This window comes from Phlebotomus papatasi, chromosome 1 (genome assembly GCF_024763615.1).
Source record: "Phlebotomus papatasi isolate M1 chromosome 1, Ppap_2.1, whole genome shotgun sequence".
Classification (NCBI taxonomy): Eukaryota; Metazoa; Arthropoda; class Insecta; order Diptera; family Psychodidae; genus Phlebotomus; species Phlebotomus papatasi.
Genome location: NC_077222.1, coordinates 38916066 through 38980780, shown reverse-complemented (window position 1 = coordinate 38980780; position 64715 = coordinate 38916066). Strand labels below are relative to the sequence as shown.

The 64715-nt window shown below is 35.3% G+C and overlaps 3 protein-coding genes and 3 non-coding genes across 7 annotated transcripts; 5 read left to right on the top strand and 1 right to left on the bottom strand.

Annotated features, from left to right (window-relative positions):
* Window positions 1-10327: 10327 nt before the first annotated feature.
* LOC129799682 (myosin light chain alkali) lies at window positions 10328-14013 on the bottom strand. 2 transcript variants are annotated; one of them, XR_008751533.1, is made up of 7 exons: window positions 13853-13951; window positions 13491-13521; window positions 12893-13080; window positions 12704-12824; window positions 12532-12618; window positions 12178-12293; window positions 10535-10700 (listed from the first exon to the last, which is right to left on the bottom strand). XR_008751533.1 is itself a non-coding variant. In XM_055843813.1 (6 exons), the coding sequence occupies exons 1-6, from the start codon at window positions 13853-13855 to the stop codon at window positions 10642-10644; spliced, it is 489 nt and encodes a 162-aa protein (XP_055699788.1). In that variant the 5' UTR covers window positions 13856-14013; the 3' UTR covers window positions 10328-10641. The 2 variants fall into 2 exon arrangements, 1 of the variants encoding a protein (XP_055699788.1); XM_055843813.1 differs by lacking the exon at window positions 12178-12293 and having other exon boundaries at window positions 10328-10700; window positions 13853-14013.
* Window positions 14014-26581: 12568 nt separating this feature from the next.
* Window positions 26582-58554, top strand: LOC129799683 (protein unc-80 homolog). The gene is made up of 29 exons (XM_055843814.1): window positions 26582-26725; window positions 31110-31136; window positions 31268-31288; window positions 31384-31529; window positions 33577-33739; window positions 33815-34008; window positions 34087-34330; window positions 35474-36005; window positions 36058-36221; window positions 36279-36391; window positions 36616-36633; window positions 36900-37227; window positions 37728-38115; window positions 38712-39166; window positions 42284-42728; window positions 42794-42984; window positions 44615-44827; window positions 44893-45203; window positions 45253-45614; window positions 47423-47739; window positions 48057-48223; window positions 50397-51312; window positions 53881-54096; window positions 54173-54479; window positions 54545-54849; window positions 54908-55552; window positions 55712-55860; window positions 55921-57398; window positions 57595-58554. The coding sequence occupies exons 1-29, from the start codon at window positions 26585-26587 to the stop codon at window positions 58428-58430; spliced, it is 9792 nt and encodes a 3263-aa protein (XP_055699789.1). The 5' UTR covers window positions 26582-26584; the 3' UTR covers window positions 58431-58554.
* On the top strand, window positions 44494-44566 carry Trnat-ugu (transfer RNA threonine (anticodon UGU)). The gene has a single exon. It is a non-coding gene; the product is annotated as a tRNA-Thr (tRNA).
* Window positions 47860-47931, top strand: Trnat-cgu (transfer RNA threonine (anticodon CGU)). The gene has a single exon. It is a non-coding gene; the product is annotated as a tRNA-Thr (tRNA).
* On the top strand, window positions 55574-55670 carry Trnay-gua (transfer RNA tyrosine (anticodon GUA)). The gene is made up of 2 exons: window positions 55574-55610; window positions 55635-55670. It is a non-coding gene; the product is annotated as a tRNA-Tyr (tRNA).
* Window positions 58555-62513: 3959 nt separating the features above from the next.
* On the top strand, window positions 62514-63770 carry LOC129799680 (max-like protein X). The gene is made up of 3 exons (XM_055843809.1): window positions 62514-62814; window positions 62902-63293; window positions 63358-63770. Exons 1-3 carry the CDS (start codon window positions 62670-62672, stop codon window positions 63544-63546), a joined length of 726 nt encoding a protein of 241 aa, XP_055699784.1. The 5' UTR covers window positions 62514-62669; the 3' UTR covers window positions 63547-63770.
* Window positions 63771-64715: the final 945 nt, after the last annotated feature.

The following is a 64715-nucleotide window of genomic DNA, read 5'->3' as shown; positions in this document are numbered from 1 at the left end:
CAAATTAAACGTGGTATATTCAAAAAGTGCGAAATCGGGTTAATTTTTTTTTAAAAATTCCCCAAAGTTGAAAATGACACCTTACGCAGCACATAATAAAGAAAATTCGTGTGGGACTGCATGCGGCGCTGGCTCAGCGGTAGCGCACCGGGCGTTCAACGGGAGTGCCGCGGGTTCGATCACTGGCTCCTTTTGCTTTTTTTTTCCTTTTAATATCTTTTTTTTTTTCAATTAAACATTCTATTCTTTATTAAGTAGTATTATTGCAGTGTAAATTGCTTATCTAGAGTGCTGAATTAAAATCCCCAACAAATTTTTAAAAGCGATGAAAGTGCATCCCATAATTTATCAAATAATCAATTTACTAGTAGAAAAATAAAAAAAAAACCTGTATGTACTTACAATCAGCTATCTGAGGATCGTTGTAAATATTATTTAAAGTTTTTATTGAAATTTTATAAAAGATTAGAAAGGTCGAAGACCCAAAACAATTTTTTTGGAAAAATTCATTTGGAAACCTGCACTCAAACTGATTGTGAAAGTATATCTTTCATTCGATGTGCACATTGTGATTGCATTCTATGTTTTAATCATTTCTTTACTGAAATCCATATTCACTAATTAGTTTAAAAAAAAAAACTAATTCGTGTATTGTGGATTTCGGTAATGATTAAAACAGAAAGTACCACAACGAGAGCATATGGATTACAAGTGTGCCTTAAACATTTATTTGAGCACAGGTTTCCAAATGAATTTTTCCAAAAAAATTGGTTTGGGTCTTCGACCTTTCTAATCTTTTATAAAATTTCAATAAAAACTTTAAATAATATTTACAACGATCCTCAGATAGCTGATTGTAAGTACATACAGGTTTTTTTTTTATTTTTCTACTAGTAAATTGATTATTTGATAAATTATGGGATGCACTTTCATCGCTTTTAAAAATTTGTTGGGGATTTTAATTCAGCACTCTAGATAAGCAATTTACACTGCAATAATACTACTTAATAAAGAATAGAATGTTTAATTGAAAAAAAAAGATATTAAAAGGAAAAAAAAGCAGAAGGAGCCAGGGATCGAACCCGCGGCACTCCCGTTGAACGCCCGGTGCGCTACCGCTGAGCCAGCGCCGCATGCAGTCCCATACGAATTTTCTTTATTATGTGCTGCGTAAGGTGTCATTTTCAACTTTGGGGAATTTTTAAAAAAAAATTAACCCGATTTCGCACTTTTTGAATATACCACGTTTAATTTGATGACTTTATGCGTAGTTGAGCAAAGCCTCAGATTTTTCTGAATTTGATGACTCGAGTACTTCCCTTGTAAGAATATTTCACCAAAAATTCAAATTTTTTATTGTCTGTTTTAATATTTTATTATAGTTTCATTTTTACTGGCCATTCTTACAAAAACATCATCCAATCTGCGGCAGGATCTATTTTATTAGTTAATCAAATGCAATTTTACGAAAGATTTACTGAATAAATAACATGTACAACAATACAAGCGTTATTGAAAATCAATGGAAAATTAAACCAAGTGTTTCTGGCTATAGACCCAACAACAAATTGAAAAATTTTAATTTATTTTTGCACAATAAACTTCAATACTGCACTATCGATTTTTATAGCTTCAAAATAAAATTATAAACACTCGCAAAGCTCTCATATGTAAAAAAAACAACCCCCTGTGAAATTGCCCTAAATAAATATGTCTCGTGCATGAGAGATTTAGGTGAAAAATATCATAAATGTCCCGAGTTGAACGAACTATTCCATTTGCAAGGTGTGTAAAATGGTAAAATGCACATTTTTTACACAGTTGAAAGTAAAATTTTATCTTTCAAGTGAGTGACATCAGCGATCTTGAACTTTTATGATGAGATTCTTAAGAGCTTCAGAGTTGCTATAAATCGTTTGGTTAAGCTTTTCTGACTGCTTTTTTGGTATCTCGTCCAGGGGAAATTTTTTAACACTCTGCCCATCTTAATTAATGCTAATCAATTCACCTTTGAATCGCGATTACTTAACACTTTGAGCTTCGAGACATTGTTTATTTATAAAATGATGTCACACTCGGTCCACTCTGTTGAATTATTGCATGCGCACCCAAAACATTGATCAGAAATAAAATTAACAAAAAATAAACCGATTTTATATCAGTTTGCTCGCCACTCATATTTTCGGTGTATCACTCATAATTACCACTGTTATCTTATTTGTAAAATTTAGACAAAGTGATGCGAAAAAAACATTGATAAGGCAGGTCTGTAAGTCTGCACATTTAAAAATGAAATCTAAATTAATATTTTGCCTAATGGCTATGAAATTCTGCGAGAGAGGAAATAAAACGCATTGGTGATAAGAAGACAGTGGAAATGTCTTTTAGTGATAAGGATAAAAATCACAAAAACGCCCTGATAAGGAATGCAGAAAAAAAGTTCGCTAAAACAAACCTGTATTATGTTGATGCGGTGCAGAATTGTTGAGCTTTTCTGCTTCGGTGTTGCTTCGAACATCCGCCATTTCTGTATCCCTGTTCTCGAGACTTCCTCTCAAATAATCTCTATATCACTTCCTCCACAAAGGACACCGAGAAGAACTTTCACTGGCACCGAGAGCTTTTCTTTCGCTCTTTCACCAAATCACACCCGAAATTTTTAAACACTTCACCTTGTTTACTTCTAGGACTATTGAGACTTTTCACAGTTTTCCCCTCAAGCTAATAACAATTTAAAAAAGTGGCAATTGAGTGAAAATCTCCCTTAAAAGCAGGATCACGAAAAATCCAATAAAGTTTCACACTTCTTAAACGCTTTGAGCCGCCAGAGATATGAAACTGATGTGCAGCTCCACGGGAGAAAATTGTTTCCCAGCCAAGTTACCAACACAAATGCCCAATTACATATACATAGTGAAAAGTGTGATTTTCTCAATTTGAATTATCGCGCAGAATTCAAACGGTCATTGGTTTCCATGTGTTTGTAATATGGTTGAGGCATAAGATAAAGCCAACGCCTTTCCCTATCGTACTGACATCTGATAGCATTCAAATGCATCAAAGGGAAAATTGTGAAAAGCTCATTTGAATAGAAACTTTAACGTATTTTACAAAGAAAAGCTAAATTTGTGTGGATACATTATTATCGTCGGTTAGATCAACAATTGTTGTCTATCTGCATTTGGTTGGTATTCCTTTTTCTTGCGAAACACGCATCTTTGTGTAGTCGTTTACAACAAACGCAGATACAAAGGAAATTGGCAAATAAGCCTAGATCAGCTTATTGTAGGTAAGATTCTTAACCTGAGCAAACTCGGATTGCATGCAAAATCGATTTGAAGCAGAAGTTGATATGAAGTGAAATTTATGATACAAATTCAAAACTTATATTTAAAACAAAATATTTGGGATTTGGATCACCTGACAGAAGGATGATCCACAGGTTAAATATAGAACAGAATGTCCTCATCATTTTGCTGAAGAACTTGATTGGTCTGGAGCTGAAGGACACGCAGTATTCCTTGTGTCCACGTAAAGAACTTCAGCTATCTTAGAGAATTAGGTATAGAATTATGTACGGATTGTCTTTTGAATCTCATTTTGAGTCACGTGGTCGAAAAGAAGCGGTATATCAACCTTTTTTACCCAGCGTTAAAAATAAATAGTCTGAGCAAAAAAAATATAGGGGATCTGGAGCAAAAGTAGCCACAGATAGAATTTAGACAGTAGTGGGGTGTTATAGTTTTCCTTAGAAAAAAATATTGTTTTAATTACTATTTACTTAAAGTATTTAACTACCTCTCAAGTCATTGAAATATAAATCAATATGATTTAAACATTTTTCTATAAATTATATGCTAAGAAGAGTTTTATTAGCTGGATAATTTTGCTCCGGTCTCCCCTTAAATGTCCTCTACAATTATATCGAAGTATAATCATTAAAATCGGTAAAGTACGTGTTAAGATAACTGAGGTTATGTGCTAAGGAAATTGGTTTTCGGCTGTGGCGCCCTATCGTTGGTACTAGGACGAATTCACAAATAAAAATTTAGATCAAAATGTTAATTAGAACCGAAGATATAAGGCTAGTCAACTTTTCAAATTTGACCCCTCACAACTCGGGTCAGGGGTTTCCGAATCCGAAGCACTTAATTTTTTTTCTTTACTCGAACTCAAAAGACGTCAACATTAAGTCAAAATTGGCCTCAATTCTTAGACCAAGATCAAGATCAAAATTTCAAGCTGTCAAATAATTCCAAGATCAAGATTTCATATTCTGACGCGAAGAATTTATGGAACCTAAAATGTCTTAGTTAAGAACCAAGATTTCAAGATTTTCCACACTTAACGAAACGTCATTTCTGACAAATATCTTCATTTCTTTGCCGAATTTATTGAAATTTCGGCATATAAATTAGAAAAAATAATTAAAGGTTGTATTAAATAATATATGACAGGATATTATCGGGAATAAAAGAAGTGCACAAAAAATTTGTGACGTGTGATAAACCCTGAAATGCTTATGCAAGATTTCATTCTTTTGCAGGTATTCTCAGGGTGTTGTACTTCAAAACGTACATCTAGAACGTTTATGAACCATTACGATTAAATTTTTTTTTTCATAAGATCAAACATAGTATTTTTCATAGTCATTCTCTTTTTGTATCATCTCTTATAGAAACATTCATCATTAAGAACGATTTCCGCATGAAACTCTTCTAAATTGTTAGTATCTTGAAAATTCCAAGCACGTGCGAGAGGTTCTTGAAATTATTTCAAGAAAACAAGAAATTTGACGTCTTGAAATCTTGAAATATTGGTTCCAGAATTGCAAATCTTGATATCCACACGGTTTATGTCTTGGATTTCAAGACTCCAAGACATTTGACAGATTTGACATCTTGATTTTGATTTTTTGATTTCAGAATACCAAAATCTTGAAATTTTCTTGATCTTGATTTTAGAATTGAGGCCATTATTTAGAATAGTCTTTTTCTTTTTCCCCCACGCCCTCCGACCCCCAAAACGATGTTTTTCTTGTTTATTTCGAAAACGGCTCCTACAATTTCTTTTATTTTCAAATATGTTTTAGAAGTACAGTAGAGTCTTCTAAATTCGAACGCTCGGGGGGTATTTTTGACATTTCTCACCTTCAAAATTCTAACAATTTTTCAAAACTAACGAAATATATGTGAGACTAAATTGTACTTTGAATAAAATTCCCGTACTTTCTCACAAGTCTTAATGGTAACACACTTCCTTTTCATTTTATACTATCATAATGTATGTAAGAATTCAGGAAGAAGCACTTAAATATGATTTTCATTCATCCCCAAATTACGATTTTTTTAACATAACCCCGCAATTGACATTTTGAATCCAAACGTCGTCGTTCGAATTTGAGAGATTCAGATTTGAGACACTCTTACTGTAGTCAAGGCGAATATTTCGTTCTTGGACATATCTATGTTCGAAAACCATTTCAAAACCGAATTTTCGAATGTGAAAATTTGACCACTTTATAGGGCCTATTTATCAACTGATTTTGAAATTTGAATTTTTTTGATGATCTTGAAATTTCCAACCCGTCTGCATTGTACTTAATACGTCATGATATCTGTAATTGATTTATCATTCTCAAATAATTTTCAAAAATATTTATTCTTTGTTCGAAAGCTTGTAACACCGCTAGAGGCCAAACGGTAAGAGATATCGGCTTCCGACCTTCGACGACACCACCATAAGTCAACATTATCTAGCACAGTCTTTAGTCTGGCCCTTCCGTGTTGTGTTGCGGCACATGCACTCCTCGGCTGATGTAGAGGAGATAAAAGAGGAACTTGCCTCAAAAGGACACACTGTGCAAAACATATGGAACATGAAGCATAGAGTTTCGAAGAAGCCTTTACCTATGTTCAATATAAACCTTGCTCCTAAAAACAATAATAGTGAAATTTACAAAATAGATGTCTTATTACATATGAAAGTTAAGTTCGAGGCTCCAAAACCAAAGCGTGAAGTTCCCCAATGTACCCGTTGTCAGTCCTTCAATCATACGAAGTCCTATTGTAACAGGGGTCCTAGATGTGTTAAATGTACAGGACTCCATTTGTCTAAAGACTGCCCTAGAAAGGAGAAGGACAATAACGTCCAATGCACAAATTGTCAGGAAAATCACCCTGCAAATTATAAAGGATGCAGAATCTACAAACAGCTCCAGAGCAAAATGTTCCCATCTCTTCGAGAAAGGCCCCCAAAGAGACGTGAGCGACTGGATCCTTCCACTGATGTACATCGTGACGCTCCCACCGATTTCCATCATGTTAATCCGAGAATTTCCTATGCAGATATGGCTCGTCAAGACAGTCAGTGGAACAATCATGTTAATCGAGCTTCTCAGCAGATCCCAACGCAGGGCGTATCCTCTTCAGAGGATATGAAGGAGCTAAAGTCTATGATGAAAGATCTAATGTCCCAAGTGAGTAACATGTTAAATGTTATCAATCTTCTCGTCTCAAAAATTAAATAATGATGGAATTATTAAAAATTGTATGCTGGAATTCCAATGGTCTATGTAGACACATAGATGAACTCAAAGCCTTTATTGCACTAAACAATGATGACATGTTACTAATTTCTGAAACTCATTTTACCCAGAAAAGTCTCGTTAAAATCCCAAAATATAAGATATACTCGTCTAATCATCCAAGTGGTAAGGGTCACGGTGGCTCTGCAATTATTATTCGAGAAAATTTAAGACACAGTGTTATGCCTTCCATATCTGAAGATCATCTACAAGCAACAATGATACAGTTAGATGATCTTGTTGGTAAAATTACATTCTCTGCAATTTACTTTCCACCGAAGTACAACAATAAGGAAGCAGACTTTACCCAATTGTTCTCAGTATTGGGATCGAGATTCATTGTGGGAGGTGACTTTAACGCGAAACATACAGAATGGGGATCGCGACTTATCACATCTAAAGGACGAGAATTACTTAAATCCATAAGGAACCTTGACTTGAGAGTACTTTCAACGGGCGAACCAACCTACTGGCCAAGCGACAGGCATAAAATTCCTGACGTCATAGACTTCTTTATTGCAAAGGGTATAGATGTGCGCCGCTCTGTGGTCACCTCAAGTTCGGAACTGTCCTCAGACCACTCTCCTGTCTTCCTATCTTTATTTGCGGAAATTCAGAGAACTCCAAGAAATCCGTCTTTGCATAATCGAAGAACGGATTGGGCTGAGTTCAGACGCAGAATTGATCGGCACTTATCGATCGACGTTTCCCTTAAGGATTCTATTGAGTTGGAAGTTGCGGTTGAGGATTTCGCTGATGGATTGCGTGAAGCGGCTTGGGCAGCAACACCGGATTCTGGGGAATCCACAATCAAGTCTTTTGTTCCAGTCAATATTAGAAACAAGATTGCTGAAAAAAGACAACTCAGGAAACGTTGGCAACAGTTTAGATCGCCGGATCTCAAGAGGGCCCTGAACAAAAGCACTAAGGAACTGAAGAGACTTTTGTCTGAACTGAGAGAAAACTCGCTCCAGTCATATCTTTCAAAGCTTACTCCCGGTCAGGATTCCGACTACAGTCTCTGGAGGGCGACCAAACGGATAACCAGGCCTATTGTGCCGGTGCCTCCAATTAGGGATCCTGCTGGTGTTTGGGCAAAAAGTCCTGAGGAAAAGGCATTGGTCTTCTCCGACCATCTTGTCAAGGTTTTTCAGCCATGGTCGAACCAGAATGGTCATGGGGTGGATGATGACATGATTCAGTGCATGGAGAGCCCACATCAGATGTGCTTACCTGTAAAGCCATTTGGACTTCTGGAGATCAAAAGGATCATTGAATGCATGAACCCAAAAAAAGCACCGGGTTTTGATCTTTTGACAGCCAGGATTCTTCGGGAGCTCCCTCACAAGGGCCTTCTCTTTTTGAGACTTATATTCAATGCCATGCTTCGATTAGAATACTTCCCTGTACAGCTTAAGGTTGCTCAGATTACAATGTGTCCGAAGCCAGGAAAACCTTTAGAGGAGTGTTCATCTTACCGACCCATTAGTCTGCTTCCGGTGTTGTCTAAACTTTTTGAAAAGCTCTTGATCTCTAGGTTAGAGCCAATTGTGTCCGGAAAGCATTTAATACCTGACCATCAGTTTGGATTTAGACAGCATCACTCAACTATTGAACAAGTACATCGCGTTGTTGATCATATCGCAGGGGCAATGGAGGAGGGAAAATTTTGCTCTGCTGTCTTTCTCGATGTGCAGCAGGCGTTTGACAAGGTGTGGCACATGGGTCTTCTATGTAAATTGAAGTCATGTTTTCCTCATCAACTCTTCTCGCTTTTGAAGTCTTATCTTGAAAACAGAACATTCTTCGTAAAATTTGAAGATGCTCTATCAGACTTATGTCCTGCTGCTTCGGGTGTACCTCAGGGGAGTGTCCTGGCTCCCCTCCTATACGCAATTTACACAGCGGATTTGCCAGTTATCGACGACGTCATCGTTGCTACATATGCAGACGATACGGTATTCATGGCCTCACACAGCGATCCCCAGATTGCCTCTCAAAAACTCCAGGTTGGGCTACGGACCTTAGAACCATGGCTTAATAAATGGAAAGTAAGAGTGTCAGAAGCCAAATCTGTTCATATTACTTTTACTACAAAACGTCAAACCTGCCCTCCAGTCCTCTTAAACGGTCAAGTTTTGCCCATTCATAACGAGGTTAAATATCTGGGTATGCACTTGGATAGGCGTCTGACATGGCAAAAACATATTTTGTCGAAACGATGCCAGCTGGGTCTGAAGTTTCGAAAGATGTTCTGGATGTTGGGGAGAAGATCAAATCTATCACTTGAAAGTAAAGTGCTTTTATATAAGGCCATGCTGAAGCCTATTTGGGCTTATGGTATTCAGCTATGGGGCTCAGCATCCCACTCCAATATTGAAATAATCCAAAGATTTCAAAATAAAACTCTAAGGATCTTGGTGGATGCCCCATGGTATGTCCCCAATGATTTGATTCGACATGATCTTCAACTGCCTACAGTCCAAGAGGAGATCGCTCGTTACAGAAAGGTTTATGGAAAAAAGCTGGTGGCTCACCCGAATAACCTAGCAAAAGAGTTATTAGCCTCACGCGAGCCTAGCAGATTCAAACGACTGCTGATTCCTGTTCTGTGATAAGCCAACTGTGATACATATATGTACTTTTGTCTCTTTATTTTATTTATTTATTTATTTTAATCTCGTTTGAGTAGAATCCATGCCTAAAGTATACATTGTATAAATTTTTAATATTAGGAATTAAGTCATTGGACTTAACTTCCTCTCATGCCATTTTTGTCACTTAACCAAAAAATTAGCTGAATGTATATATATACAGATTGCAAATAAAACAGGAGTAAAAAAAAAAAAAAAAAGTCTTTAGATCTTCGAATAGTAAATTATAAATTAATTATAATTTTTCATAATTTTCAAATTTTATTGTTTCCTCTCCTTCTCCTACACAGAACAGTAAATTCACATTTCTGATATTTACTGTTCAGTTTTACTGTGTTTTCAGTAAATTAAGTTTACTCGAAAAGTGAAATTTTACTGTTCCTGAAAATGGTAAATCTAGAAACAGATTTTGTCAGCAAATAGAAACAGTTCGGAACAGTTGTTTAATCAGCCGATGAATTCATCATCTTAAAGTGCATTAACGAACAAGCCGTTAAGAAACAAGGTTTTAAAAAACTATATATTTTTTAAACACATCTAACTAGAATACATTTAATAGATTTAAAAGTTAATTAAAATCTGAAACAGAAACATATTAAATAATTTCCATAGAAATTTGATGCTCCAAAAGCGTTGAGGAGAGGAGGGTTTGAAGGTTTATTACACAAATCAGTGGAAATTGTATCTATTGATTGTAGTATGAACATGAACGGTCAGGGATCAATAAAAGACACATTCCTGATACAGAATTGATATTTTTAACTATTTCGAGAACTTCCCTTTTTGGACTGAACAATAAATTGCCAAATGTCTTGGCAAGCAGTATTGCGACTTTAGATATTGTATGGCATAATAAACAATTTAATTATATCTTGAATTAATTGCGCTTTAATAAATTATTCTATTAAACAAAATGTATTAATCCAAATAAAAGTAATGCTACTGTTAAGGCATTATTGAAGTTTAAAATTGAGGAAAAGCAAAATTAGAAAGTCATCTCTACCTTTATTCTGGCTTCATGTAATTTTTCTAGATAGAACGGCCAAGTATCCTCAAACTAATGGTCCACAATATAAAACTAACTGCAATTAATCTATTGTTTTTATTAACAACAAAAATATTTTCGTGCAAGGTTGTGTTTTTTTCTTTTGTATAATAAAATATTTTATTTAAATTAATTATGCTCCGATGTTACACATAATTTGTTGTCATTTTTTTGTTGTTGTTACAAAATTGTTCTTTAAGAATCTTCAAAAAAACTTGATTTTATTGCTGAATTGATGATGATGGTCTGCGTCACGACTTTGAAATTTATTATTATTTTTTTTTCTTTTTTCTGTCTCTTTTCCATATCTTTACAAATTATTTTGATTTCATTGTCATTCTTCTGTTATCATCCCTTTAGGCTCCACCCTCTTCAGTTTTCGCTCCCCAACCATCGCACATTTTTCGGAGGAATGCTGTAAAGATTGATAGAAATGTTGTGTTAGATATTTTGTAGATTTATTTGCGGTAATCTACAAGAAATTAGATAATTTTTTGTAGAATACCGGGAAGATAGGAAAATCTATCACAGAAGCGTAAGGAGCATAATCTCAATTTATGCCTATTTTATGCTGAAAAAAGTATTTCACAAAACAAGAGCGATAATTAGATTTGCAGTTCCTAAAGGCTTCATGGCTTCACACTGAGTTTTTTTGTGTAAAATCTTTCTGTTGATATCACTACTGATCAGATTGTTTTCTAACAACTGTAAAGGAAGCTTTATTATGTTTTTTTACACAATATTGAGCAATTTTCACGAAATTTATTCCGTGACCAATAAAAAGATAATATTTATCATGAATATTTTTTTAATAAATTATAAATGTTGAATTTATTTTTAATTTGGTCGTTATCAGCAGTAAAAAAAAATTAATCTCATAAAATATTTCAGTCCAATCTCTTTCTCTGATTGGTTAAAGCATTAAATGCTTTTAGTCTTCAGCCTCTTCAACCAATCAAAAAACGCTATTTGTCAAAAATATTTTACAGAAAGAAATATTTAAATTCATTATGGATAATGTTTTAGTCAGAATTCATAAGAAAATAAATCAATAAATAATTTTCTTTTCATCGTGTCTTTTGATTGCCTTAAGGGCAGAATCACATTGACAGTAAAATGCTCACCTTATTTCGTTAATTTACGCATATTCATTGCAATTCTTAAATTTTTAAATTCCCGATTACCGTATTACCTTATCTCATATTTGGTGACACTAGGTGATAATAATATAATAAAATTGAAGAAGAAAAAAACGAAAATGCGATAAACGGTGAGCGAAAAAGACTGTACGAGTTATTTCTCTTTCAGTTTTTTTTGCTCACCGTTTATCGAATTTTCGTTTTATTTCTTCAATTTTATAATATTATTTTCACCTAGTACCACCGAGTATGAGATGAGGTAATACGGTAATGAAAAAAATATGCGTAAGAATTGCAATGAAAATACGTAAATTAACGAAATACGGTAAGGCAACGGCGACCATTTTATTGTCAATGTGATTCTGCCCTAAATCTTTCAGAACTTTACCCATTTAGAGAACGCAATGTGACCATAAATATTCAACTGTACGTGAACAGCACCTAAAGGCCATTACACACTAGAAGAATCGTCAATTTTTTTTAAATGCAAATTTTTGAGAAAAGCTCCTTCTAGTGTGTAGACGTCATAAAGGTTAAATTTTGATTTTTACACGAAAAACTCTGTGTGAAGTGCCTTATACACAATATTATAATTTTTGCTGTAATGAGCTTAATGGTATGAGGTAAAATGTTATTGTTTTTTGCGATGTTGATCCTCAGTTCGTCAATAGAGAAGATCGCCTGAAGAGAAGCACTGAATAGCCACAACACTTGACGCATTTTTGTTCTTTCGGTACCAGCAGAAATACTTACGAATTCTGGTATTTAACGACTTTGCAGATGAAATTTGTAAAAATGTGTATTGATATTGCTGTTTGATCTTCTTGGTGGGACACCCACTTCTTAAGCCATCAGTTTCTTAAGGAATGCTATTTTGGGTGAATTTTTTTTTTTAATCCAAGGTGTGCATGGAATTTTCAAACAAGGTACATCCAATCAATGTGAGGGTAGATTTTTGTGATCATCATACGGACAGGTGCACAATAGTGATTGGGAAGAAAACAAGAAAAGTGCTTAATAAAATTCTCACTTTAAACGGTGAAAAATTTCGGTGCCAGGGAATGATTGAATTGAAGAATTGCGGTAAGGTTGAATTGTGATACTTACGGGCATAGGGGATCTGTCCTTCATCATCTTCAGGGTCCAAGCAGTCCTTGAATACTTCCGCGACTTCATCATCATTGAGTTTCTCACCTGAATAGAAATATAGGAATTAGAAATCATCTAAACGCTTTAAGAGAATATTTGGATTTAGTAACTTGGAAACTTAGAAACTTACCCAGGGCCAAAAGATTGTGGTTCAATTCAGCTAGGAGCATAAGACCGTTCTCATTTTTGTCGTACAGCTTCAGACACTCGAGGAAATCTTCATAGCATCCCGTGTCTTTCTCTTTCTTGACCTAGAAATATGAGTCAAAGGTATCAATTACCAAATGCTCAAATGGATTATCCGGATTCTCTAACAAACCTGTGCATAGATTGGGAGGAATTCTTCAATTTTCAGTTTCTTCTCGCCCCTCTTCTTTGTGCCGCCCATCTTTTCGATAGTGGCCAGGGTTGGGTTGCAGTTGAGGGCACGCAAGACATCACCAATGGAGTTGGCATCGATGCAATCCTCACCATCCAAATCGAAAATTGAGAAGGCAAATTCCGCCCCTAGAAATCATTCACAAAAAAACTCATTGTAATCTCCATCACTGCATAAGTCCACAAGTTTTGATTTAAGAAAAATAGGAAAAGTAAATAAATTGGAAGAATTTATCAAAGGAAATTCACGAAAAATATTCACGAAGAGTGAAAGCACTATTTGAGCGAGTCTTTATTTAGATGACTGGCTTGGCGCTCCTTATATGAACTGGGTCTAATTATAGAACTCAGTCGAAGTGAAGAGAACCACATAGAATGTTACGTGTACAAATCTCACGGACGAATTAAAAATCACAAACATATTTTAACACAGGATCGAATTTCACTTAATATTTTTTTTCTTTTTCACTTTATCCACTGAAGTTTGTAGGCCTGAAATAAAAGTTCTTAAGGATCTAAGACTTGACAATAGAACTTACTTTCAATGTCTCGTGCACTAAGATCTCCGGCCTGAAATTAAAGAAGAAAATATGATTTAGAGTTTGCCTAATTTGTATCTTAGATCCCTAAAGTTTGGATTTAGTTAGGGTCAAATCCTCATTGCAAGTGCTAAGCCTCTGTCACTTCACTTTCCATTTGAACCCTTACGTAACACTCAGGTCAGGTTACTTCAAATATGGGTCCCACATTTACGAAAACTTCAAGATCACAATAAACCCAAATAAACCTCCAAAACAATCCATTATTTCAGCAACACTTTGTATCCTGATTATGAGGCTGCTACCGTAGCAAGGAAGAGAAGACCCTGAAAAATCCTCTTAGGCCAGTCTTGAGAACTCACCATGGTTGATTATATGTGTGATGTTTCTCGCGGACAACTGCGGACTCAACTGAAGATCAAGTTGGTGCTGAGGCGTCGAGACGCAAACTGAGAGGCCGATCGAGACGTCGTGCACCAGAATCAAACTCGTGAAACACCATCAAACCTTGGATCATTGGCGAAATTCACAAGTTTAGTAGGTTTATTTTTGTCTTATACAATATTCAGTGAAATAATATTAAAAAAAAAGCCTAGAAGGAATTTCTCTTTTAGATCTCTTGTTTTTTTTTCACTTAAGCATCTCGCAGGCAAAGGAATCACCAAGAAGCTGAAATTGCCGGGATGACTTCCCAAGAGGAAGCACTACAGCCACCTACAAAATATCTTACTCCCCTACTTCAACCCTGGTCCGTGGGAATTCACTCTCCCACCCAAATTGTGCGCCAGAGTCGAAATCAACACGGATTTTGACTAACTCTGGAGTGATTCAATGGGTTTTGCTTTCTAACAAAAGCTTGTGGCTATTTCGGTTGCGTGACACAGATCCAAATTCCTTTCAACGAAAAATTAACTCACATAAAAATGCCCGATTATGCTGTCGGTGGTGTTGGTGGATTTTGTACTTTTCTGCAGAGGAAACAACATTGAATACTAAATTGCGTGAGGTCGACGTCGCGCGATGTTTAGATGCGTCACTTTGCATTTTAGGCCTTTAATCAATTTACTGTAACAAAAATATGTTCATCATGAAACGAAAATCTTGCCAATTTCCCCAATGAAGAGCGATCAACCATCAAATACTCAAGGAACTGTTGGTTATGACCGTTATCATGCCATACAAAAATGTGATTTTTAAACAATATCAAGTTCTAAATTCTTCGATGCTGATTTCCTTTAAATACCATCACATTTAATCACATTACGTGCAAAATACGCTTTTTCTAATACGAGCTTCAGATCAAAGACTTAGCCAAATGGCTTAACTTAAATTTCAGACTTTCGGAACTGGGTTAAGCCTCTAGTTTGAAGATTGCTTAACGGTTTCATTTTTATGACAATATTACTTCAGAAAATTTCTTGAACAAGTTCCGAAATTAACTTTTCAAAGTCTAATCAATTTTCAAGTAGAGAAAGCTGGAAAATTGCGTAGGGGAGACTGGGGCAAAAAGTCACAAATCGAAAAATTCAAAATTCAATATCTTCCAAGGTAAAAAAGATAGCAGCTCAATTTTTTTCTATAGATAGCCTCCATAGACCTTCTTCAATGTCGTAAGTTTCTTAGAATTCGAATAAGGAATTTAGAAAATAAAAAATATCGAAATTTTTAGCCCTATTTTTGAAATATTTTCCTTGCAGAAGATAACAATTATTACCTACTTATTTTCCAAAATTAATGTACAAGTGAATATTTTCTAAATAATTTGAAAATAATAATAAATAAAAATAATAATAAATAATATTTTCTAAAATAGCCACTTAGGGTAAAAAGTAAAAAAAGGTATAGAGCAAAAAGTAACAAAAAAGCGAAGCAATTTCTAATGTCTCACGGCTAAAAGAAACGTCATTATCATATCTCGCCGCTTGTTGTTTGCATTGGTCAAACGATTTGCAGTCTTTTGTGTGTTTTTTCTAAAATAGTTTGTAAAGCGCTTTTTTCGTTTTCTCACTTTTCTCGCAGAGAAAACCGAGAAAACGGTGTTTTACAAAGGTGTAGATGAATAAATTTTCTATGAAAATATGTCCTCTAGGTATTTTTTCAAATTAATGGAAGCCCGTAATGAAGCGAATCAAAATATGATAATACCCAATATCTGGTACTATTTGCCCCAGCATTTTTGAGAATCTTCACAAAATTACCTTTTAGAAATTGGCTCGATAAACGTATTTCCTTACAAAATAGAGGAAAATTACTTTCACAAAGTTGTAGAGCTGTAAGTTTCCTATAAAACTGCGCTAATTAGAAATTTTTGAAGCGCTCGAGTAGCTTGTAAAAAAATAAAATATCCGTTTTATGACTTTTTGCCCTAGTTCCCTCCTACTATACTGTATTAGGTGAGATTCTTAACAATCTCACCTACTATAATCCTAACAAAATTTCATGTCGTCCGATCGACCTCAAATTTGGCCAAAATGTGTTTCGCCACTTCCTGATTCCGAATATATATGTGGCTAATTTACGTTCCCGGCCGGCCGGCCGGCTGGCCGGCCGGCCGGCCGGCCGGCCGCTCTTTGGAGCTTAATAGCTCCTAAACTAAAAAAGATATCGACTTGCGGTTTTCGGCAAAGGTTATATATCGGGTGAAAATTGCAACTTGGTGCATAGACCCCCCACCCCCCACCCCTCCTTCCGCCATTTTGAAGACCCCCCTTTTTTTGTTTTCTCAATAGCTCCGCCCCTATGGCATTCAGCGGACTCAAATTTTAGTATGTTATAGCTGGGCCTTAGAGCTTTCCATCAATACCAAACTTAAGGTCCCCCGACCCCCCTGACCCGAGCTATAAGGGTCCAAAAAAAATTTCTTAAAATGGCCATAACTCCGGTTCTAATTGTCAGAATTTAAAAAGTGAGGGCTTTTTGGAAAGCTCTCGTGAAATGCCACTTCCCCTTCTAACATCGCAAGTTCATAAAACCACCGCTAGGGGCGCTTTTTTTAAAAAGAAAATTTTTAAATCTTATAAGTTAAATAACTCAAAAATTCCATTGTGCATCGGGCTGAAAATTTAGTATGTTGTAGCCGTTGATTATACCTATCAAACAAAAAAAACCTTAAGTCGATCCATAACCCCTGACCCGAGCTATAAGGGGTCAAAGTTCGAACATTGACCGGCCTCTATCTCCGGTTCTAATTAACATAGCGACCTAAATTTTACCTTTTTGATTTCGTCTCGATGAGCACTTTCAGATGGAAGTTCAAAAAGTCACCACAGGTGGCGCTGTGATAGCGTCAAAATTCATCGAAATTCAAAGTCACTTTTCTCAAAAACGGCATTGTGCAAGTTAATGAAATTTTAGTATGTTGTAGTCCAGTCTAGGACGTTTCCAAAATGGTGCGTATGCGCGCTGTGGTTTCAATAGAACCGGAGATATGAGGGGTCAAAGTTCACGAAATTCAAAAAATCATATCTCCGGTTCTATGTGACCGATTTTGATGAATGAGGGCTTAAACGAAAGATCTCACCAAATGCTACAACTTTCTAGAATATTTGAACTTCGTGTGACCAACACCAGGGGCGCCACAGTCAAGAAACTAATTTCAATATCACATAACCTCAATTATCTCGACTGTCGCTGAACCGATTTTGATGATTACTTCAACATAATTGTAGAGCACATTTGTCTCTACATTTCGTCCATACATCATTTTCCACTCAGACTACACTATCACTCCGATTTTGCCGTTTAAGTGTGAAAAAATTGATTTTTCCAATAATAACGCTTTGAAATCACTCAGATGCCAATTTGACTGCCTCTACTCCACCAAGACACTTAAAATAGGGGTTTAAATGGAAAGTCCCGCAAAATACAACAATTCTTTGATTTAGTTGAAGTTCAACAAATGAACACTTGGGGCACTCTGGATGAAAAAACGAGTTAAGAAACAAAAAAACCTCGCTTATCTTGGCTTCTGAGTAATCGATGAGTTCAAGTTCTACGGCAAAATTATAGAGAACATTCTGGTCTACATTTCACCCATATAACACTTTTCTGTCAGTTCATCCAAATCCTTGATATTTTGGTTTAAATACAAAATTTGTATAATTTCACGAATTTGATTCAAGATAACTGAATGGCGTCTCCCAACTTCAGCTCCAAATCGAATTTGCATGCACTCCGAGTTAGCTCACGTTAAGAATCTCACCTACATAAGCCGGTTAGGATTATCTGTCCCTTTTTTGATGAATGCGTAAATCTAAGAGAAAGCTCTGACAGTGAATATTAAACGGTATTTAGACTAGAGATTTAACCTCATTTCTGTAGGTCTGGATATTCTAAATAACGAGAAATTTCTGTGAATTTTCAAAACATATTAAGTCAATTACTATAAAATATATTAAGTAAAAATTCTCTCTAAAATTTTGTTTATTGAGAAATTACAGCAGTTAAACCTAAAATGTTTTTATTTTCACTTACCCTCCTTATATAAGGTGAATCACTAAAACCAGTTACGTCACAGCGAAACTATCTACGTCACTAAAATGGCTTCTCGGGTTAGACGGAACCCGAATTTTCTGACGGCGCCAAATAAAAAATTCACAGTAAACTTGTAATAGCTTATGGGTGGTGTAATTCTCTGTACAATTTGAGTTTGTGTGCAAACTGGTGTAGAGCGCGTGGCCTATTCGACACATGTCAACCCAGTCGACGGCCATAATCCATCAATCCTAATCCTTTATTCTTTTAACACGCCCAACCCCTACCATCCTTATAAGTGCTGAAAGGTTAGGTTTACACTGGTTACAAATTTATGGAGAAGATATAAAAGACATTTACATCACACATAGGGTAGATACCCCGAATGATGCCACCTAATATAAAATTGCATATTTTAATATTACAATATTAAGAAATTATGAAATATATGCAGCAGTCACTATTGCATACATTTCATAGTTTCTTAATAACGTAATATTACAAAAATACTATTTTATTCAGGTGGCATCATTTGGGGTATCCACTCTACTCTAGTCTAAGTCTAAAGCGTTTTCAAAGCTTTTTTTTTAATTTCGCGGTCAATTTTTTTCTGAAAAAATCCAATGAATCTGAAGAATGAAAACATGCAATTTGACAGGTCCGTAAGTTAAATGTGAATATCAGAGGTATTGAAAAAAGCGGATGTGAACGTTCCAGATGATGTTCATAATGTAAAGGATGCTGAGCTTCCATGGGAGACGAAAACCTTGTCCTCTACGCTTACGGCGGACAACGAAGATATTAAGAAACCTCCGACATCAACTCTAGTCGATGACACTATGTCTATAGAGAGAGATGCCTTGAAAATCTGGCGGGTTATAAGGGGAGGTGGGGCTACATTGTTATACGATTTTTTCGCATATTTGGAAACTGGGTTTTAAGATGATGTAATTTGGATAGACAAAACAATTGTGGATCTAAATAAAATAATTTCAAGGCGTAACTTTATTTAAATAGAAATAGGCGAAAAAATCGTGTAACAATGTAACCCCACAGCTCAAATAACCCCACCTCCCCCTATTGCGAAAAAAATAGTGATTAACCCCAGTATTGGGTCAAAATTCTCAAATGAAAAAAAGGAAAAAAAAACGATAATCATGGATTAAAGCACGAAGTCGAGGAGGATTAACAATCCCAAATTTCAGTCTTATGCACTGTGATGGACGACATCTTTAAAAAAAATTCATAGTTTGGGAGAATTTTCTTTTGAGAAAAATGTGACAAATACAGCTGCATCGTTTAAAAATTCCCTAAAATATCTTGAAAAAAGACCAAACATAGAAAATTCAAAAAAAAGACCAAATTATCGAAGAGTTTTCGAAGTTTCGAATCAAAATTAGAATGAGAGTACTGATTCAAATGCAAGATAATGATCGGTAGCAGCAAGCCGAGAAGCGTCGTCGCTATTTTGAATATCTTGAACAAAGTTTGCGCATTTTACACACTAGTTGTAACTTGTAACACTATATGTAAATATTTATATAATTAAAATAAATCATGTATATAAATAAGATCAAGTTTTCTTAAATATTTTGGCTCTCAATATACAATTCCAGACAGGGGGTGACATTAGCCCTGAAAAACGCGACCAGTTTTAGTGTACACTTTTCCTGTATTCGTACACATTTCACGAGATATATCCAAAACTACGTAGGTTGCCAATTTGGGGTTTTTGGTTGCCTATTCTATATTAAATTGGTTTTTATTTTGTATTTGTATTATTTGTTAATTCATTATACAATGACAGAAAACAGTTAATAAACTCAAAAGCTTTTTCAGCACGCTAGAAACATGAGAAACATAGGAAACGTCCGTCATGCCCCTGATTCCAGATAAAGAAAAAAAATTCCCGCACTTAAGTCAGAAAAAACTTTAGGAAAATTAGTGCGACACTATTAGTGTCGCACCGTAATATAAGTAACGTAAAAAATGTTTTTATTGTTAAGAATGGTGTTTTATGAAGGTAATTTTTTAAGGCAGTTGACCAAATCGATGGATTACAATAGCTGCGAAAATGAGAATCACAATATCGGAACTGCCATAGTTTTGTTAGACAAACAAAAATGTACGAACAAATGTTTGTAAAATAACAAGAAATTGCTTGTAAAAAAGTTCAAAATTTTTCTAATTTTTTGTTAGTTAAACAATTTTCAAGCATTCTGTAGGTTTCCCAACAGGAATTCACAAATATTTACGAATAATATTATGAAATTTTTTTTCGTATGATCGGGATTCGAAGTGCCACACCACTCAAAGCAAAACGCTACTACTAATAGCACCATTAGAACCCTTCCTAATCGTTTTTGTTTTTATATATTTAAAAAAAATAATTTAACAGTGCCCGCTATCTAATCCGGACAAGTTCTAGACGGTTACATTTAAAATAATTTTGAGGTTGTGTATGCATGTGTGTTCGTTCAGCAATGAAAATGAATAAAAGTTTTTTTTTTGTTTAATAAATGAAATATAATAGCATAGAATTCTCTAATTATGTCTTTTTAATCTTCTTTAAATCTTTTATTCCAATTCTACAAAAAAGAATTAAAAAAGCTTGTATATATATTTTCGAGACGTTCAACAAATTCAAAAAATCCATCCGGATAACGAAGCGGACATCTGTCATTTTGTTTCCCAATCATTCGAATATACAAAACGGGCACTGTAAGTCTGGGTACCTCCTTTTTAAAGGCAAATAGATTAGGAACGGTTTGAAATAATTTTTGAGATATCAAGATGATTCATAGTTTTTTGATTTTCACTTTGACAAATTTACAAGTATTTTTAAACCTAAAGACTTAATCACAGGTATGCCATCCCAAGTAGGGAGGATAAAAAATAAAGAAATCAATATTTTTAGCGCTAAATCTTTAGATAAATATAGAACTCGTCTTTACGATGCTCAATTCAGTTTTATAACCATGGCACTCCTTTTGCGTTATTATCATGATTAATCATATTTAATCCATTGCAGGTGGTCTATTCTATTTTTACAAATTTATAACTTTGCAAATTTTCTATCTTAATTTTAAAACCCCTTTAGGATCAAAAACCTTAAGTTTTAATAAGGTAACTAGTTATGTCTGTGAAAAAACTTTTCAATTTCACAAAAATAAATTTTAGATTTCCGAACATACAATATAGTGTGTGAAATTCTAGATATTTATTGAATTTAATCCACTCATCAAGGAAATCTTTTGAGATGAACTTAATTGCCTCACGAGACTGCAAAAGTAAATGAATCATAACAAATGTGCAATTGGAACATCAATAGACTGGACACTTTATTAGTTGGGAAAGTGCCAAAATATTGATATTTAAATCAAATAAGTGGCTCTTTTATAGCTAAAGTACTTTACAATTCCGTAAATCAAACAGAAGATTAATAATCTGAAAATTCCTAGTGGAATTTTTGGCAATATATTTCGAGGATGAAAGAAATTCATTGAAAACCATCGCTTAAATTAATTGAGCGGCTACCACTTTCATTTCCGAGGAATCTAGTAAAAGTCACGAAACATTGCGTCCAAAAATAGTCTAAGTCCACACTTTGAGACATTCAATGGAGCAGCGACATCGAAATTAGTGCTAGATGGACTTGGCACCCATATCTAAACATGCGACAAGTTTAGCTTTAGGTGACGAAAAAGGAGCAAAAGCCTTCCGACATATTCGTCACATTTCACCAGACTCGTCTCCGATTTTGTGGTCATCACACATTGTTGTTGCTGCCCGATTAATTGTTTTCACACACAATGGTAATCTAGGCAATTTAACAGAAATAGTAAAAGATACGCTCGATGGTAAACAAAATACTTTAGAGAATTTATATTAAAAGCTCATAACTTCCTTGTTGGATTTCACTCTGTTCTCTTCAATGCAATTTTTAATAATGCAATTTTTGAGTTAGGATACCCACTAAATAATGCACGCAGAGAGACTTTCAATAAAATTATTCACACTCACTTTCATAGGCCAAATGCCAGGGAAATCTTTGGGTGTTGTGTATTAGTATGAACATTATGAGTAAAAATAGTTGAGACAAACGATAGGATACCATTACTTGAATTTCTTGGCACAATCGCAATGAGAAAGCTAATGCCTTTCCAAGTGAGCCCGTATTAGTCGAAAAATGTGTCACAAACACCTTTAGTTGCTAGAGCAAGGTGAACAATCAAAACTAAATGGACTCTTTGACCCTCTAGCCCAGCAATTCAACATCCAATCAGAATAAAACTTGTCGTTTTATTGATTTAGCAAATATTAAAGAAGACAAGCAATGGTGAAGTAAAATTCACAGAGTGCTGATATAGTCTTGATTTTTTTGCGTATACCACGTATCAACTACCTCGTTAAGCACTTTGGTTCTCAAAATTATGGTTCATAAATTATCCAAATTAACATAAAAACTCGAATTATTAATCGGTATATACATCATGGATTCATTATTGCATTGGGCTGATGAGCTCATTTGAGATATTTCAAAATCTTAACAAAATCGGTGTAAAATCGGAGGCAGCCAAAATCCCGAAAACCAAACTCCCGAAAGCTAAAATCCTGAAAGGGATGAAATTATATGGAGGATAATGTTTAGAATAATTTCCCAAGACACAGAAGTAGCTATGAGTATGGAGTAGCTATGACACTTTTAAGAATTCAGAATTTTGGCTTTCGGGATATTGGTCCTTACGGAATTTTGGCCCATACGGGATTTTGGATTTCGGGATTTTGACCGCAACCCGCAAAAATAAACCTCCTGATAAGATTTTGAGGCTGGTGAGACTTCCTAGACAAGACTAACGAGTGTGATGAAGTTGACTAGCTTCACGAAATTAATAATGTTTATTTGGCTGATGAGACTTATGAGACGGACGACGAATAACTCGATAGAGCTGATGTGGCCTACAAAGTTGACGAGACTGGAAGGCTTACCTAGTTCAAAAGGCTAAAGAAATTTATAAGCCTGACGAGCTTATGAGGAATAGAAGCTAGATGCGTACCTAACTCACGAGGCAAACGAAACGGATGGGACTAATGATACTGATTAAGCTTACCTGACTCCAGATACTGACGATTATGAGGCTGATGGTTATGGTGCTGATGATTATGAGCCTGACAATTATGAGACTGACGATTATCAGACTGATGCGGAATATGAAGCTTAACGCCTCTACGCATTGGAAGCAATTTTCGTAAAAAATTGCATTTTTGACAGAATTTTTACAGCGGTGCAGACAATTTTCTTCAATAAAGCAATTCTTGACGAAAATTGCTCTCAATATGTAGAGGCCTTTACGTATAATGGTGGAGCTATAGAGGATAACGAGAAAAGGTTTGATAGCAATCATGTGTCCGAACGTTGCTCAGTGATAAAAGCCTAACTTAAAAAAAAACGATGTCTATACAAGCGTCGTATGTTCTGGCTTATGAAACCGCAAGATCGAAGAAGTCATTCTGAGACACCTCTTCATGGGGTCGCATGTATGAGATGGAAAGTTCTCAAAAGGTTGGGAATTCTCCTGGATGCACAAGCCTTAAGAAGTTTTTCATGCTCAAGGATACATGCTCTCGACGTACATCCCGTCTAACACAAGGTAAGCAGCTACCAGAGTAATACTACAGTTAAAGACATACATAAAAATACTTTTAAATAAAAGCTTAGTCTGAGTTCATAAAATAGTTCCTTATTATTATTTTTTTTATATTAGGTCCTTAATTATTGTTCTTTTTAGGCGAAAGAATGGCAACTGGTAACAAAAGTAAAACTTGGTTAGAGAATGCGATAGACACATGTCAATCATTTCATTCTTCCAGGACTTCCAGGAGGCAGAATTATGAATCCAATAAGTAAGAGATTTTATTGATATAGTGATATATTTGATTCGGTGTATGTGGCATTCAGTAAAAAATCTTAAACCTTGGACTCCTTTTTAATACGAACCTTCAAAACCTTCCCCTAAATCTATGAAAAGTTAATTTGAGTCCCCGTTACCGTGCGTCAGACGGGGTCGTAAACATTTAAAGCGGTTCTGAGGCTCATGCGGCACAACTCGCTTTTTGGAGAATTCCAAACCAATAAGTAATCGAAATCTGAGTCTAAAAGATAGATCGTAGCAAAATATTTTCAAACTTAATCAAATGTTTGCAGTTAATGTTGAGGTTCACAAATTAATATTGAGAACGAGTTGATTGGCGACACCTTATCGTTAATCAACTTTGGGGTATACTGGGTATACTTTTGGGTTCAAAAAGGAGTCCTTCGCGCGGTATCCATGTAATACCAAAGAGTTGGAAAAAATATGTAGTTAGCAAGAGCCAATACTTTGAATAAAGTAAGTTTCGTATTTCATCCGAAGTTTTTTATGTTTTACTGATCAAAAAAGTCTGAAAACATAGTAGACGGCAATAGAAGAGGTCCAAACTAAACAGTCTAAAATTTGAAGTGTTATATCTCAGCTCATTTTAAACAGCTAATTGGACGACTGAAATATTAAAACTTGGTTCAGTAGCTTTTTTTCACTAGCGTTTTTTAGAATCTAGTATATTTAATCCGCTGATGTTAAACCGTGGACATCCAGAACCTATTCCGATCGGTTATTACCAGTATTTTCGTATGACGGTATTTTGGGAAATGTTTTGATTTAAACGTTTTGACTGATTTATAAATCGGTTGTGAACCGGTAATGAACCAATATGTAATTTTTGTCCGAAAATCAATTTTATTACTCTTATAACTATTTTGTGGGATTTTTTGTATGATTTATGAATCAGTTCATATCGGTTGAGAACCAGTAAACGGTAAATTATGCGAAAGAACTTTTTAAGTATAGCATCTAATGTAGTCTTCAGACTAGAGGTTTAGCCCAGTTTCTGAAGATCTCAAAATCCTAAATAGCAACCAATTTTATTGCTTTTTCTAAATTTAATAGGTCAATTGTCCTTAATAATCTTGACCTAATTTAAATTTTTCCAGAAAATCTTTATTGTTGAAAAATAGAGCAGTTAAGCCATATGGCTAAGTCTCAAGTCTGAAGCCCGTGTAAGTCACGAGTTCGATCACTTCGCAAAGTCGGGCACGCTTTGCCACCCCTTTGAACTATCTATTTCTGTAACCTGGAAAAGGCCACGAAACTGATAAGGGTCTTTAGATCTTGCTATCCACATTGCATTCAACATTAAATTATGTATCTTGTAATTAAGATTTGAGAAATTACCGCTCAATTTTATTGCAATTTCCTTCAAAATCTTAAATTAATTCCCACACCTTCCTGATCAGATTTGAGATCAAGGTAGAGTGCAACAGGAAATCTTTTGAAACTTTAGCTTCTCATGAGAATTCTTGGAGGTGTGCAGTCTTCTTTGTACATCAAAAGAGGGGTTTATGTGCATTACATAATGTACATTGAATAAGCATGTTCTTGGGGCTAGCATTACGCGAGCGCCACGGAGGACTCGTGATGAATGAATTGGCACGTGCTGAGCTGAAGAGTGGGATGTTATCAATGGAATCATATGGGATGGCACATGGATGGTTGTTTGTAAACATTGGCCGGCTCCATAAGGGCGCAGAATCCACTTGTCGCCGCTCCTGACACGATTTCATCTTCCGTCCCGATCGATATTTTCTCCAGAACAGTCCGATTTTGCAGAGCAAAGCTCTTGCCAGAGTCAGTCGCCATCACGGGGCTCCGAGTGTCATGACATAGTCCTTTGCGTGTCCGTTTTTCGCACGAAAAAAATCAACCGAACAAACACCTTCTTCTCACTTTTTTCTTCTGTACTCCACCCATCAGGTAAAATACTGCCAATTCACACTGAATTTGCCTCATTTACCACCCTATTCTGCCTCCCCTTGGGCTGGGGTAGTTGAGCCCAGGAAGAATTGCAAGAATTGTTTGTTCTGTAGAGTGATAGTGTGAAAAATGAGTTTCCCCGAGCAAATAACTGGGCTCATTTAGTGAAATGGTGGGTGGGTCTTGGGCAATTTCAAATGCGAAATATTACGTGAAAATTACCCCCAAATGACCAATAAAAGTGAATTGTTTGTGGGGAAGTGAAATCGCGAAAAATTGCGTGCTAGTAAGTGTTGGAAAATGGCCTCAATTGAGGCATTTTCTTCGCATCATTATTTTTTCTCATCGTCCTCCCCCATCTGTACCGACGACATATTGGATTTCTACTTGAGAATTTTTCTCTAAATAAGAAAATTCTACTTTTCTGCATCTTTTCCATCAGTCTTTAATGATGAAAAGTGTGATAAAATACCGAAAATACCATGAAATGTGCTAAAAATGCAACAAAGTGTTGATATTTGCAAGTTTTTGCGACTCAATTTTCTCTTGGGACTGAATTGATGGTAGAATTATTGATTAGAGAAATCTCATACCATCATCCCCGCCAATCTAATTGATTGTCATTCCATGATATTATTTATATTTGAGCTTATCGGAATGTATGTCAGTACGTTGTAGAAGAATTCAACGCTCTACCTGTGCATTTGTGTATGACATAATTAATTAAACGTGCATATATTTTCTTTATCTATCTGATAAAGAGGTGCTCCGATGGAGACCCTCAGTCCGGACGCCATGGACGATGGATTGCAAGATTTGGGTGTTCCTGTTCCGGTACAAACATTCCTCTGGCGTCAAATTGCGCCATTTATCCGACCAAAACTTGGCAAGCTCCATGAAGCCAGCTGCATGGTATGATTATAAAACTATCTATATTATTTTATTTCGTGTTCAATAAACAAAAAAAAAAGATGTACAGAGAGACAATAAAATTGTAAAGGATTCAGGAAAAATTAAAAGGTCCTGGACAGAAAAAAAAAGAGATTACTCACTCACTGTACAATCCATAAACATTGCAATTACACTTTCAATGTTCAATTGAATTATATGGCAACAAAATTGAAATGACATGAAAATTATTGCTGTACATAATATGCCTCAGTGTAATTGTGTTGTTATCACTAATCAATTTGTACAGAAATATTAATATATGAATATTATGCTCATGAGAGAAAATGTTCCTTTCATGCAAAACACGAGGAAATCTATTTCCTGAAAATTTTCCCATTCATTTCGATGAACATTGCATCATAGAGGCAATAATGACGACAATACATAAAATTGAAAGACAAAAAGGATATGGTTGAAATAACAACTGTTGGTGCATTTTAATTCACAAAAGCACAAAATTTTATTATTTGTTGTAATATGATCTTGGTTTGTGAAAAATAGTTTCAGGGATGAAGGTCGGAGTGTCTACTATTCTGGATCAAACTTAGTCAAAATCCCCAAATCATCCCCAAAAGTTTGGAGTTTAAAAACTGTAAAATAAAACCGTAGGCAATCGTTTAGGAAAATATCCAGAATTTAAAATTTTCTTTTTTTATTAGGGTTTTAAAAAGCTTTCGTTTCCATTAAAATCAAATATGAAATACAAATCAAGTTTCTATAAGATTTTCTATATTTGGCTATTACTTCTAATATGTTTTATAAACGTATTTTCTGCAATATCAAAATTTTATTCAGCAGAATATTTATCATTCTACTAAAATATTGTTACGAACTTGGGTAGAGAAACCCAAATACTCCATCTCCGTAACAAATGCGTCTTGGCCAACCGACTATCCCTTAGGGAGCCTTCATTGTGTATTGGCCTTCATTGAGTAAATCATCGTAGTTTTCTTTCCTAATATTTTATTGTCTGATTAAGATCTAGTTTGGGAAAAATACCCCAGAATCCTGGCGTAGTTAGGGCAACTTCGAGACTTCAAAAAGAAATTTCCTAAACTCTGACGGGTTCATTGGTTTGTAGTGCTCTAGACACACTTATACGACTTAAGCCGTCAGACTTCTTAACATAATCATAATCAAAATAATGATTTAACTAAATTCCCATCAGTTTTCCACTGACTAAACCATTTCTCGACTATGCTGTGAGACGGATTAGTCAAAAATTGATAGAAATGTAATCTGATAATTATTTTGAATAAATTTACGTTTAGCCGTCTCTTGGCGGGGTTACATGGGTCTCTTAGGTCAAAAATAGGCATTTTTCTGATAATAATTTATTGTGTAGAAAATATTTTATAAATTCCAACTTTTGGCATATGAAAGAGTAACTTTAGAACAAAATTTAAAAAAAAATTGAAAAATTTTGGAGATTCGACCGTTGGTTGCTGATTTTTGGATCCATTCCTCAAAAAACAGACCTTGCGGTAGGCAGGATTTCTCCCAGTAGGTTCATCTGAAATCAAAAAACCGAATATATTCTGTTAGAGGATTAGTAGGACTCTTGGATGAACGAAGGATTTTTGAAAAAACAAAATTTGGATTTTTGGCAAAAGTTTTAGTAAAAAAATATCAATTTTACCCTGATTTTCAACACATTTTGTATTGTAAAAATGGTTCTGATTAAAGGAAGTGCAAATCCTTCGTTTAAACACTAGATAATACTTTTCAACACAAGTATGCAAAATTTCAGAAAGATCGGTTCAGTAGACTCTGAGTAATCTAGACCACCGCATTGTAAAACATAACACGGAATGTATAACTAAAACTGCTCTACCTCCGAGAGTTATACTTCGATTGACTTGAAATTTTCAGAAAATATTTTTCAAATGTTATACTATAAAATAAAAAAAAATAAAATGAAAATAGATTTATTTGACCGAATAGACCCGTGTCATGTAACCCCTTAAGTCGTAAGTGTGTCTAGTGTATAGAGCTCTCTCTTTTGATAGCGGTAGTCATTTGAACATTTCCAGCGTCTTCAGAGCGTAATACGGACTTCATACCTAAGGTTTAGTCATATGGCTGAACAGCCTTAAGTTCTTATCAATCGCGATTTTTTGAAAAAAAATAACTTAGGATTGGATTATCAAAGATAAATGACTTAATAAGTTCTCAAAAAGCAATAAAATTGCTCGCAATTTAAGATTTTGAGACCTTCGGAAATTGGGCTGAACCTCTAGTCTAAATCATTATGAAAAATCCGACGTAGACAATAGAATATATGGGCACCGGAGCTCGTCGGGGGAATTTGGAGTTACTCTAGGAATACATCGACTCTTTTCAGAGCTTTCGGCTCGGTCTCCAAGCCTTCATCAGTGGCTGGAGTAATATGCTGTACGAAAAATTGTTGTTTTAGTAAATAAAATTGGCTCTCTTTTTGCTCCAGCCACTGATGAAGGCTTGGAGACCGAGCCGAAAGCTCTGAAAAGAGTCGATGTTTTCCTAGAGTAACTCCAAATTCCCCGACGAACTCCGGTACCCATATATTCTCTAGTCTTAAGACCTCCTAAGGGGAGATCCTCAGGTTTCATCCCCTTAATAGGTTCTTCTTCTCGACATCCACTAAGCTCCAAAAGAACTCGCTTGGCCAAATGCTCTTACCGAATGAACCGCGGAATCATAGAGATTTCATATACCAAGAACAAAGGAGATGCGAGCGCCTAATAAGGGTTGATTGGACTTTGCAACCCAAGGAGTTTCCCCATTTACACAACAGACAGTTCACCATGAAGTGATTGGTACCACAGGAAAAAATGAAACCTGAATCATAAAGAGGCATTTCAAAAGGTTGCTCTCCTGCTCTATCTTTCCTCAAACATTAAGTGTCTTGTCACTCAAACGCATACGCGTTGTTCTCCCGAAGTATAGGGCTTAAGTATGAAACCGACAATTTAGCCAATGTTCTGCAACTTTCGCCCCAAAATGGGCAGTTATAGCTATAGGAGGCACAAAGGCGCATTGTAAAAGTAGGGAGTGGTATCTATCGTGAATAATTCCACTAACCCTAGGCATCTAAGAGGCAAATTCGTCACCATATAAACTTGTTTTACAAAACAAATTTATATAAAAGAAAACCCCTAACCAATCAATCAAGTCTGAACTCATACCTTGATCATTACCCGAATATCTTAATCTAGGAATATTTTTGTACTTTTTCTTTAAAAATTTCATGCTATTTATGTAAGGGGACTCGGGAACATTTGAATTGAGGCTATTTTGAAATTGGGAATTTTCTCCTATTTTTAAATGAAACTGGACTTTATCATGATATAATTTTGCTCCACAAACCAATTGTTAGACTAAATTTCATTATGATAAGGCTTAATTTTATTTAGACATACACTGAGAGAAATCCGAAAAAGTTAAAATAACATTCCTGAAATGTTAATTTTACCTTGCAGTTTTGATCCAAAATCGGTGTAAATATTACCCTTTTTAGGTGTATTAGGGGTTAAAGGTACCCTTTTTCATGTTAATTTTCCCCTTAATATGGTGTAAAATAATTAACATTAAAAAATGTTGATATATTTTTACACTTAAAAAGTGTTAAATTTCTGAGGAAAAAAATGTTAATCGCACTCTCTTTTTAGAGGTCTAGGTCTAGGAACATTCAATTTTAATATAATAATTTAAATCTAAAGTTCTTTTCGAATATCTTAAAAATAGTTACAATTATAAAAATTTCAAAGCTAATAATAATAACATCTATCTACACAAATTCTTAAGTTCACCAAAAGGTCTCACTTGCCTCACCGTCCCGTTTTCTTATTGGATATTAAATAAAGTGTTTTTTTTTCTGAAGCGATAAAGTAATAAATTATTCAATATTATTATAACAATATTATATTTTTCATATTTTTATTCTTAATATAACAATGATACACCGCTTATTCAACAACTTTCATTCATTTAAATGTCGCTACAATAACTATCATATCTGTTTGTTTAATTGTTTGATGGAATAAAAGCTTTGACAGATTGTGGTCCTTCCGTTGAAATATTAATCATCACTCAAAATGACTTTTTGCATTATTGATTACTTCAAATTGAATTTGTGAATACACCTTTTATCCTCACATTGAGCCAAGACAAGTGAAGAATAATTGCATTATCACTTGAAATTGTTTTTCCATTGTCTCTAAACCGAAATCAAAATTGCGAATTGGTTTAAAATTAATTCTTTTCAAATTTAAAATGTCTTTTTTAATGTAAATATCTATGTAAATATGTTTGTATTTGTCCTGCTTTCTGCTCGCATCATTCACACACAATAAATGCGGTGTAGTTTTGCCAACATGCACCCGGACATCATGTAAGTGACTCCATGCCAAAAATGATTATTATCAAATTACCCCGAAAAAGCTTCCAATTGAAACAAATTTAAATGACTATTGCTTGCAAAATGTAATTTTTTTTTCTCTTTCCTCCCCAATGGTCCTTCAGGAGCTCAAAGAAGCGTGCAAGGTAAAACTCAATACTTTTTTTTTTATAATTCCCAATATTCTCATAAATTCTACAAAACGTCCAATTGAATCAAATGTGGCATATTTCCATTGCAGTCCTTTGAGAAAGTTCTTGTGCAAAACATACAGTTTGGCCTGTCGCCATCGCTAACGTCTGCCCTGCATGCAATCCCCAGGTGGAGGCTCGTTCAGGCTGCCTTGCCCCATGTTATGCATTGTGCAGCCGCACTTCTTCACAACAGGTAAAACTCTGATCTCTGTAGAACAAATTTGGATGTTTGAAAAGCCGATCAATTTTTAGACAATAATTTAAACAGAAAAATAAAGATAAAATTATGACCCAATAAGAAAGCAATAAGAGTCCATCGCCGTCTTAGGGTTGGTGACCAATCTCTAAATAAAATTCGCGAAAAATAAAAAATACATATATATATATATGGAGCAACGATTACGGTTCTGCTTCATTATTTGCGATGTAGTGCAAATTTTATTCTAAAATATTAGTAATATTTTAATAAAACAGTAGAGGGGCTTCCAGGCTTTGCACAGACTTTGGCTTCAAACACTTCATGTTTTTCTCATATTCTTTTAATGAATCTGCCCTATTTTTTCAGGAAATATGTTACTTAAAACTAGTGGAGACTGGGGCAAAAAGTCACAAAACGGATATTTTATTTTTTTACAAACTACCCGAGCACCTCCGAAATTTCCAATTAGCACAGTTTTATAGGAAATTCACCGCTCTACAACTCTATGAAAGTCATTTTCTTCTATTTTGTAAGGAAATATATTTATCGAGCCGTTTTCTAAAAGGTAATTTTGTAATCATTCTCAAAAACGCTGGGACAAATAGTATCAGGCATAAGATAACTATCACATTTTGATTCGCTTTATTCTTTCCGTACAGAAGTAGATCTTGAAAAATTCGAAAATCGTTTGAATATCCAAAAAAGAGACTTTCTTACTTCTTAATACTTTCGTAAGGTGGCGGAAGTTACATCCTGTTCGAATTTCGAAGTGCTCAAGTGTCAAAATGTGACGATCTTCACATTTTGTGAGGACAAAAACAGAACAACGACGTTTACTGTTCTCGCCCCAGTATTTAATCACTCCATAATCACTGAGTAACTCTTTTGCCAGCTTCTTAATGTGATATTTGATAAATTTTCCCCAACTTGTTCGAAAATTTAGTAGGAAAATTCGAAATTCAATTTGAATTCTTCGAACTTCAACGACTTTTTGTGCAAATAGAGTTCCATTTACCTTTCATCCAAGACACTATTTGAGAATCAAAATCTACTTGTGATCGGGCTCATTACGGGATTCCGTAAATTTAAGTAAAATACCTAGATGACATATTTTCATAAGAAATTTATTCTTCTACACTTTTGTAAAACACCATTTTCTCCATCTGAGCGAGAAAAGCGCATTTTAAGCTATTTTACAAAAAACACACAAAAGACTGAAAGTTGTTTGACCAATGCAAACACAAAAAATTGTTTCGGTTTTTGTTACTTTTTCTCCATAGCTTTTGTTATTTTTACCCCAAGTGGTCGTTTTTCCTGAAAAAAAGAATCTTTGTAAAATTCTAAAATAGATATCGGATTCGTATTCAAAGAATATCCAGGTAATTTGAGAAATATTCACCAGTGCATCAAATTTAAAATAAGTAGCTATTAACTAATATCTTCTGCATGGAAAATATTTCAAAAATAGACCTAAAAATTTCGATATTTTTTATTTTCTAAGTTCCTTGTTCAAATTTTAACAAACTTACGACATTGAAGAAGACCTATATGGAGGCTGTCTATGGAAAAAATTTTAAGCCGCTATCTTATTTATTTTGGCAGATATTGAATTTTGAAATATTCGATTTGTGACTTTTTGCCCCAGTTTCCCCTAACTAAATATTAAAATATATTGCCATATACAGGTATGATTTTTTAAAGGAATATAGTAAAAATAAGAAATGTTTGACTGAAGGCAGAGTGTGTGCGAAGCCTGAAAACCTTCCCCTACCTAAACAATATTTACATTTTCAATGCTTTGCTTAAGAGAAATCATATTATGTGCATTTTTATTTATACTTTTTTTATATTTATTAAGATTAATTATATTTCTCATTTCTTGAATTAAAAGAATTAAAAGAACTAATTAAAGGTTCAAAAGTATTTTTTTATTATACTTCTCTTATTTAGACTGCTCTTATACCTATTCAATGTTAAATTTTTATCATGTTCAGAATACAAAAACTCCTATTCAATTCGCTTTTCGTAAAACGTTCCCAAGGGTGAAAGATCTGCAGAGTCTCGGAACGGCTGAAACTAAATTGCTGTACACACTTCACTGGATTCTCTTATTTGCCGGCGAAGAGTGTGCAGATTCAGAAACAGAACAGGAAAAGCAATCCCTAAAGAGTCATCAGTATTTATTTTCCGTTCCCACCATTACTGTAAGTATATTTCGAATGTGTTCAGAGAAATATTGAATTTCTACGTGGAATATTTCATCAATAATGCATTTGCAGCTCTTTGTGTACCTATTCGCTCCAATTGCTCATCACCTCAAGGAATCTGACTTTCAGAATTTTCGCCTTGAGAATGGATTACGACTGTGGCAAGGAATGTGGGAGTATCGGGCTCCAATTGCTCCATGTTTCATTGCACCTGTTAAGCCTAGAGCACGGCAACTTCTCTCTCCAACTAGTCCCAAATCAACAATGTCACCAGATGAATATCCCATGAGTAAGATATTCGCTATTCCGATGAAATATTCATTTTCACTGAGAAAACCCCTGAGACCATCTCTTTGTCTTTTGTCAGGAAAACAATCTGGGGCTGAAATGACTCCACAGCTCGATTCACCGCAAAGTCTATCATATTCGACAGATACGCCAAAGCACGATGATGATTGGATATCCTCGCCCAAGGATTGTGCTTTCCCCGAAACAATACCCGAGGAAGCATCAAGTGTAGAGGAAGAGCGAGTTGTTATTTTCAGACTTCCATCATCAGGACAGAATCTGTTGGATTCATTCTATACGGTGAGTGATATACGAAGGAATAAATATTTCTAAGATAAGCGTTAGATGTCTTGAATCTAAGTACAGTCAAGTGTGCTAATCCGGGCGCTTCGCTATCTGGATCGTTTATGACTAATCCACTTAAAATAATATTTTTATTTTTATTTCCGTAATATAGTCACTACAGTAACATAATATAACTATTCAAGTTTGAGAAAAAGCAAAAATAATATTTTTATCCATTAAATAAGTAAATGTAATCGACTCATTTCAATCTTGTGACAGCTGGATTCTTTACTAAAAATTTTCTAACAGTGATATTTTCGCTAAGTACAGCTGGTTGATTAAAAACATTTATTGTTTTTATTCCTTGTGAAAAAAGTATTTTAAATCCAAAGGTTTAATTAAAAGTAAAAGTGAATTAGCGAAAAGGTGACCCAGTTAGTGCATGCTGACTTATTTCAGTATTATCATTATTTTATAAATTTTCTTTAATATTTTTGATATTTTTTTTATTGTGTTTCTGAATGAAATAGTGAATAATTCTATGGAATTAGAAGAAGTAAAAAAGAATTTCATCAGTCCTAAAACAAGCGTTTAAGTAGCACTCTTCGGAAAACGATCCAGTTACCTCACCTTACTATATTACGCTCTGAATAACGTGAATAAGGCGTCATTCTGTTTAATTTTCTTCCGAGTGATTGCCGTATTTCTGCGTCTGCTATTCGTAATTTCTATCTTCAGGTTGGATCCTAGAAGCAATTAATTTATTTCTTTAACATTCTTGATTTAGAATTCTTATTATTCACTATTTTTATGTTTTTCTTTTTCCTTGAAAATTTTTATCACAATTGTAAGAGGGATGACCATATTTTAGTGATTAGATAACGCAATAAAAAAAATAATAATAACAACTTGACATTTTATTAGCTGGGATTCTTTACAATCTCATTTTAACATTATTAAACCAGTTATTATTATTCATGCTTTCAGTTTTATTTTTATATTTCATAATGTGTAATAATACCCCTATTATCTTAAATTAAACACACAGAAAAGGCCTGTAATGTTCATAATGTGTAGTTCTAATACATTAAAGTGTTATCTTAGATCGAAATTATTATAGTAATTAATACGCAAGGATTGAAGCCAAATCCTTTACAGGCGGATGCTAGTTTACTCCAGCAGAGCCATCGCGGAAGCAAACAATCTTTACTATCTCAAGACAAACCCGAACGTTTGCCAAACCGTTTTGATTTCGATAAGATAGAGGTGTACGATAGAGGTCACGATAGAAAAGAATTCCCAGGAAGTAGCAAAATTTGCTCTCCTGCGGAAAAGGACTCTATTGAAGATGGCTCCAGATCACCTCAAATGATCAAGTACGATATAACAGCTGCAACGTTCTTGGACGTAGCTGTGATGAGATGTCTCTTCATATCACATTGGCAAGAGGAAGGGGTTTACTGGAGCTTGCACTACTTCAACAACCGTTTGCGGGACATAAGCGAAGAAGCAGCTATTCCTGCTCCACAGCCTAGGAAGCGGTCTAATTCACTCCCTATACCCCAAATAGAGATATCGGTCTATCAAGGGCCTAATAGTCGAGACAGCCCAAGTGGTAGTTCAACTGGAAAGGACTACATTGAAGTGCCGGAAGCCTCAGTCTCTGCTCATATGACAGGTATGCCCCTGCGCCCCTATAATTAGTTTCCTTAAATTTATGTAAGTAACCATATTTTTCAAAGATGACTCTTCAAGTGGACGTAGAGGCAGCGAGAAGAAGCGCCGCGTGAAGATGGCCGACATTGCAAGGGCTTTCGTTGAAACTAAAATGTTTTCAAAATCTGATAGGGCCCTTGAACGAATCGGTCTGGAGTTCGGATCGAATGGAAAACAACTCGAACAATCAGTAATACTATTCGTATTTGTTTAAAAGAAGACTTTCCTAATTCACTATGTATCCTAGGAGTTACACCGAAGCCTGGATACCGGTGAATCCCTATTATCCAGATCAGTGTCTATGATACATCGGACACCTTCAACAAATCTAGTCAAGGGGAAGAGTATGCCAAGTTTGAGGTAATTCATCATTTTCATTTGAGAAACAAAAATTGCAATTGCCCCAATAGACATCTGACGTAACCGAGTTATGTTTCTAAATTTCATTTTTAGGGATTCTTATAATCAAATCCAAAATCCAAAGACACAAACACTCTTACGAAAATGTATTACTTTTCAGTTTCCAAATTCTTATATCCCAAATCTATTTTCACTCTAATAGTACTTTGTTATCCATTTACCAGCTGTCTTCTTGATAGCGGGTAAGTGCTTCACTGTTGTCTTTCGCTAACTCTGATGCAGTTGCCACGACACAGAGCTTTTCATTCTAATTTATCCTCTCATCTCTTTTACAATTTGCTTTTTGCACTTATAAAATTACAACTAATTTAAGCAGTATTGAATTAGAAAGCCATACTATAATCATGCCCAAAGCCATTCTAAAGCTTATGCATTTTTTAATTTATCTCACAAAAACTTATTCATACTGCTTTGTTGTGCTGTTGCAAATACAGAGAAAATGATTAAGATTTTACAGGTACGTGGAACCACAAAAAGTGGCTAAACCAGCACCACCGGCTGGACCGAAAGCCACAATGTTTGCTAGGAATCCCATTATTACCGTGACTGAGCACACACCTACACCAAGTCCTGACTATTTGCGTCGTCAGGGATCAATTGATTCGCAACTGGATGCACTTAGTAGCACAGGAAGTGCATTTGGATTTAGAAACCAGATGCTTCGCTCTCACACGGATTCCCATATTGCCTATGCCGGTCCTGATGAGACTGAAGCTCCTGGATCATCCTTCTATATCACACCTGAAGGAGGGATCGATTACGAAATCCTGCTACTTGTAAGTACATTTTTAATGAATTAGCTGTCGAATTTTGTTCATCTCAGATCAAAGTTTACGAATTCAAGATCTTATATGGCCTATTCTAGTTTACCGATTCTGAAATGAAGGTCGCAAAATACTAGATTTTCAAAATATTTAAAGATCATTAGACCGACGCTAGGATTGCACGTTTACAAAAAGTTAGGGTTCGTTAAATAGGACTTCTAACAAGTCCCAAGCAAAATTCCGAAAGAGCCAAAATCCCGAATAGCTCAAAATTCCCAAATTTCCAAGATACGTAATGGTCAAGTCAAAGCTTTTCGAGATTTTGACACAGAATTCTAGCTTTCGGGATTCCGGCCCATTAACGATTTGTCTCTTCGGAATTTAGTTTTCGGGATTTTTGGAATTCTGGATTTTGGCTTTCAGAATTTGGTTGTCCCCTCACTAAACAATTCAAATCCTACAAAGCCGATTTAGATAATTGTTAACTATACCTCATTCCTCATTTCGTCTAGGCTGTCTATACGATTTTCAAAAAAGACTCCAACATCTGCTCTCTGAGAGTACTTGAAGCTGGATTAAACATCTGTGAACTTCTATTGGATCTGGGAATTATGAAAATGGGCCAACATGCTCATAAACTATCAATGGGAATTCTGAAGAGAGCCCTACTACACCTAGGCTGTCCTCATGGTTGCAATGAAGGAATCCGAGGACCTCCAGCAGAATTCCTTCGTACGCAGTGTCATACAATTCTTTCCCGGATGCTACGCCAGGTCCCTGCTCAGTCGCGAAACTACCTTCGCAACATGGTTCGAACAACGAAACTTCATGAACTCATAGAATTTTTCCATGCTTTCGTTGGCTTTTGCGTGGATCCGAGTTCGCTTCTTTCTCCACTGAGTAAGTCCATCTTTCTAGCCTTAATCTCTAGTGTCTCATAAATCGACTAATCTCACTCTTGTGCAAAGAATTTCCTCCATTTCAACTCATATGGCAAATCTTGAAATTTGTGGTTATACTGTGATTATTTACATGGACGAGTGTAATTCTTTTATATGGATTTATTCTAATTTTATATTATTATTAACTCTTATTATATTGAATTTTTCAATGCGCTTCTTGCTCCGCAGAAAGCTATATATTGAATACCAAAATACCAATATTGTTGCATTATCCTTGTGCCCTTGTGCTTCTAGGCATCCTCGTGTAGATTTGACTTTTGCTTAAAAACATCACTCTTTCCAAGTAAAAATCCTTAAAAGGATATTCAGTGATAAAGTAATCTAAGCTAAAAATACAAATTATTGATTAAACATAATCGGCATTCAAAATTTCTTTTACAGAACATTATATGATGTTTAAAAGTCAATTAACAAATTGAAGCTAATTACCAAAATTCTGAAGAGACTTGAAATGAGACAATAATTTGAATTATTTGAGCATCCAGCTTGTGAGTAGTTGCATGCGCGTTGATGTTTCTCATCTATCATATTCAGACCATAAAAGAACACCTGCATTTAAAACAATGACTCCTGACATTGGCGGTCTATCAGGCGGCCAGGGGGGCTATGCAACCAATTTCGGGGGTGGATTGAGTGGTGGAGCCGAGAGTCAGGTCATCGCGGCCGTCTTCAAGGCTCTCGTAACGCGCTTCGTGGAGTCCTTCAAGGAGCTCAAGAGTCAGGAAAATATGGCTCTCTACTGTGACGTGCGACAGTTGATCACTTACGTTAAAGGTGCCCATGGAGGGCCATTCCGTAGAGTTGCTCTCAGCGGGATTATGGCAGTTACACCGAGGCCGCACAAGAAAGGACCCAATTACCAAACTACCCGTGTTATTCGTCATATTCCTCATAGCGATACACCGTCCTTCCAACAGGACGAACGAGCACAGAGAAAACTGCTCTTTAAGAAACGCAGTACATCCTCCACATGTGCAGTAAGTTTAATTGTTTTTCTTAATAAAAAAAAACTTTTCCTATATTATTTAAAAATTATGATAAAATGTCTAAGCTTATGAAATTCCCGAATCGTAATGTTAATAACGGCTGTTAATAGCCATAAAGTATCTTCGCATTATCTGTCTAGATTCTAAATTAATAAAGTTATTTACCAGTTTAATTAAAAATTCCAAAGTTTCATCTAAGATCTTTCCAACTTAACTTTTGAATTTAAACCAGCCTCAAACGGTTGCTATGTGATCTTTACTTTACATCTGATTAATCTTTGACTTTTAAAACTGTTCAAGAAGTAAAGCTTTTTAGATGTGAAATTTTAAAATCTTAAAATTATTCAGCTTGTATGAATTACAACTGTAGAAGTAAATTCCTTTATTAAGATTACGACGGTCGTAAATTGAAAGTCGTGAGTTTCTCCTCTCTAGAACGGTACCGCAACAGGGTAGGGGAGACTGGGGTAAAAAGTCACAAAACGGATATTTTATTTTTTTACAAGCTACTCGAGAGCTTCAAAAATTTCTAATTAGCGCAGTTTTATAGGAAATTTACCACCCTACAACTTTGTGAAAGTAATATTCCTCTATTTTGTAAGGAAATACGTTTATCGAGCCAATTTCTAAAAGGTAATTTTGTGACTATTCTTAAAAATTTCTTGGGCAAATAGTACCAGACATTGGGTATTATCATATTTTGATTCGCTTCATTACGGGCTTCCGTAAATTTGAAAAAAATACCTAGAGGATATATTTTCATAGAAAATTTATTCATCTACACCTTTCTAAAACACTGTTTTCTCTGCGCGAAAACGAGAAAAGCGCTTTTCAAGCTATTTTAGAAAAAAACACACCAAAGTCTGCAAATCGTTTGACCAATGCAAATAACAAGCGGCGAGACATGATAATGACGTTTCTTTTCGCCGTGAGACATCACTCTTTGCTTCGCTTTTTGTTACTTTTTGCTCCATACCTTTTGTTACTTTTTACCCCAAGTGGCCATTTTTAATAAAAGAATTTCTGGAGAAAAGAATCTTTGTGAAATTCTAAAATAGATAGTGGATTCGTATTCAAAGAATCCAAATTATTTAGAAAATATTCACCAGTGCATCAATTTTGGATAATAAGTAGGTAATAATTGTTATCTTCTGCAAGGAAAATATTTCAAAAATAGGGCTAAAAATTTCGATATTTTTTATTTTCTGAATTCCTTGTTCGAATTCTAAGAAACTTACGATATTGAAGAAGGTCCATGGAGGCTATCTATATAGAAAAAAATTTGAGCCGCTTTCTTTTTTACCTTGGATGATATTGAATTTTGAATTTTTCGATTTGTGACTTTTTGCCCCAGTCTCCCCTATTCATTTAAATAGAGGGAAGTCAGTTTGGGACAGTCGCGATGAGAGAAGCATCGAGCTCCGTGTTCTGGGACTTGGGAAGTGGATAATTAGATTTCCCAGGGCCCAGGACAACACAACATAGATTGAAAAATCTCATAAGAAATTAAAGAAAAAAATATTGTATAATCAGATTCACACTGTTTACTACTTTCACTATCTAAAATCGATTTTTTTACTGATCAAAATCGATATTTTTATATTTTGTGATATTTTACAATAAATTCGATTTTTTTAAAACAAATTTTGAATTACGTATTGTCGGAATACAATTTTTATTTATCATTTTGACCACAATACTGCCTTGTCTGATGTCCAAAATTACCTGACAAAGTTTTAAAGAACCAATAAGAAATAAGCAGAAAAATATTTTCATAACTTTGTTATGAATAAAATTACTTTTAGAAATTTTATTGCACTACTTCAGTTATTATTACTTAATTTAAAATTTTCCCTGCTAATTTTGATAAATTTAAGTATTTTGGAAAGGTATTGAACCTATTGAATTAATCTGAAACATCTCTAAACATTCTAAAAATCATATAAATTGTTATAAGAGCCTCTTTTGGGTCATATTTTAGAAAACGTATTACTAAGAGAAAAAAAAAAACAAAAAAAATATAGTATATAAACAATTAGACTCAGAAATGTTCTATGCAAAAAAATCTTTTGTATATCTAAGGTCTAAGTCTAAGGGATTTAATTTAAAGCATTACGGTCCAAAAAATGAGCACGTTTTTTGTAGTTTTTTTTCACAAAGTTTTAGATCATTTTTTTTAAGATTATTAAGTAAACTGAACAATTTAAAAAAGGGCAACAAAAATCCTATACATCAAAATAAATAAACAATAATTTTATAATTTATAATTTTAAGATTCCTTCTGTTTCAAAAATTTTCGAAAATGTAAAATTGTTGTTTTCCCAAGAAAATGAATTTCAACATTTTTACAAAAGTGTCAATGGGGGTTTCCTATCGAAGAGGTGTTTCTTTGACCCTAAATTTACACAAGACATTTAAATTGAGAAACACCCATATGGAAGTCTACGGCGTTATCAACCTTGCACATTAAAATTTTAATGTGATTCACATTAATTGTCGCTTGTGAGCGTCGAAATATGTTATTTGTGTCTTTGAGTCACTTAATATTTGGGGTTTTTCTATTTATTGATAAAAAAATGGACTTGGCCTGCAAAAATAAGTTTAAATTTACCTAAAGCATAAATATTTTTCACATTAAAAAATTAAAGAGAAAATCGCATTAATTTTTTGCATTAATGCTATAAATCAATTTATATCAAATTTTGAGGGCCAAGTCTACCTTTTTATCAACAAATAGATCAAATTTTGAATATAAAATGATTCAAACACAAATTACACATTTGGACTCTCACCAGCGACAATTAATGTGAATCATATTAAAATTTTAATGTGCAAGTGTGATAACACAGTTATATAAATAATTTAATTTAATTTTCTCTAAGAAATCCCTGATTCATTGGCATCTTTTAATACTGTGCACGTTTCAACATGTTGATGAAGGCAAACTATATAATAAATATTTGATGCCTTTATCTTAATTAATAAATATTTTGTAATATTTTGCCTCACATTCTCTAATAAATATTTATTAGTCAGTCTTTTGCATCTACCGCCAACTTCTCAACCGACCTCATCAGGCATGACGAAAGACAATCTAAATAACATTTTTTTATTACACAGAATTTTCAAAGTCTTCTAGAAACAGCAGAGACTTTCGAGGAACCACCTTTCCGATACAGTCAGAGTCCATTGAGTAACCTACGTCGGAAGACAGCGAGCGTTAGGCCGACTTTAACACCTCGACACAGCGAACGAGCCCTCCTTTCAGACTCCACATCGAGTTCTGAGCGAAATTCCGGGGGAAAACTGGGCGGAATCGTAAGATGGTTCCGTGGAAACTCCAAAGATCGCTGTTCAATTGATTTGGAAACAGGAGCAATTGCTCCAGACCTTGCAGCCACTTTTGCTCGCCAGAGCTCCTTCAAGCTCCAAGGAAGACGATCTGGAGATGGCTTGGGACGATCCCTGCAGAGGGCCAGAAGACGCGTTGAACGTCGTTTGGGACGATTTGGCATTGGAAAGGGAAAGAAAAAAATTGGTGGTACTGAGGAAGTTACGGGAAGTTGTAAGTTTTTCATTTTGGCAAAGTTTCAGTCATTAAAGAGACTTAAATGTGACTTTTAATTGTAGATTTAAGCAGACGAAGCTCTTATGATTTTGGGGAGGGACCTCGAGAGTCAGAAGTTGTGGTCCTGAAGGAGAGACGACTTGTACCAATTCTTCCTGTGAGGGAAGGAATGTGCAGATTTTCATTTCTTCTTGAAACTTGTGCTCCAGGCTCAGTTCCAGATGCTCAGTTGGTAGCTGCAATTTTGGACTTGGTAAGTTATAGGAAAATAATCTGTCTAAGGGGTCAATTCAGAGATTTTGCTGATTTATTTGGCTGATTAATAAACAAATGTGCGTAGCTATTCACAGGTTATGAGCTTTCTCCAAAAAAGCTCCTAATGGGTACTGTGATTATCGCAAATCAGTGTGGAGAGTTTGCAGTTTGGCGGGAATTCAAAATTTCTCAAAGGGTCTGTCATCTTCGTAACATTTATGGAACAATGAACTAAAAAAAAATCGCAATTTTATATCATTATATTAATCAATTCCTTTATCATTCGACATTTTATCCTTGATACAGAATATGTAGTGTGAAAATCTTTATTTATGCGCATCACAAACCTTTAATATACAAGGTCTTTGAAAGTTAAATATTATCCCCTCACTTTATCAACAATTATTTACATCGATGTAGAGTTGTAAAGCAAGGCAAGAGCAAGTCTTGGATATAGAGGAGGCTTCTGGAAGACGAATTACTGCTCCCAAAAATTCTTTGTTCGTGCTCTTATAATCGGCTTCAAAATCGAAAATGCAAAAATGAAAAAAAAAGAAACAATGACAGGGTTTCATATTCTTCAAGTTGGAAAAACATCCGAGACATGCAAGCTAGAAAAAAAACTTCTGAATGAAAAACAGACTGGAGTCCAAGAAATCAATTAGATCCTGGAAGAACAGCTTTCATGATTTGGAATACGGAAGGCAAAAACATAAATAAGGAATTTTAAGATGATTTCTTTCAGTATTCGAAAAAATAATATCGAATTCTTCAGTTATTATCTAATCGCAGTTTCGATGGTCCTTTGTAGATTGCCACAAAATATTGTTTTAAGAATTAAAAAAAATGACAGAAAAGTAAAAATAATAAAAATACAAGCACTTAATTACACTATTTTTCAAGAAAATCGCGTGGAAAATATGATACGGGTCATTATTCATTTTCATGTCAAATTAACTTAAATCAGTTTATCGGCCACCACAAGAGGTGGTCGAGAATAAATCAGCGGCTAATCAGTAATTTGCTGATTACACTGATGTATCTGAATACGAAAACAGCTTAGGAGCTTTTTGGAGACTTTTTTAATCAGCTAAATCAGTAATCAGTAATCAGCTGGGATGTCTGAATTGGAATTCAGATTTATAAATGTGTAATCAGTAATCAGCTGAATCTCTGAATTGACCCCTAAAATTAAATTTAGTATTCCGCAATTTATTGCAATTGCTTGAGAGAAAACCGTTGTCTTTCAAAACTTATTCCAAGAAAACTCTTAATTTAAAAGTGCCTAAATGTATGCAAAATCCTTTTTTATTCAGCTTCCCCTCATTTTCACAATATCGTAATATTGCATGAATTCCAAAGTATAAGGCTAATTAAACCAAAGCAAACCGTTAAATATTTCAAGCTGTATCAGAAAATATAGATAAGGAGAGCTGGAAATAACAGATTAATCATAATGCAGAGACCAATTGAGCCTCAAGTAGAAGCACGAACAAATTTCCAGCATGCCTCTTTAGCTCAGTGGCCAGAGCACTGGTCTTGTAAACCAGGGGTCGTGAGTTCGATCCTCACAGGAGGCAACTGTTTTAAAAGCTTTTTTTCATGCTACTGTTAATTTTTTTTTGCAGCCACAAGCTCCTCTGGTCACTCGAGCTGCATTCCTCCTGGAATGTGCTCACTTTGTGCATCTCTGCAATCGTGGTCAGTGGCCAAGTTGGATGAAGCAAAATGTGACGCCATTCAGACCTTCTGGACCAGCTTTGGGCAGTCGCACAGCCTTGGCTTCCAGCACCAGGAGGATTCATGTGCTCCAGAGGGCAGCAGGGAAGATGTTTTACCAGGTCAGATTACTAAATTATCCTTTTACATCCTTTTTTACCTGGTATAATTTTAATGAATACAAAAGTGGGCTGAAGTTCTGGGAGCTCGTCTTGAGGACATGCTGAAGACAGAGAAGCAGACCTTCGATCAGGTTACCGTGTCCCTCTGTGATCCAGAGAAACAACGTCAGCTCCTGATCCAGGATGAAGAGGAAGACTTCCTAGACGAAGCTTGCGTCAATCCTCATGGGAATGACTGTCCTCCAGCTCTCAAACTTGTAGCTTGTGTTCTCCTCAATGAGATCACAGCCTTCCTCCGCGAGACTTACCAGACCCTCCCGAAGACTTCGAAGCTGTCCACAAAGGAAAAACCAGCACCGTGGGACAAGGTTTACAGGTAACTGAGATTTTAGCCCAGAAACTGTTTGCTATCCGCTGATGTGAAGCCAATCTGTTCTTCCCAGAGAGGCTAATCGTCGTTGGTCCATGGCGCTCAGCTCCATGGGTCACAGTCAGACATCAGCCCAGAGCTTGCAGTCCATCGCGGGCGGAGACGGTGGCCAGACTGAGAGGAAGATTTCTTTTGTGCTTCATGAACCAGATAATGAATCCGAGGGCAGCAGCAACACCACAGTGACACTCCAGGGCGAAGAGACGAACATCCAGCCTCAGAGAAGACCAGTGGCTGCTGTGAGACCATTCTTGCTGAGAAGAGGGACATCTGGAGCACCAACTGGGGGATCCTTCAAGCGACGATCCCTGAAATTGAGACGTGGCACAAAGGATGGCAAGGATCTTGAGTCAGACTGTAAGTAAAATAATTTTTTTTTTGGAAAATATATTAAAAAGTATTTAAAAGAAATTTGCATAAAATATTCGACATATTTTTCCCAAGTTAACCCATTCACTCTGACAAAAAGAGTCAGGAGAAAATATTTTTCCTAATAAATATAATGTTTATAATTAAGAAAATTTTGTGCAATTAAAGAGAAATTTATATTTAACCCGACCTTAATGATAAAACATCAGAGAAAATCGCGAAAACCGTTTTTTATCTAATCGAAATCAAGATAACGAAATCAAGATAACAAATTCTCTTTATGGATTTTGTTACCTTTGGGCACTTCAAGTTCAATTACTTAAAATTTTGAAATATTAAAATCAATTAAAACTTGATATATAAAAAACTAGGTTTTAAACCCGTAATAACATTTACTTAACAAATTATAAACTTAACCGTGCTATCACACTAGGATTTTTTTAATTTGTAAATTCAATTTAATTTTCAGATGAATTATTCCTGTGCGTTATTTTGCATTAAAAATCATTTAAATTGATAGATTTTCACTTATTTATTGATATAAACTAATGATTGGCCCCCCAAAACATGTTTAAACATGCTAAAATAGCATAAATGTGGTTGCTCAATTTCAGTTGAATTCAGCAAATTAAAATGTTAAAATTACTCATTCATTTCAATTTTATTTTAGTTAAACAAGTAGTCTTTTGAAGAAAATTATTCTTATTAAATTTATTCACTCGTAATTAATAATTATTTGTGGACAAAAAAATAAAATAAGTACAGTGATTAGTGATAAACTTGTACGCGAGTGAAGCTTGAGTATCGGGAATAATTTGCTGAGTTCCTCCAAAGCAATTCGAAGGAAATTGTTGTGTCAAGAAATCACAGATGGGATGACTTCATACAGATTTTCAAAAAGACTGTATGAGAATCTCTTCATGATTCCCTTGCCTACAACCATTTCTTATGGCTTTGGGGATTTTTTGCATAACAGATAAGTGATTTATAAGACATTTTAAGGACTATCACACATTTTCCGTAGTCATTCACATTCAAATTGAGCAAATTTCTTGCAAAATGTGTCTTGGCTGTGAGAATTTTCAAGTAAATTCTAGAAATCTTATAATGCTCAATTGGCTCAATTGAATTTAAAAATAAATTATGAAAATCCTAGTGTGATAGTACCGTAATGTAAGGAAAACGATTTCTTTAATCTTACTTTATTGCAAATTAGTATATATATTAGTATTTAATAAATATAATAACAAAAGCTTGAGTGAATTAAATCCTGTCTGAATTAAAATGTTTTGAATATGAAATTATCGGAATTACTTCAATACAATATCAAGTTTTTTCTAATTATTTACTTTATTCTTCTTAAATTTTATTTCATACATTAATCATTAATTTTTCTTTCCTGTTACCCTTGACATTATTATGGTTTTACAAGATTTTGTATAAAATTTTCCCAAAAATTAAAATTTTATTTATTCTTTTCAATCCTCCGACCAAGTCCAATTTAAAATCAGGAAATATTAATTTTTGAAATCAGATGAATCTACTCAAAATATAATCGTTACTACCGCAAGGTAATTTAAAATTAATATAATAAAAAGTTATTTTGTTACAAAACAAAAATCACTTATAAAGGGTTAATGGCATTACATTCCTCAAGAGAATTTTAAAACTTTGTAATTATTTTTGAAAAATATTTTATGATCAAATCACAATTAATCATAGAAAATTAATTCTTCTATAAGCAATCCCAGTGTTCCTGGAAATTCAGAATTGTTCTACAAAAATTTCCCCTCTAGATCCTGTTAAGAGAACCGACTCAATTCAGTCCAGGAGGAAGGTCTCTTCATTGTCAGATCGGAGTGATACATCGGAGCAGGGAGTAGCGAGTGGCGGAGAGGAATCTCCGGGGATTCTCAGCGATGACCAACCACCTGAATCACCTAGTGATTCAAATGACACAGACGAAACGGGAAAGACGATGCCCTGGATGAAGTCTGCCCTTGAATTGGTGAATTCATTCAACTTCTACTGCTCCCACCAGAGTTTCTGCCATCCATTCTGCTACCGTCGTCACATGCGAGCTGCCTCTCGCCTCGTAAAAGCCGTAAGAAAGGTGAGCACGTGTGAGTCATGTGAATGAGTGCGAGTGTGTGCGTGAAGCAAGCGCTTTAGCTGAATAAATGGCCAAGAGGGGAAAATCCGGAGAAGAGTATTGGCATTCCCCAGCAGCAGCGCCTCTTTAGCTCAGTGGGAGAGCACTGGTCTCGTAAACCAGGGGTCGTGAGTTCAATCCTCACAGGAGGCAACGAGATGCGCCTGGTCAACTCCCCAAGAATTCTCTGTGGTGTCGACTGTTGGAGCACGATTTTGCTATTTTTGTCCCCAAATCACAGGACTGACCTGTTGAATCAATGCCCCTTTCTTTGGCAGATCTATGGTGAGGAATTTGGGCTGGTTCTTGGGATGGAAGGCGGAATATCCGAAAGTGGACGCTTGGGTGGCAGAAGAGATCGCCGTCATGGCAGAAAGGTTTCTGACCTTAGTTCATCGCAAACATCACCGTCGAGACGCAAGGATAGTATCCCTAGGAAGGACAAGTTAGTAAATTTATGTACCTAATAAATATTACTAATAGTTTTAAAAATCAAATTGATCTTAAAATCTTATTTTAAGAGTAAGTTACTTTTAAATGAATAGATTTCGTTTTTCCTTTTTATTTTGAAATATTACTAATTAAAAACACATAATGGATTTTTAATTTTGTGTGGCTTAACCAGATTAATAATCGAAAGAGATATGAATTCTTCTGTAAAAAAAAAATAATTAAATAAGAGTTTAAAATTTAAAATCTATTATTTTTTATATATTGCTTGAAGTGCTTGAATCTTCTAAACTTGATCTTAAAACTTCTGATGTTTAAAGTTTGATGAAGTGTAAAATATTTTCAATTTTAAAGTAATTCATTATATATAAAATTCCATTTTTAACCTACAAGAAAATTTAGCAAATATTTGTAATGTTTTAATTGCTAAATTATTCAAAAAGCTTTTATTTTGCTTTATGTTTGCTTTTATCAGAATCTAAAGATTGCAGCTGAATTTCATTATAATTTAACTAAGTTTTCTTTATTTATCCTAATTGTTTTGCAAAGTTTATGCAAGATGCTTGAAATTCACTATCTGAGTTTCTGTATTCGGAAATGAATCACAGATTCCAAACTTATCCAAAAAAATTCTTTTCAAAAAATAACACAAATTTAAAATTTACAAAATTCTTTTACCATATTTCAAAACCCTTGGAACACTTATGTTTATTTAAATTAATAAATTAGTTATTTATATAACAAAAGAGGAGAAATTGTTTATCTAAATATGCTGAACAATATTTTAAAAATTTTCTATACAGAAATCTTATACGAAACATTAAAATTTACAACCCCTTAAAATTGTCAATGGGAATACTTTCAAAAACTTTATTATTTCTTGAGCAATGGTAATACTTTTGGGAAAAAAGGGTCAGTAAAAAATTAAAAAAAGGTCAGCAAAAAATTAAATTTGATCAGCAAATAATTCGAAATATTCAGTAAAAATTTTCAATTTTGTCAGTAAAAAGATAAATTTGGTCGGTAGAAAGTTAAATTTGGCCCGTAAAAACTTCGAATTCCTAAGTAGATATATTCGAGTTGATCAGTAAAAAATTGAAAATTAATCAGCAAAAACTTAAAAATGGTTAGTAAAAAGAAAATATGGTTCGTAAAAAATTAAAAATGAGCAGCAAAAATATTCAAGCTGATCAGCAAAAAATTAAAAATTAGCAGCAAAAATAATACAAAAAGGAGCAAAAAATTAAAAATGAGCAGTGAGAAATAAAAATTGGTCAGTAAAATATTAAAAGTGAACAGTAAAAAATTAAATGAGGTTAGTAAAATTAAAAGTAGTCAGTAAAAAATGAAAACTGATCAGTAAAAAAAAGAGGTAGTCAACAAAAAATTAAAAATAAGCAGTAGAAAATAAAATTTCGTCAGTAAAAAATTAAAAGCGGTCACCAAAAAGTAAAAAATGAGCAATAAGGAATAATTTACTGATCACACTTTTTACTTTTCACTGATTATGTTTCATTTTTTGCTGACCACTTCATTTTTTACTGACCGCTTTTAATAAAATATTGCTCTTTTTTAATTTTTTACTGCACTTTTTTTAACTTTTTACTGCCCTTTTTTATTTTTTACTGACCATTTTTATATTTGTCATTGATCATTTCGAATTTTTGGCTGACCAAATTTGACGTTTTTATTGCTCCTTTATTCAATGCCATATTTTTTAGGAACGGAACTTCCTAGTACAGGATATTTTATTTATATTGTAAGATTTACACGTCATTTTTTATAATTGTAACAGTCAAAAACTGAAATACAAATTAAATTTTTAATACATGAATTTATAAAATTAATAACCTATTGTTTAAAATAAATATTTTTTATAAGATTAATTATCCTCAAGTTTTCCTTAAATACAAATAGAATCTTAAATTATTAGGTTATAACTAATAAAATTCTTTATAATAAAACCTAATTTATTTAAAAACCTATTGACAGCCACTATGATTTAATTATTTGTTTTACAATTATTGCTCATAGAACCAGAGTTTATCGCTGATTTTTGAAGAGCTGAAAAAGACTTTTAACTCCTTTAATTTTTTTCTGAAAAACTTGAAGGAATATTAAGTTCTTAAATGGGTAATTCTTCTATATTTATTGTAATTCATTCACAGAATTATCCATGAAGATTCAGATGCAGCAAATGCCCAAAAGGCAGCTGAAAAATCCGAGCAGTCGGCTAAACGTCGAGAAACCTCTTTAATGCTGAAATATCTCAAAAATCACATCCGTGAGATGTTCCATATCCCAATTGCAACCCTAATCAAGGGAGCAGCTATCCTAACTGAAGATCAATTCATTGAGGCTATACCAGCTGCTTGGGAACTTCTACTAGAACCCAATCAAGAAACCGCTGCAACATCAGCTGCATTCTTCATCCTTGGAGCAGTGAAAGCACCTAACTTTGTCTCAGAGATCATGCAGAAGGCCCTAAAGAACAAAGATCCTGACATAAGAATAGGAGCCATATTGCGGTACCAGGTGCTTTGGAAGTGTCGCTTTCAAGTCTGGCCTAGAATGGAAGAGGGTGCTCATATGTCCTTTAAGGTGCCTCCACCAGGAATTGAATTTACTTTGCCATCGCCCAAAATAGGCATCGAGAGCCTCCCTGTTGTGGATCCTCCATGGAGTCCGCGGCAGCAGACGAAAGATATGGAAGTGACTCTCAATCAAGAACGTCATCGATCCCTCGTGACGGCCACTAAAACAAGGAAGAAGCAGCAAACTGAGGCTATCAGATATGCCCTACAGCAGCAGGAGGATAAGCAACGGGCGGAAAGGCAGAGTTTCATGATGACAACGATTCCAATTACACAGCAAGCAGCTCATGAGCCAGGACTCGATCATGCGCCAGGAGAAGATCACATGGAAGAGGAAGAAGGAGATGTTGGGAGAGCAGCTCCTCATCTTCACGCTGCCCATTCCTTGTTCCCATCGGTTCTGTGCTCCTCTGTCATGCAAATTGTTGATTGCCTGGATGATGCTGCTGTAAGTTCAGATGGATGTGCAGTTTACGAAATTGCCTATCAGGTGAGGACTATCATAATAAACAGGATTTAATTGAATTTTTTGTTTGGATTTAATTCATTTTTTGAAAGAAGTCGAATTGAAAAAAACTAATTTAATAGAAAGTTAATCATTTAAAAAAAATGGAAATACAATAAAAATCAATTTGAAGGATTAACAGAATTACACATTGGTTTTATTATATTTATTTATATAACATTTTTAAATAATTAAATAAATATTTAATATAAATAAATATTTTTATAAATATTATTATAAATATAAATAAATATTTTTATAAATATTTTTTTATTATTATTTTTTATTTCAAAAGTATAAGGTTTAAAATGAGTTTAAAATTCGCCTAAATTTTGTAATAAAGAAAGCTTTAATAGGTTTAAGTGATTTAAGCCTTAAAAGGAAGTTAAATATTTGATTTTGGAATTTAATATAATTGAAGACTTTCTAATTTCTATTCTGTGTTATGACTTCATATCACAAGGTTTCCTCAAAGTTTGAATATGCAAAATTCAAATTTAATAAAGTTTGATATTTCTACTTTAGAAGTTTAAAAAAATAAGCGCTTTGAAATTAAATGTGTTACAAGATTTTTCTCAGACTCAAGAAAAATAACTCTCACCGATTAATTTCTAAATTCTTTTACCAATAAAATAGTCTTACTGTCCAGCCTTTTAACATAATAAATTAATCATCTTTAACTAACAAAAACAATGATAAGTTACGTAATAAGTATTTTAATAATGAAATTGTGCCTTTTAGGGTTTTAAAAGAATTTTCCATCTTAAAATACGGTATTTTTTTTTTAAATATTAACTTTAAATTAAAAATCATTAGTTTATAGAGGTTATTTGTTTTTCAGAATTATGTTCTATTAGGTTTTGTGAAACTTAAAGCCTTCACGCATTTTTTTTCAGTTAAAGTATAATTTACTTTTAAGAAAATATATCAACCTATCGGGCCTATCAAATGGTAAAAATAAATCTCTTACTTTATTTAAAATAGGAATTTTTTAATCTTATTTCTTTCATTTAGGCAAAGATGATATAAAATTCATTTATTTATTTTTTTTAATTTGATACATTACATTTTTTATGCCCTTAAGCCCAAAAGCAAGAATCAAAACAACGAAAATTTCTAACGATCTCGAATATCTCTTTAAAATAAAACTAATTGTAAAAAAGTTTAAAAAAAAGAATAATCATTAATAAAATTAACATAAATTATTTTTATTTCAATCTTAAATAATTAACATTTTTTAGGCTTTCTTGATCTGAAAACTGATAGAGTTCTAGAAAAAATTATATGAAATAATTTTCGAAAAATTGAAAAAAAAATATTTTTGTAATGAGCATTCTTGCAGATATTCTTTTAGAAAAAAATTGAATGTTTAAATCTATTATAGGGGAACAATGCTAAATTTTGGACATGCTGTATTATTAGCAATATTGTTTTTTGGTTTGAAGTGTCATACTCTTAATACAAATTCAAAAGTTTTCTTACTTTCTTTTTTGGGTAGAATATCAAATATTTATAGTGAATAAAATTATGACTATTTTTTTGTACAATATCGGACACAAAGTTTCCCAAATTATCTTGTTTTTCTTTAACCCTAAGACTTTTGTCGCATTATATTGTTCGTAGAAGCTATATGCTTTTTTCTTCATTGGCATTATGAAATAATGCCCTAGAATATGAAAAAAAGATCTAATAACTTGTGGATTTTTGAAAATAAGAAAAAGTGTCCAATATTTCATGCTGTCCGAAATTTGGTACAGTTCCTCTTATATGTTTTCCCAATAATTTTACATTGTTAATTAGCTATTGTGAAAATAAAAATAAATGGTCAGTGAAAATAAAAATTGATTAAATAATAAAATATTGGCAAGCGCAAAATTAAGAAGTGAATCTAAACGGTCTGAAAAACCATTTTTTTTTCAAAACCAAAATGGATTTTTTTGCTGACAATTTTGAACTATTTACTGATTTGAATTTTTACTTACAATTTTGCTATTTTTCTGACCAAAACTGTTTTTCGTTTGTAAAATTAAATGAATAAAGAACTTTAATATCTTTAATTCAAGGTAGGGGGAAGTGGGGCACCTTTGAAATTGAAATTTTTCTTCTATGTTTAAATGGAACTGAGCCATATCATAATGTAATTTAGCTTCTCAATCTGTTTGTGCAGCTAAGTTATATCACGATAAGGCTCAATTGTATTTAAAAATAGGTGAAAAATCCCAATTTCAAAGGTACCCCACTTTCAAAGGTGCCCCAATTCCCCCTACAGCAGTAGCATGGTATAATCCGCATAATCTAATCTGGATTTTTAATAGAGAATCAGAGTAAAATTCCATTTCTGAGTGAATTTAAATTTAATTGTAATTTTATAACGAAATTTAAGAAGTTAAAACCTGAAAAGGACATACACAAAATTGTTGCATGTCCTTACAACGAACATAAAAGTATTATAAGGATTATAAGAAAGGGTGTTGTAAAATGGTCTGAGCGCCAATTGAATGGACATGAGCAACAGGTGAATAAATTATCTCTCAATTTGTGACCTTTCAACAGGTGATTTGGGTATGCCTCGTGGAGGACTCTGCCCTCTTCCTTCGCTACGTCCTTGAGAGACTGACTCGTGACCGTCAGGATCAGATGTTTAAACTTTTGCGGCATCTGATTCGATTCGTTCCGCGACTTCCGCAACAAGCGGCCTTTGCCCTCTATAACTACATCATTGGCTACGTCATGTTCTACGTACGCTCGTCCCATGAGTACAGTCAACAGGTGGGTCCTGATACTCCTTCATTGATTGCAATTTCAGGCTCTCTAGGGCACAAGATTAATTTCTCTTTTTCTTCAGCTCGTTGGATCTGCACTATCGATTTTGTGGATGGTTGTTCATAGCGTCCATGGAATTATGTTTAAGGATCTCAAGCAGATCCTGAGGAAGGAACAGTGTGATGCATCGATTCTTCTTACAGCCAATGTTCCATCTGCTAAGAAAATTGTTGTCCATGGACCTGAAGATAAGGATGAAGGTGGAATCCCTTCGCAATTTCCCGTTCAGGAAGACACACAATTTTGCCAACTTCTTCGTGAATCTCTGGATTTCTTTGGGATTGAGGAGAAGAATCACTCTTACCATTTTCTTATTGACTACAGATCGCGTAAGGCTTTTTTTTTTGTTTTGATTTTCAAAGTTTAAGAAGGTAATTTAATTTTTTTAATGCAGATCAAATACTCAATCCCAATTGGTACGTCAGGGATTTGTACTTCTTCAAGAGATCACAATATCCTCAACTCAGGCTGGTTGAGATGAAGCCTGAGGAGGCTTTCTATGCCTTGCAGAAGCAGGAGCTTATGAGGAAATTTGTGGAAATTGGAAAAGTCCATTTGACTTGGGCTATTCTCAAGAATGTCGATATGGTGGTTCAGAGGGTGGTTTTTCTCCATGAAGAACTCATGAAACTGCCCTCATTTCCACGGAAGGCTCTCGAAGTGGACCTGGATTTGCATCAAGGTGGAGAATTGGGGAAAGTGAGTTAATTTTGGGTGAATTTAAAGAAGCAAAGTAATAATTCTGGATTTGTTCCAGGAACTCCTGGGATTGGATGTTCTGCACAAGTTCATGTGGGTTCGTTTGATTGCTCGAATGTTTGAGGCCATGGCTGGGAATTTTGCCTATTCAGCTGACATTCAACTCTTCCTGAATGTTCTATCAGGAGCTGCAATCCTTCATTCTGAAGATTCTTGCATAATGCGCTACGTTACAGCTACTTTTATCAACGCTGCATTCCATTTTAAGAATATCTTCTCGACAAATGGCTATTTTATGATAATGCCGACGCTCCTTCAGGTTTATTCGCTGCACCAGACCAATAAACTCGTCACCACGACCATTGAATATGCCGTTAAGCAATTCTACTTGCTGAATCGCAAACCCTTCATCCTGCAGATGTTCGGATCCGTGTCTGCAATCCTGGATACCGATGAGGATGGTATCTATGGGGAAGCTCACAAAGTCCAGTCGAGTTGCTTGTTCAATTTGCTCCTGAGTCTGGAGACTCCATCGCCAGATCCCCTCAATATTGCTGAACTGGTGAAGGAACCGAAACCTCTTAAAGCAATAGATTTCTGCTATCACGATGAGGATGAGATGGTTACAGTTCTGGATTGCATAACTTTATGCGTTATGGTCGTTTCATACTCAGCAGAGAGTACCCGAGGCTATCAGATGCTTGTGAGTATACATTCAGACATGCCTTCGATAGCTCAGTTGGCAGAGCGGTGGACTGTAGAATGGCTGTAAAAGCAATGTAGAAATCCATAGGTCGCTGGTTCAAATCCGGCTCGAAGGAAACATTTTTTTTCTTTTTTTTACATTTTTTTACCACTTTAGATTATCCTGGAAGCCATCCTACCATGCTATATGCAACAGATTCAGTCCCCAAGCTATGTCCCACTCGAGGGGAAGTCAGAGAGAGATATCATCCTGCAGCTTGCAATTGCCATCCGGACCATGGTTCACAATTGCGAAGGGCTTTCTAAGTAAAGAAAATCACTCCTGTAGTGAATTCCTCAAATGATGAATACCCCCTTTTTTCCCAGGAGCTACAATGGCCCCTACCGCAATAGTCCTGAACACAAAGGATCCAGCCAGAGGAACTGCAGTCGCGGTCCTCCATGCTCTCCTGGGCTGGACTTTGAGGATGAATCCCATTCAAAGTACGTCAGTGATGTGGGGAGGATGAAGATAATGGACACAGCTGAAGATTCAGAACTCATCAGGGCAGAGTATCGTCGCCCAAGAGATGTTCTTTTGTCTGTTGTAGGGGAATTTATCAGTCGTGCCACGACTCGTCTCCAGGAGCTGTCCAAAAAGCAAGGAGCAGACACAAAGCCCGTTGATCTGCTAGATGTAAAGTGTCATGTACGCCTGGCAGATATAGCCCACTCCCTACTCAAGGTCTCTCCCTATGATCCCGAATCCATGGCTTGTCGTGGCCTCCAGCGGTATATGCAGTGTGTCCTCCCACGAGCAGAATGGGCAGATGATGCAATGCGTCCAGCTCTTGTGACCATACTCAGACGTCTGGACAAGGTCTTTATGAAGATCTCGAAAAAACCTTCAATTCGCAGGAATACGGACTGGGAAGCAGCTTCGGGACTCCTCAAGGGTATCCATGAGACTGTCCTGAGGTATCCCTATGTTCTGCACTGGCAGCATGTTAAAGTCCTCTTCAACACCGTACAGAATCTCATTGTCAATGATCCTGGTCAGTCACCTGAAGGAGTTTCCAGTGCTGGAGCTGCTGTTATGTCTCAGAATCCTCCGCCATTCTTCTGCTCCACTGTTGTACGCCTCATCACCCTGCAGGTGGTTAGTCCTGTGGATTGTTTTACCCTAGAACACATCTGCGGAGGATCAGCTGAATTTCCCACGCAGGAAAAGGCCGAAGGACATCTTATCCATCTAATCATGCCACTGTGTCTCAAAGCCTGCAGCGGAAGGGATCTGGGAGAACTCAAGCAGCATGATATCTCTTTCCTGGTCACAGCAATACTCAATGCCATGAGTCCACCAGCCGGAAGGTCAGCTCAAGCAACAACCCAAAGCAATCGGGTTGTTGGCGATCTCCGAGCAAGCTCTCTAACTTTCACAGGAAGTCGAGAAGCCAAGAGACCAGCACGAATTTCTGGATCTCTCTACCAAGCTGCCTTCCTGGCACTCAGAATTCTCTGCATCTCCTTTGAGCAACGTCTGGCCAATGAATGGCCCCGCATTGTGCGAGTTATGAGGGATCTGGGAAGGCGCAATGAAGCTGCACCGGAACTCTGGAGCTTCCTGCAGTTTGTGGTCAATCACCGAACTCCACTCTACATTGTCCTCATGCCTTTCATCCTCCACAAAATTGCCCAGCCGCCAATTGGTGACCATGAGCGTCATATGCAGTTTATGATTCGGGAAAGGATGCGCGGAATGCCCCAGCCAGGTGGAGTCAAATCCCGCGGTGCTCTGCTTCTGGAACTGGCCAGGGAACTCAAGGATCTTAGGGATGAACTGGAAGAGCGACGCTACGGAAGTGGTGAGAAAAATACGCAGGGTTGGAGTCAATTTCAATGTCTTATGCTTTCAGTAGGAAATGGTCAGACATTTTTTTTATGCTTTTTTTGATATTGCTAAACTTATCAAAATTAATCCGTCTGACCAGAATTGGCATTACAGTTCTCAAAAGGTAGAAAAGAATTCTTGACTGTATTATGGCTTGATTTATCCAACAGATCGAGATATTCCGGAACCATCGCGCCGGGATGTGGTTCCTTCGACACTCCCTCCAGTCTCTGAAGTACCCAAACACGCACAAAGACCATCCCTCATCTCCCTTCTTACTGGAGCTGGTCCGCATATTGCCTCTCAGATGGCTACTCATCATGAGAGAACGGCTACTCCCAGTGATTCCTTGTCCCAGCACACCCTCCATCCACCCCGGGAATCCCTTTCGAGCAGCTCGACAACCAATAGAGAACCGGGAGTGAGTGATAGTCACAGTGGCGAGGTGACTACCCCGACTCCCAGTCTCGCAGCAACTGCTGGAGGCTCCTCAACTGTCATTGTCGGTTCCACGGGTTCTGTTCCCCACCTGTCCCATTCTATGTCCTTGCAGCAATCCATGAAAGCTCAGCAAACTCCCCGGCTTCGTTTTGTGTCCTCCGTAGAGTTCAGACACTCCTCCGGAGAGACTTCCACTACCCCCCTATCCCCAGAGAGTCCAGTTGAGGACAGTTCTGGGGAGATTCAGCGTCATCGACTGCAGAGATCCAAGGCACAGAGTCGTAAGACCTTCCGCATCAAGCGCGGGAGGCAAAATCAGGCAGATGTGCCCAGTTTAGCTCCGGAACCCGTAGAAGTTCCACCACCGAAACCAGTGGCAGATTTGTCTTGGGATTCTGTCTCTCAGACATCCTCCACTTCTGGTTACAGAGACAACTGCAGCCTCCAGACGGGATTTCTCTCGCCCGATGGCTCTCTGGCCAGTGCCCCACCCATTGGAAGGTCCTCATCCCAGCACTCACTGCTGATGCTCTTTGAGGCTCAGGATGAGGACACGTTGATTTAAGTGGATTTAAAGGGAAATCATGTTAACATTCCAGATTAATAGTTAGGTTTGTAGGATGAACTTTGATTGGATTTGATAGAAAGGAAATTTTAGAGAGAAATCTAATGAAGATGTTCAATGTTAATCGTGAGAATTTATCGATGTTAATTAATCTGTGGCCAAATTTATAATCCATAAGATAAAGGAACTTGTTATTGTTAATCGTCGTAGAGATTAGTAAGTGTTACAGTTTTTATAGTCATTTAAATTTTTTCAATTGGGAAATTTCCTCTTTTGTCCAAGAGAGGTCTTCCTGAATGGTTAGGTTATGTTAAACATAACCTACATACCATAACCTCTAATACAGGATTAAAATAATTTATATAATGCAGATCATCATCATCATTTTCAACCGCATATCCCTATTGGGGTCACGGGTTTAGAACATCTAGGTTAGCAGGCCACACCTGCCAATCCTCCGCCGCTTCAGAAAGGTGTTCATGGTCAATCTCAAGGCTATCTTGAATTTGATTCAGCCACCTTGCCCTAGGTCTGCCCCGAGGTCGACGCCTCCTCCTCACAATATGCAGATCTATGTTTAAATATTCGAAAAATTAAATAAAATGCACACTTTACTGGTGAAATAAAACCATTTATAAGTATTTTAAAATTTCAAAACTAACCTAAAATCTATAAATAACCTCATTTGATTATTAATTATTTAAAAGAAATTAGAATTTTATAAATCAAAAAGGAAAGTATTATTTTTTCTCATATAAGGGTAGGATTGTGAATTATAATCCCTGTCTTTGTTCCCAAAAAGATTATTGGTTAACTAAAGTGGATTCGAACCCCAGACACTTGCATCATAAAGTGAATACTCTTAACCCGTTGAGTAAAGTAATTCCGGAAATATACTGAGATTTTATAAAGAAAAATCTTATTTTCAACCAAAATTGTAAAAACTTCAAGGTTATGAGACTGCGATTCTTTAAATAATCTCAGCTAACTTTAGAAAATAAATCTAACACAGTCGAGAATTTTTAAATTTAAATATATACCTAGCCATGCAAATTGGTAAATAAGTCTTATGAATAAATCCTAATAAGCCTTAGTCCCTAATCCTAATCCCTAATCCCAATCCTTAATCTTGAAACATAAGCCCTTATGAATATAACCTCAAATTGACAACTTAACCTAATTAACTTGTCACAGGTTTTCTTCAATGCAAAAAGATTTAAAAGCCAGCGATTTAAACGACACGTGTCTACAGTAGCGTACCTAACGGGGTGCGGGAGCGGCGGCCCGCCTAGGGCGGGAGTCTCTAGGGGCGCCGATGTTCCTTTTTTTAGACAACTGAGCCCTGACCCTTTTTTTGCCATGTTGAAGTAAAAAAGATTTTAATAAAATAGACTCCGAGTCTTTCTGGAGTGCCCTTCTAGTTCTTACAATGCCTTTTGTCCTTATAATCTACCAAAATTTGCGTTAACACTTTTAATTTCCTCAGAGGCATTCTTGGGCGCTCCTTTAGTTCTTAAAATGCATTTTGTCCTTATCTAAATTTCGCGCCGAAGTAGAGAAAAAGATTTTTTAATTTCCTCACTTCTGGAGCATCCAATTGTTCTAAAAGCTTTTTTGAAGTTCATAAAGCTTTCAAAATGCATTTTGCCCTTATATTTTTGCATGATTTTATGTTGAAGTAAAAGGAAACACTTTAAATTCCTTCAGATGCTTTTTGGGGGCACCTAATTTCTCGCAGAGCTTTGTTGACGCTCCTTTTGCTCCTAAAATGCATTTTGTCCTCATTATTCTTTCAAGATTTCGAAGTGAAATAAAAAAAATACTTTAGAATATTAAATAAATATTGTGGTGAAAATACGCACAGCTAAGTATAAGATGGTTCAAATTGTGCATAAAACTCGTACATCTCAGATATTTTGCATAAAATCTGCATAGCTGAAGCATAAAACGGTTTATATTGTGCTGAAAACGCGCACAACTGTTAAACATAAAACGATTAAGATTAAGAAAACTGTTAAAAATTTGGATTCAATTTTGTTTGAGCTATGCAAGACTTATGCTCAATTTTATCCATTTTATTCTTCAGCTGTGCTCGGCTGTACCGGTTTTGACGAGCACCATCTGTTTTACGAAGTCTAACTGCTGTGACTGTGCATGTTTTCAGCGTTTTCAGCACAATCTTAACCATTTCATGCTTAAACTGTGCGTGTGCGTGCATGTTTTCAAAAGATCTTAATCAAAATACCATTCTTCAAAATTTTGATTTTTACTATTGATCAACATTAAGTTACTACATTCTTTGAAAAGGACAGCTTCCACTTTTGCGTTTAACTTTTATTAAAAATAATTAAAATTTCATTGCATTTTCAAAATTAAATGAAACCTGTTAAACTCAAAATTAAACGTTTAATTTTTCAAGGAATATAGTTCTCAATGATACTGATAAACAGTAAAAAAAATTAAAATGTTTAAGAATGGGGCGAATGGGGTTTTTCAGAAAAAACTATTTTTACAATTTTCAAAAAAAGGTTTAAAGACTATTACAAAAAAACCTAAACATATAATCCAAAATCGAGTAAATAGTTTTAAACAGAATAAAATTACCTTTAAAATAAAAAAAAGAGCAAGTAAAAAAAATCTTGACCTATTCTCGAGATAGAGAACTTCAAAATTTTCATTAAAACTCACAAGTGAGAAATGAAGCACGAGACGCCATATTTGACACCTTTTATCTGGGCCAGGAATTTGCTTATGGCAAAATGGAATAAATGTGTATATACTGAATGTATACAAAGATTAATAATTTTAGACAATACATAAAAGTTTTAAATTAAAGACAGGAACAAATAATATACCCTGCCCCTCCGCTCGAACAATTTTTACTGTGGTAAGGGCGCCTTCGCGTACAACCGCACCCCCCGCATAAGTGTCTAGGTCTAGATACGCCACTGCGTGTCTAATCTTTCTAATTTACCGCCTGAGAGGCCTTACCCGCCTCGGCATTTTCTTATTTGTTTATTAGGTTAATTTAAAAAACTTAGGTTATGTCAAACCTAACCTGAGAATATAAAAAAAGTGAAATAAATTTTATTGCCTCTGAAACACAAAATATAATGGCAATTTACAATATTTCTATTCTGGGTTTTGACTCGGGTTTTGATGTTAAATTTTCTAAAAAAAATTCGAATTATGCTCTTTTCATGGTTAGACTAAACATAACCTTAAAATTTAAGAGATTATACTGAAACCCAACCATAAAATTCTGCAGAAAAAAATTGTTTTATTTTAGTTTAAAATCCAACATAACTCAATGAAGGCATCTCTTGGACAAATGAGAAAATTTCCAGCAAATTAATTATTTTAAAAATGAAATCTTTCCCACGAACTCTTCCCATCAAATAAAATCGTTGCCAAATCATATTAATCACAACATGCAGAGTTCCCCACGAATAATTACCTTGAAAACAATCCTTCCGATTTAAGTACTTTAAGTATTTTTTGAATATTATTTTGAGGAAAATTGTTCCGTGAACGTTGTTGCCAATCATTGTCAGGAAGAATAAAACCGATAAAACCAGAAATATAGCTTCGGAAGATAATTGTTGAAAACCCACTCTAGTGAATGTTATCAATGTTGTACACGATAAAAATAGTCTGATCCGGATGTGATAGTTCGTTGTTAGCTTTTTTTCTCTCAATAAAGATGAAAAAGTTATGAGAAATTGTTCTTGTTCACTTTCATTTTTGCTGGGTCTTTTTTGGAGGGAAATATGCGAAATCGTAAAAATGGCGCGCTTTTTGATGAAACATTGCGGTTTGTTGTGAAACATCACGTGGGTGAAACATGAAACATTGCATCTGGCAACCCTTTGACAGTTTGTTTTTGTGAAAGAGCAACTAATCTTACGGTTAGTGGGATTCTCAAGAAGCTCATTGCATTGCAATTTGGGAAAATTGCATAAATTTCCTATTTAATTGAAATGTTGAAGGATAAAATTGCAATGAAATCGCAGGAGGAAAGTCAATACATTTTATTTGAGCCTTAGAGCCTGATTTTTCTGCAATATTTCCTTGGTAGGAATGTCTAAATATCTCGCGAAGATTGCAATAGCTGTGAAAAGGTGACAGCTCCGGTGACCTTGGAACATTTTGGGCAGGAAAAGTCAGAAAATGCGTTCTTCGTGAAAAGTCTCAATTGAAGTCATTCCGTGAGTGTTTTGGACGCCTGGACCGTGGACAATGGCTGAGGGGAGCAAGAGTGATGTGGTGGACATGAAGGCGGAACCATCCAGTCCGAGTGAGAAGCACTTTCAGTTGCAGCACCATTCCCGATGCAGCAGTTCCGGGAGCATCCACACTCCCAATTCCTCGGCTCACAACACTGGCAAGTGTCTCGGGGTGGGGTAGGGATGTGTGTTGGGGGGATGAGGGCATGACATTCTAGAGGGCAAACCTCTTTTCCCATTTGAAGATGATGACGAAGACAGTGACACGAACAGGAGTAACAGTTCCCTGAGCTACAAGGAGAGACGCAGGGAGGCTCACACCCAAGCCGAACAGAAGCGTCGAGATGCCATCAAGAAGGGCTATGACACTCTCCAGGAACTCGTGCCAACTTGCCAGCAGCAGAACGATGCTTCCGGATACAAGTTGAGCAAGGCAGCTGTGCTCCAGAAATCCATCGATTACATCAGCTACCTCCATCAGAAGAAGAAGAAGCAGGAGGAGGAGCGAGTGGCACTGCAAAAGGACGTTATTGGGTTGAGGATCATCCAGAGTGGCTACGAACAGATGCTGCAGAATCAGCAAGCATCTCCCGGACGCACAGAAGCTCGTATCAGCGAGGACATCAAGTTCCAAGTGGTTCGTCTCCCTCCTCCCTTTGCCCTTTCCCACAGATTAACAATGTCCCCTTTCCTTCCCGCAGTTTCAGGCCATCATGGACGAGATGTTCCAATCCTTCGATACAATCTCCATGAATGACTTCACAGAACTCACCACGGGAGTGATTCCCTGGCTTGAGGAGAACTGCAAGCCACATCTGCTGCGTGATGTAGTGTCCAGGACCCTGAGGAACGTGGCGTCCAACTTACAGAATTCTGCCATGGAAATGTAGACTTGTGTCACGTCGTGTGAGTAAGCACTAGTCGGAAGGACAAATTTCGACCCATTAAGTCAAGGTACGCGTTTTTATTATTTTTTTTTATTGTTTTGTTGGGATTTATAAAAATGTAGAAAACCGTAAAGGTGTAAATTTTAGACAATTTAGACTAGATGGAGATGTAAGGAATGTGCGAAAATTTGCATTTTAAAGACAAATAAACAAGAGAAAAAATATAACGACGTTTTTAATGTTTAATAAAAACAAAAGTAGCTAATAATAAAGCATCATGCTATAATTATGCCCAAAGCACAATAACTTTTGTTTGTAAACATGTTTTCAAAATTTCCCATGAGAATGAGTGAGATGACTATCCAGATCTCACTCTCATTGAAATGTCAAAAACATGTTTACTAAACAAAAGTTATTGTGCGTTGGGCATTATGACCATCGCACAATAACTTTTGTTTGTAAACATGTTTTTGACATTTCAATGAGAGTGAGTGAGATCTAGATCTAGTCATCTCGCTCATTCTCATGGGAAATTTTCAAAACATGTTTACAAACAAAAGTCATTGTGCGCTGGTCATTATTCTGAATTTTGATCATTTTTTTTCTCAAAAAACAAAAATATAAATAAATCACGAGCAGGATTTCTTTTAAATATTTATATAAATAAAAGTTGAAGTAAAACTTTTGAGTACATTTCTAAAAAGTATTTTCTGAACACATACTTCCCTGCAACATTATCTTTTTACTGACATAAAAAAAAAGAAAATAAAAACCTAAAATAAAATAAAGAAAAACTTCATGCTGAACCTAGAAGAGAATTGAGTTAAAATTAATAAAACGTAAAGAAATTCAAGAGTTTTCTTATAAAAACATGATTTTTGGGACTTTATGTAGAAATAATTTGACAAGAAAGCATTTTAAAACTAATTTTGCTGTTTTTTTTCGTGTACGAGGAATTAAATTATACTGCTCTCTCTGTGGAGTTTGCACAGTGGAAACAACTGAAATGTTAGCAAATTATAGTTTTGCATCGATCGTTGTCGTATTAATACATGCAGATGCGTGCAATGCATGTGACGGTCAATGCAACCGAAGTTATTTAAATGGTTCAAACAACGATTCAAACCGTTTAATGAATGATAAAGTAGTTAAAGACGACAGCGTTTTCGGCA

Coding starts and splice junctions, on each gene's coding strand:
- LOC129799682 (XM_055843813.1), bottom strand. Junction 12,619..12,703: donor CCACAATCTTTTGGCCCTGG/GTAAGTTTCTAA, acceptor ATTTCTATTCAG/GTGAGAAACTCAATGATGAT. Junction 10,701..12,531: donor AGGACAGATCCCCTATGCCC/GTAAGTATCACA, acceptor CAATCTTTACAG/CATTCCTCCGAAAAATGTGC.
- LOC129799683 (XM_055843814.1), top strand. CDS start 26,585: ATGGAGACCCTCAGTCCGGACGCCATGGACGATGGATTGCAAGATTTG. Junction 34,009..34,086: donor ACTAGTCCCAAATCAACAAT/GTCACCAGATGA, acceptor AAAACCCCTGAG/ACCATCTCTTTGTCTTTTGT. Junction 54,097..54,172: donor CCCATGAGTACAGTCAACAG/GTGGGTCCTGAT, acceptor CTTTTTCTTCAG/CTCGTTGGATCTGCACTATC.
- LOC129799680 (XM_055843809.1), top strand. CDS start 62,670: ATGGCTGAGGGGAGCAAGAGTGATGTGGTGGACATGAAGGCGGAACCA. Junction 62,815..62,901: donor TTCCTCGGCTCACAACACTG/GCAAGTGTCTCG, acceptor TCCCATTTGAAG/ATGATGACGAAGACAGTGAC. Junction 63,294..63,357: donor AGGACATCAAGTTCCAAGTG/GTTCGTCTCCCT, acceptor TCCTTCCCGCAG/TTTCAGGCCATCATGGACGA.